This window comes from Azolla caroliniana, unplaced genomic scaffold (assembly GCF_043228905.1).
Source record: "Azolla caroliniana isolate FFs.n. ecotype wild unplaced genomic scaffold, voAzoCaro1.0.p SCAF_9, whole genome shotgun sequence".
Lineage (NCBI taxonomy): Eukaryota > Viridiplantae > Streptophyta > Polypodiopsida > Salviniales > Salviniaceae > Azolla > Azolla caroliniana.
In genome coordinates, this window is record NW_028230444.1 from 932,900 (window position 1) to 1,004,988 (window position 72,089).

General features: G+C 38.0%; 4 protein-coding genes across 6 annotated transcripts in view; 3 read left to right on the forward strand and 1 right to left on the reverse strand.

Annotated features, from left to right (window-relative positions):
* The first annotated feature begins 12,016 nt into the window (after window positions 1-12,016).
* LOC147859726 (vacuolar protein sorting-associated protein, putative (DUF1162)) lies at window positions 12,017-48,296 on the forward strand. 2 transcript variants are annotated; one of them, XM_087324329.1, is made up of 47 exons: window positions 12,017-12,173; window positions 12,409-12,486; window positions 16,499-16,611; window positions 16,679-16,784; window positions 16,960-17,003; window positions 20,801-20,872; window positions 25,132-25,196; window positions 25,297-25,468; window positions 25,544-25,612; window positions 25,699-25,778; window positions 26,119-26,274; window positions 26,366-26,429; window positions 31,734-31,841; window positions 31,929-32,141; window positions 32,365-32,489; window positions 32,589-32,748; window positions 32,845-33,000; window positions 35,792-35,893; window positions 36,493-36,551; window positions 36,650-36,752; window positions 36,835-37,047; window positions 37,128-37,274; window positions 37,416-37,723; window positions 37,936-39,181; window positions 39,280-39,408; window positions 39,487-39,624; window positions 39,736-40,320; window positions 40,425-40,496; window positions 40,607-41,095; window positions 41,191-41,380; window positions 41,480-42,152; window positions 42,245-42,361; window positions 42,472-42,745; window positions 42,994-43,107; window positions 43,191-43,274; window positions 43,381-43,431; window positions 43,512-43,676; window positions 44,584-44,888; window positions 44,963-45,313; window positions 45,421-45,505; window positions 45,595-45,741; window positions 45,851-45,955; window positions 46,112-46,222; window positions 46,309-46,386; window positions 46,464-46,533; window positions 47,271-47,503; window positions 47,861-48,296. In XM_087324329.1, the coding sequence occupies exons 1-47, from the start codon at window positions 12,056-12,058 to the stop codon at window positions 48,209-48,211; spliced, it is 8,994 nt and encodes a 2,997-aa protein (XP_087180455.1). In that variant the 5' UTR covers window positions 12,017-12,055; the 3' UTR covers window positions 48,212-48,296. The 2 variants fall into 2 exon arrangements, with proteins under 2 accessions (XP_087180455.1, XP_087180456.1); XM_087324330.1 differs by lacking the exons at window positions 12,017-12,173; window positions 12,409-12,486; window positions 16,960-17,003 and having other exon boundaries at window positions 16,580-16,611.
* Window positions 48,297-50,812: 2,516 nt separating this feature from the next.
* On the forward strand, window positions 50,813-51,451 carry LOC147859727 (DNAJ heat shock N-terminal domain-containing protein). Its single transcript, XM_087324331.1, has one exon. The coding sequence runs from the start codon at window positions 50,855-50,857 to the stop codon at window positions 51,404-51,406; it is 552 nt and encodes a 183-aa protein (XP_087180457.1). The 5' UTR covers window positions 50,813-50,854; the 3' UTR covers window positions 51,407-51,451.
* A 2,597-nt stretch (window positions 51,452-54,048) lies between these two features.
* Window positions 54,049-58,854, reverse strand: LOC147859728 (uncharacterized). 2 transcript variants are annotated; one of them, XR_015530219.1, is made up of 4 exons: window positions 58,590-58,853; window positions 54,953-55,101; window positions 54,442-54,637; window positions 54,049-54,337 (listed from the first exon to the last, which is right to left on the reverse strand). XR_015530219.1 is itself a non-coding variant. In XM_087324340.1 (3 exons), exons 1-3 carry the CDS (start codon window positions 58,806-58,808, stop codon window positions 54,493-54,495), a joined length of 513 nt encoding a protein of 170 aa, XP_087180466.1. In that variant the 5' UTR covers window positions 58,809-58,854; the 3' UTR covers window positions 54,360-54,492. The 2 variants fall into 2 exon arrangements, 1 of the variants encoding a protein (XP_087180466.1); XM_087324340.1 differs by lacking the exon at window positions 54,049-54,337 and having other exon boundaries at window positions 54,360-54,637; window positions 58,590-58,854.
* An 11,883-nt stretch (window positions 58,855-70,737) lies between these two features.
* The window catches only part of LOC147859729 (ATP-citrate synthase beta chain protein 1), a 5,266-nt gene continuing 3,914 nt past the window's right edge, over window positions 70,738-72,089 (forward strand). The window contains exons 1-4 of the mRNA XM_087324323.1: window positions 70,738-70,891; window positions 71,401-71,503; window positions 71,592-71,657; window positions 71,839-71,962. Coding sequence (XP_087180449.1) covers window positions 70,792-70,891; window positions 71,401-71,503; window positions 71,592-71,657; window positions 71,839-71,962 — 393 coding nt within the window. The 5' untranslated portion in view covers window positions 70,738-70,791. The remainder of the gene's footprint in view (window positions 70,892-71,400; window positions 71,504-71,591; window positions 71,658-71,838; window positions 71,963-72,089) is intronic.

A 72,089-nucleotide genomic window follows, 5' to 3' on the forward strand; every position in this document is an offset into this window, starting at 1 on the left:
ACCATCACCCCCTTCCATCTCTGCCATCACTTGCTTGCTGGGATTATAGCGATCAGAATCACCAAGTTTACTGTCACTCTTCTTATAACCATGATTCTCTCTTCGATTCTTCTTCTGAACCCTCTCGTTGCTCTTGATCTTGTTCTTGCTACAAACTCTAGCTAGATCAAATCCGCTACTAACCATAGCTTCATGGCATTCATTCTGTACACTATTCATTAGCTGTTCCTTCTTCTTCGTCACTAATCTGACGATATTAGATGATGGTGGCGATGGTGTATCAGACGTTCGATCCAGCTCTTGGATCAATTCATTCCCCACAATTACATCAGAATGTTTTACTGTTTCATCCTTCTTTTTCTTCTTCTCGCTCTCGTTCCCCTTCCCCTTCCCCTTCCCCTTACAATGCGAGAAAATGAGCTTAATCCTCTTCTTCATTGTGTGCAGCTTTGTAAGTAGGGCCCTCCCCTCATCATGCGCCTGTCTTTCTGAGGATCCAGCTCCACCACAAGGAAATTTTGAGCCATTATCCTCGGTGCCATTACATTGAGGAATATAATGCTCAGGCCCATGGTCATGATTAATGATCTTATTAGTATCATCATCACCACCACAACCATCATTAGAGTTAATAATGATTAGCGACTTCAATAGCCTCGTGTAGCAACGATAATTACTCTCCATCACAACCATCCATGAGCACGAAGTCGACGCAGTCAGATCTGGAATTGATGACGATGATGATGATGATGATGGTGAAGAAGAAGAAGAAGAGGATTGTGTAACTGATGATAGCCTAATATCACCAATTCCATTACCAGTACTATTTATGTCTGAATGACATTCACAGCGCTTATTCTTATTATCATTATAGCCATGAACAATCCCGTTATGATACAGAGAATGAGATGGCATCCTGATATTGTCAGCACTAGTTTTGCAACTATTAATATCACCGGATATTAATCGACATGTCAAGACCGCAGAACTGAGATGGAGATTGACGGAAACGCAGTCGTCTTTTAAGGTCTTGGACCATTGATCCGCTGCCGCAGTCAGTAAGGGAGAGGATTATTTGAGAATCATGATCACCTGACAGATGACGATGATGATGATAGTTAAGATCAGTACTGATGAAGCTGCTTGTGATGGGTGCGATGATTAGGGTTGTCAATATGATTATAGTAGTTATTCAGATTAATGGGATTGTAGAAGAGATTTGAATGGAAGGAGGTGTGCCTCATAGATGCTAGTAGTAGTAGACTGTAGTAGTAGTATTGATATGTATGTATATATACATAAAGGAAGAGGTCTACCTAGGTACATACATAGACATGTATGTATGTATGTATGTATGTATGTATGTATGTATGTATGTATGTATGTATGTAATGTATGTATGTATGTATGTATGTATGTATGTATGTATGTATGTATGTAATGTATGTATGTATTGTATGTATGTATGTATGTATGTATTGTATGTATGTATGTATGTATGGGAGTTCGAAAACACCCTCGATTGCTCCAACTATGCATGTGTCCTATGTATGTAATGTATGTGTTTGGATGCACACATACATTACATACATAGTACACATGCATAGCTGGAGCCATAGTATGAACCATACGCACCATACTTACATTCGCATTCGAGAACGTTTCAATCATTCGAGTGTGGTAAACACCCTCGAAGTATGGTAAATATGGTACTTTTGTATTCATTATTTATTATAAGGTAATTTCTTTAAGGTAAGAAAGTTAAGGTAAAAAGTGTTTTAATTAAAAGAAGAATGTTTTGATAACATACGCATTCGAATGGGAAAAAAAATGGTTGCCAATGCATTCGAGTATATTACGTACTATAGTTGGACCAACTATCGAGGGCGTTTCTGAACTCCCACGCATCGAACATTTCCCATGGGAAATTGTTTTGGAAATTGGTGGGAATTTGGAGCCATGAGGTTCCAATTATTAGTGTGAATGTGTGTGCGCGATGTATTCCACACCTAAACCATTTCTTCATGTTTTCCTTTCCATTCATGGTAACAAACTCAGAGAGTGACATGGGTATCAGTCCCCTAATTCCCACTCATTCACTTCTACAATGTTTCCCCCACGAAATTCTCTTGTTTGAACTTTGAACTTTGGAATTTGATGATGATGGGACTTGGATTACAAGAAACCAAAACTCTAGTGTCAAATCATTTGATGCATGCATCATGATTCATAGTGTTCATTGTAATTGGCTTGTCCAGCTTATCCCGTTAAGTTCGACCTCTTGGGAAGAGAGAACTATATTTCACAAAAGATTGCCCATATCTCCTTAGGAGGTTGAAAACTCTTCTTCAAGGGAACACGAATAACATGAGCACTAAGGTAGTCTCAACATGTTATGTTGTGTCTTGTAAGATTGTCGAGAACGCTAGGACATGGGGGAGAGGTGATTGTAGTTGGGAGGATAGGCATACCATGTTTTTTGTAATAGTAAGTGTTATAACACTATCCATAGCTGCATTTAAGTTTAAAAATAATTATTTGAGAAAAACTTGAAAATACCCCTATCATGTTTTCTATTTCACAAAACGCCCCTACATTTTCAAGATCAATGCACTTGTTCCACCCCTTTCCAAACAAGTACATGTGTTATTTCCGCCAATACACTCAGTCAACATCTTCTTCAACAAGTACGTGTGTTATCTCCCAAATACATTTAATCAAACCATTCTAGGATGCATTTTGTCAAATGCGTTATAAAACGGGTATCGTCAATAAACACGTGTTCTCTAAGTTTATTGTGTTATTTGAGCAAATTCTATCATCGATTCATGATCTTCCCATTGTTTGGTGAAAAACCTCAAACATATAAGAGTATTTGAGTTAAAAAAGGAAAACCGAGTGATATTTTAAAAAACATCTGATGCGATATATGTAAAAAAACAATATCTCATTGTAAAATGCTAAATAACATAAAAGTCTTCAAGGGCCATCTGACGCAAGTGAAGAAGCGAGAGCTCGTTTATTGTTGAAATGGAGCGGTTTGTCAATGCTACAGATAATGGATGGTAAAGTGAAGTGGAATTATCAACCACCACGGTGGCTGTTCCCTCCAAGTGTACCTAACATCTAGATGGGTGCTGCCATGAGGAGCGAATGGAGGACATCTATGGTGAATTTTGCTGGTATGAGGCTCACTTGGAGAATATGCGTTCGAGTAATGCTATACACATCGAATGATGTGGTGCTTTGGAGTTGTTTTTTTTGTTGTTTCATCTACACATATTGTTTTCCTTTAACATGCAAGATGTCTTATAAGATATGAGTTGTAAATTATCCCTTGTACATTGCTTAACTAATGGAAGTAGTTTTTTTTTTTTGGAAAAAAAAAAAACATAAAAGTTTCTGAAAACAAATTACAATTACCTACCCTAAGTCATTCAAAAGAATAAATGTGAAGGGCAATATAGTTTTCCACGTTGCAATCTCAAACTAAAAATACGAATAGTTCTTTATAATGACTACAACATTGAGCTCATTTTGAATTAAGAGCCCGCAACATCAATTGAAAAACACCAAATTCATTGTTACAACTACATTTGTATATGTCAATTCTATAAACGATAATTCACTCAACATTTTTTATATCATGTATAAAAGCAATGTTTGCACATTTTGCTTTAACATGTTTTGTTTTCTTATTGTTGCTGCATGTGCATATTGTGAAATGCTCTCAAGAATAGCCTCCCTTTCATTATGTCTCAAGTTACACTTTATAGACTCTCTCTTAGCGTGGAGGGTGTTCTCCCGCTCCAATTAGCTCTACTAATTATGGGGCTTGGTGGGGGCCTAGTTTGGGTGTGGTGCATGAGGCTTGGTAGGGGCCTAATTTGGGTGTGGTCTATGTGTGGTGCATGGGGCTTGGTAGGGGCCTAATCTAGGTGTGGTCCATGTGACCACCACAATTCCCCCTTGTAAAAAAAAAGTTATTGTGCAGTCGAAGCGCGACGAGGCGTGGACGACGGTTCCAGATGGGGGGATGACACGGGCGTGGGCGTAGGCATGAGTGTGGGCGGGGGCGGTGGTAGTTGATGGAAGGGCTTCATGCGAGACTGGTGAGCAAAGGTAGAGCGGTTGTTGGAGGCGCGGCGGAGCAGGTATGTAGTGTCGCGTATCTGCTTTTGAACTTCGAAGGGACCGATCCATCGGTGCATGAGCGATTCGCTGAGACCGCGACGACGGATGGGGAAGTAGACGAGGACTTTGTCACCGACGTGGTATTGATGGTCGACACGGCCTATATCGTGTTGTCGTTTTTGGCGTAGTTGTGCCTGGTGCAGGTTGCTCGTGATGGCTTTGCAGAGGAGGGGCTGGAGTTGTTGTAGGTGGGACCACCAAGACACTGCGTCAGCGTGGAGTCGTGTGGTTGGTTGCGGGACTGCCACTTATGGGGGTAAGCGCAGGTCCCTTCCGTAAAGGGCCCGAAATGGGCTAATGCGGGTAGAGGCTTGCACAGTTGTGTTGTAGGCATGCGTAACGAAGGGCAAGATTCGGTCCCAGGTTGAGTGAAGCGGATCGATGTAGGCTGAGATTTGTTGTTTTAAGGTTCGATTGAGGCGCTCCGTCAACCCATTCGTTTGCAGATGGTAGGGTGACGTGAATAACTGTTGGATTCCTAGTTGTGTTGAAACGAGGCGTAGGAGCTCACCGTTGAACTGGGGTCCTTGATCGGACAAGATTTGGAGTGGGCAACCGTGGGGGAAGATGATTTTCTCCAATAGTTTGGAGGCGATGGTCATAGCCTTTGCATCTGGGATAGCGGCCGTCTCAGCCCAACGCGTCAAGTACTCGGTGATGACGAGGATGAATTTGTTCCCTCCTTGTGACTCGGGAAAGGGGCCCATAATGTCCCATCCGACGATTTCAAATGGAGCTTGAACTTGTATCGGATGTAAGAGGCCTTGAGCCACTTGAGGTGATTTGATGGCCTGACATAAGTTGCATGCTTTGATGTAGGAGGCGACCTCGTGGCGTAGCCCAAGCCAATAGAATTTGCGACGAATTTTGTCGAGCACCTTATGAAAACCCAAGTGGCCGGACAACGGGTGATCGTGGAAGAAACGAAGGTAAGACTGGCGTAGTTGCTCAGGCACGTAGACTCGGGGTTCTTTGCCTACTTGACAAAAAAGTAGGACATTATCCTGGATCATGAATTGCTTGGTGAGGGATGATATCGGTTCAGCTCGTAGGCGGTGGCAGATATCTTGGATTTGTTTGTCGTGTTGTTGCATGTTGGCCATTTGGGACGAGGATATGGGGAAATCGATTGTGTTGGAGGTGATCTGGTTCGCCTGAAAGGATATGCGGGATAATCCATCGGCGACGATGTTTTGTGGACCATGGCGATAGCGCAGAGTGAATGTGTAATCTTGTAGCGCCAAAACCCAATGAAGTAAGCGGCCGGGTGGATGAGCCTTCTTTATGAGGGAGAGCAGTGGCTGATGGTCGGTTTCGACTGATGTATTTGATCCGTGAAGGTATGGGTGGAAACGATGGAATGCCCAGACGATGGCGAGGAACTCTTTTTCAGTTGTCGAGTAATTTTGTTCGGCTTTGGTAAGTGACCGACTGATGTAGGCAATCGGGCGGAGTTGGTCGTTGTCGTCGGATTGGAGCAGGACCGCACCAAGGCCGACATTGGAGGCATCCGTCTGCAGATGGAAAGGCTTCGTGAAATCAGGGTGGGCCAGGAGGTCAGAGGCTTGGAGTGTTCTCTTGAGCTGCAGGAAGCTGGATTCGCAGGCTTCGGTCCACAGGAAGGGTGCGTCTTTTTGTAGGAGCGCGCGTAGTGGGGCTGACAGGTCGGCTAGCCGTGGGATGAAACGAAGAGAGAACGTGAGGAGGCCGAGGAAGCGTTGAAGCTGCTTGACTGTGGTGGGGCGTTGGAATTTTTGGACTGCTTCTGTCTTCTCCGGGTCCATTTGTATTCCGTCGGAGGAGATGACGTACCCAAGGAAGCGGAGGCACGTACTACCCCATCGGCACTTCTTCCATTGCAGCTGCAATCGATAGCGTTGAACACAAGTTAGGACCTCCCGAAGGACTTGAAGGTGTTCTGCCCAAGTGCTTGTATATACCAGAATATCGTCTAGATAGACGACGACGACACGACGGGTGATGAGATCATCGAAGATGGCATTAGCCATTCGCTGGAATGTGCTCCCCGCATCAGATAGGCCAAAGGGCATCCGTGTGAACTGAAAAATGCCTTTCCTAGTGCGGAATGCAGTTTTGTGGGCATCGTGAGGATTCATCGGGATCTGCCAATATCCCGAGGCTAGATCGAGGGAGGTGAAGTACTTTGATTTGCCAAGTTGGTCGAGGAGGTCATCGATATGAGGGAGAGGGTATCGGTCATGGGTGGTGACATGGTTCAGTTGTCGGAAGTCGACACAAAAGCGGTAAGAACCATCCCCTTTCTTTACCATGTGTGGCTCCGAGATCCACTCGCTCTTGGAAGGTGTGATAATCCCTTGTTGGAGCATAGTTTTGACGGCGTTGTCGATGCGCTCGTGGTCGAGAGGCGAGCGACGTCGGGGAGCTGCGTTGATGGGGCGGGCGTTGCCTGTAGGAATCGTGTGGTGAATCGGAAAACGGACCGAGGGAGGTTTTACAGGTGGTGTAGACAACGAGGGAAAGGTGGCGAGGAGCCGTCTGATGTTGTTGATGCGCTCCGCCGGTGATATCAGGTACTGTGTGTTGCTGATGTGGGTGGTATCCCGCGGAGTAGTGAAGAGCGCGATCGGAATGTGATTTGGGAGGATGAGCTGTTGTGCGGAGAAATCGAGACATGCTCGACTATGGAGGAACCAATCACATCCCAAGGTGATTGGGAACAACTGGCGCGGGAGGACGTAGAAACGATGGTGGATCTGGGCGGAACTAATGGTGAGCATGCACCTGACTTGCGTATGTGAGTGGTACACCCGTTGTTGGTCGCCGAAGAGGATTTTAATGGGCGGTGCGTGGCTCGTGGGAAGTTGTAATTGGGTGACTAAATCTGTGCTGATGGAAGAGATGCTGCTGCCGGAGTCGAGGAGAACTTCTTGGGTCGTGTGCTGGAGGCGGGCGATTGTGGTACAAACGGGCGAAGTTGATGAAGTGGAGGCGTGGACGTGCGGGGGCGGCTCGATCGTGGGAGAAACAGGAGAAGTTGAGGACGTGGAGACGTGGACGTGCGGGGGCGGCTCTCCCTGCGGCACCCCGCGCATTAGTTTTCCGGGAGCTCAGAGAGGGAGGCATCGTCAGCTAATTGGACGTTCTGCTTTTGTTGGTGATTCTGCCACTTTCGGCAGTGACGCCGAATGTGGCCATAGTTGTTGCAGTAGAAACATTTGGGGCGTCCCTGGCTGTCTCGTTCGGGCAATGCACGCTTGGCACGTAATTGCGCGTTCTGGATGTCGATGTCCATGGGAGTGACGGCTGGTATAGTGTTTGTATGATCATGACTGAGATTACCTGGTGTGTGCATGTCGTGCGCGTCTGCAGCTTCGATGCGTTGGGCAGTGAGGATGGCTTCGTGTAGTGTCATCGGGCCTTGATCGCGTACACGGCGGCGGAGGTCATGTCGTATACGCGGCCAGAAAAACAACAACTTCATGTCCTCCAACATGTTGGCGTCAACCCGGCGTAGGATCTGCACAAAACGAACCGTGAACTGGGTGATGGGTTCGCGTGGTTGTTGGGTAATTGACTCAAGTTGTTGTAGGGCTGTCTGGCGGGAGTCTTGATGAGCAAAATTCCGAATCATGGCTGCCCGTAACAGATCCCAGTCGTTGCGTGTCTCTTCGGGTTGTTGTACAAGCCATGTTGCCGCGATATTCTCGAGGAGTGTCTTCATCTCCATTGCCTTCCGAGGGTGTGGCCACTGGTGGTAACTGGCCACCATTTCGAAATGATCCAGCCAAGAGAGGACGTCTTCCGATGGTAGGCCGGATAACGGTTTTGGGCAAACTCGAGAGTCCGGGAGATTTTGTTGTGGCTCGGATCGTGCTGAAAGAAAGGACAACATGGCTTGGTTAGTATGGTTAACTTGTAAAATGATGTTGGACAGAGCTTGAACCAGTTGGTCGATTGGCGATGTGGGCTGGTGTCCTTGATTGTGTTGTAGGAATTCCGGATTCATCGAGTTTGTGTTGTCGTCGTTGTTGTCGTGTTGCATCGTGGCGGGCTTTGTTGGGGTCGTGAGTTGGGGTGGCTTGCCCGTCTTCTCCACCAAGATGTGGAATGCTCAAGATGTGAAATGCTCTCAAGAATAGCCTCCCTTTCATTATGTCTCAAGTTACACTTTATAGACTCTCTCTTAGCGTGGAGGGTGTTCTCCCGCTCCAATTAGCTCTACTAATTATGGGGCTTGGTGGGGGCCTAGTTTGGGTGTGGTGCATGAGGCTTGGTAGGGGCCTAATTTGGGTGTGGTCTATGTGTGGTGCATGGGGCTTGGTAGGGGCCTAATCTAGGTGTGGTCCATGTGACCACCACAATATAACGTTATGAAATACTCAACTATCTCATTTAGTGGATACCTACATATATTTTGAATCATGTCTCTTGCAACTAATTTATGTAGCACATCATCTTTGATGGGGGAAAAGAATTTGATTCGTTGTAATCTAGGAGTTGGCACCGCTTTGGCTCAAGCATGAACTGAGTTGTTTAACCATCACATGGTTGTTTACATACCCGTATTTAACGTTTAAATACGTATATTATCTCATAATTTGTATAGTACGTATTATACCTCAATGTTGTTCAGTCAAATATCATGTACATTTGAAAAAATAGGTATAATATGTATTTATAAATAAATGTAAGTAAAACCCCAACCAAAAAGGAAAAGGAAAAAAATATTTTAGTGAAAAAGAAGAGATGACGACAACGACAAAGAAGAAGAAGAAGCAGAGAGAAATGAAAACAGAAACCTATCCTGACTCTTACTCTGATAATCACAGAAGAGAAATGAAAACAGAAACCTATCTTGACTCTTACTCTGATAATCACAGAAGAGAGAAATGAAGACAGAAACCTATCCTGACTCTGACTGTGATAATCACAGAAGATAGAAGACGATGATGAAGAAGAGAGAAAGAAGACAAAAACTTATCTCGAGTGTGATAATCATAGACGATTCCTCAATCTATGAAGGCATAATCGTAAATAATTACAATTTGAAATAGAACATCGTGATACACACTTACATTGATTTATAGATAAGTTAATGTCGATATCCATATTATAAGTATTTTAGGATGTGAAATGTTCAAATGTCTTATATGCATTTTAGGTGCAAGGTTCGGGGGTAACCGTTGGCCGCTTGTTGCAATTATGCAAGGTGCAAGGTTCAATCAAGTGGGGAAATATATGTTGGCTATCATGGCAGGCTGCAATTGGCCGATACGAGCATCAGGAGGAGGGGATGACTTTGGTGATAAAAGCACAAGAGGTCCTTTTCTCCTCCAGCGGCAATGTCCACTCTATTCCTCTTAATGACAAATCTCAAGAGGTGTTGGAATTGGTCAACCCAATAACCCTTTGGATTCTATGGAAACAACGATGTAGGCGAGTCTTCTCCAACCAAACCACCCATCCAACAAGGTTACTGCAAGAGATATGGAGTGAAATTGTAGCCACTCTGAAGAGCCAATATGATGGCCTTAAAGGTGGCTCCGAGGGAGTTGAAAGACAACGCATAACCTTCATCCAACAATGGTCGTCCTCTCCCTTGAGTTAATGGGCTTCCACATTAGATGGAACTATCGCGTCCCTTTAGGGATTTGTACATAATCGTCTCATTTGTAAATTTTTATAACTAATGGAAGGAGTGTTTTTTTGGAAAAAAAGAAAAAGAAAAAGAATGCATTTTAGGATGTAAAACTATAATGTACATCACAAAATTGTGTAAACATAGATGCTTTTCACAATATTACAAATATTTTTTAGAAAGGTAAATAATTTTCAAATTCTAGAAATATTTTACGTACTATACGTAAAATATGTATTTTACGTATTTTATAAGTATTTAACATATAAAAATATGTATTTAACATATTTTTAAACTAGGAGGTATTATATGCGTACAAATATGTTATATACGTATGGTATTCACACCGTATCTAACGTACCTAACAACCATGAGTTACCATCGGTAAATGGTTTGTTCAAGCTTGAGGTTTGTTAATCGATTTGAGCTTGGTTTGATTCGGCTTGTTTAGAACTATATATATATATATATATATATATATATATTATCCATGGGAGATGGTGTTATTTTAAGATGGTATGATTGGGTTTCTGGTATTACATTTGCTCGATTCGTTTTGAGGTGAGAGTTATGATCCAATACCAAAGAAAGTTCAACATGATTCTATCAAATACTATGTGAGGTGATAACATACAGTGGCATTTATTGAGCCAATAACATGATTGTATCACCCTATTAAGTCATGGCGTATTTACATTAGATATTAGAGATATGATCTAATGTAAGTGTATGATAAGGAGAAAAGAATGATAGATAGATAGATAGATAGAAAGGAGAGAGAGAAAGAAGGGCGTCGATCCACCCGACCACCCTCGAGCGAAGGGATCGAGATGGACTTGAACCTCGATCGACATCCCATACCACCGTCGTGGCGTTGAGTTGTACCTGGTGCTGGCGCGCTCACTACAAGAGTTGAACCACCATGAAACAATATCTCCACGTAGTCAAAAGATGATGAAATGAGGGTAGTTATGCCTCTTATTTATAGCGATACCCAAGGCCCCCAGGCAAGTTCACACTTGGCCTAATGGGTTGTCTCAATCCTGAGGATTAAAAGTAATCCTCCCCTTCTTTACACTCTCGTTTAATCCTCACACTTATCCATGTATATAGAATACTACGGTAAATTCTCACCACGGGATATTATATGGTCATGCCCGTAACATTAGACATATTGAACTACTTCAAATTATGGTTGTAGATTTTGATGAAATTTATGACAGTACATAGTTAAATGCACAAACAAATTTATGGTGAACACAAGAATACATCAACTTGTGTGCATTATACATCTCAATGGTTATAACTTATGATATGATTAGCCTTTTATATTTGCTTGAAGAGACTTTAAGATGGTCATGCAAACCAAATAAAGAGAATCACTTTTTTGAGAAAGCATATAAATAGCATTGAGAAAGATGAAGCTTAGTTTTTAATATCTATTTCTAAAACCATAATTTCAGCCTATCGAAGCTTTAATTTTCGTATTCTCCTTTTTTTTGCATCTGTATTGTGTCTAGATCATAATATTTCCCTAACTTATATATATATACATTCTATATATTGTGTGTAGACGCTATTTGTCTCATAACATGCGAGGCATATGTATGGAGTGTTAGGGTTGTGCTCATGTGACAGAAGATGCTCTACATGGAAGTGATTAGATTGTTACCTTGTACCAATGCTCATCACGAATTCCATTACATTGTTCACCAATGCAATAAATGCATGCACATATTTGAGTTTGCACCTCATTGTCCATCATGCATGCATGTATGTCAAACCCGTCCTATATGTCTCTCTATTTAGTGATCACCAAAGCTCGCCATAGTTTACGATGTTGCCATTATTAGATCACACTTTCACCAGTTTTGGAGCTTCGTTTGATTTTAATACCCGGTCGAGAATTTCGACGTCTCTCTTGCCCTTATTTGCAGAAGGGTTTTTGACAAAGATGAGGTCCGAGGTTAGTGGGTTCTTGTAAATGCTTAAGTTTTGATCGCGACCAAGCAAGTGGGCTCTACGACACTTGGAAGGCCCAATGGAAGGTCAACAATGTGAACACATCTCAACTTCTTTCCTCTCCATCTAGAGTCTACACACACACACACACACACACATATACGAATATGCAGGCAGATACATATGTATGTATATGTATACAGTATAACATATATATGTACATATATATATGCGGGGTATGGCGAAGCTCCTCCCTTTTGTTTGATTGATGGGGACGCGATGAGACTCCCCATGAGCAGCCTTCTGGAAGGCTTTGTCTCTCAGTTCCTGGCAGACTATCTCAGTAATTACATCAAAGGAATCCAGCCCGAACAGTTCAGACTCGGCCTTTGGAACGGTATGTTCTTCTTCTTCTTCTTTCTCACTCTCTCGTGTACATATACATGTTTGAATAAAAGTAAAAGTAAAAGTAAAAGCAGAAAGCAAGCATTCAGAAGCCGAAACCCAATGAAAAAGAAGAAGAAAAAACAGCCCCTGAAAAAAAGAGAACAATGAAACAAAAATAAAAATTTGGGCTTCATTTTCTATTCAAACCTGTGAATGGTGCTATTTGTATTTTATTCTATGATCAGGTATTGCAGAGTTTGAGAATGTGGAGCTCAGGCTTGAAGCCTTCGACTATTTGCAGCTTCCCATTGCCATTAGAGAAGGTACAGGAAGTTGTCAGTTTTATATGAATATAGGATTCTAGATATGTGTACATATTTACACATGGAATTGCATCTGCCTTCATGTGAGAGAAAACATGTATAAATGTTTGTATCAACAAACATTTATTATGTATTAACGTATATAATGAATACGAGATTTTGTTATATGTGAATTTATACTTGGAATTTTATCTGTTTTGTTTGTGAGAACACATAAATGCATGGAATGAAATATCATCTTTGATATGAGAGAATATTTAGACATGGAAGTTTGCCTTCTTCTATTTAGGAGAAAACATTTGTGCATGGAATATATGATTTTATGTTGGAGGAAACAAGTTTATGTGTTACTATTTAATTTGAGCCGTCTGCTTTAATGTGAGGCACAACATTTTACATGCAACTTTATCTGCTTTCTCGTGGGAGAAATCAAATATAAATGTATTGGATGTATATCAGCTCCATAAGATACCATTTTCTTTGTGAAAAGAAACATGGATTATGGATGTAGGCATCTAAGCATTGGTCAGTTGGATGGTGACTGCTGTTAATATTTGAGCGTGAGGTTTGAAGGTGACTTGAGGAAATCTTGCCTCTTGTGAAGAATTTAGAATTTGGTACATGTTCTTCGTCCTTCCTGAAGTCGGAATCTGCAAATTTTCAAATTCAACGAGGGATTATGAGAAATGTGATTATGATCATTCCAATGCAAGGTATGTTAGAGTCCCTCTTGATTTCTGAAATGTGAGACTAAAGAATGGCCAGTCTGTTGGGAACAAAGGTATATGAATCAGGTGACATCATTTCTAAATACCTAGAGTTGTGGATGCATTGGGCAATGCAAGATATGGTTCTGGAACGAAAGCAATCTTGCAATGTTAGACTGTTATCCAATGGTTCCAATTTCACAATATAATTACGTCTAACAATTCTTCACCAGGTTTACAACCCATATATTAGAAGAACTGTCAATGCTGCATTGCAATCCTCTTTTGAGATTATATTTCCCATGGTATACTTAACTTTTTGAAATTAGGATTTTGACGCAAAATTTCTGATTGTAAAACTTGGTGACCTCAAAGTCTAATATGCGTTGGTGGTTCTACTCATTTATCACATCTGTCCTACTTTATGGTGCATAGATACGGGAACCTAGCTTGATTCACAAAAAAGTGCATCCGAGAGTGATGATTTGGGTTATGCTTAGGAGGATATCTCAACTCATTTTGCCAGAGATGCATAGAATTACAAAGAAAAATATTATAATGGATGGCCGCCATGGGTGCTTTCCAGTTGTGGTGATAACCCACATGATTAGGAATGAACTCTCAACACTACATTCCATTATCTGAGCTGACGTGGAAGCAACACAAATAGTTACAAAGGCTTTGTGCAAAGTTATGCATTTCATTCATAAGATGTGTGATATGCATCAGATAGGTATAATCAAACTTAATTTTGATTCCTCACGATTCCTTGCATTTGAGGGAACGCTAGCATTTTAGTACTTGCAAGTGATATCCTACTGATAAATAGGATTTTAGCCTCTACACTGAGGAGTCAGAAACACATCAATAGTGATGAAAGTTTTCTTTTGCAACGATTTGTTTCATTCCCAGATGTGGGACACACTGCAAGGTTGGTATAGACTTGGCTATGATTCCTCATGACACTGGAAATTGAGGGAAATGTTAGGAGTTTGCTACACGCAGATGATTATTCAGTGTACACGGGTTTGACATAAAAGCATTACCATTGTAGAAGCATGGAAGCTCCCTCTTACTCACTTACCCATCATGAATTGAAAAGAGTAGGTGGGATATCATTAGATTGGATACGCGCAGGACTTGGGAGAAACAATGAATTTTCTGACTCTAGGATCATCTTCCGAACCTCCACTTTACTATATGCTGATGTTGTTGTGTTGATCTTTGACTCTCTGAAGGGCATTGCAAAGACATCTAGATGCTCTAAAATCATTTTTGTGTGGACAAAGATTTATCAGTAAACCTCGATGAAACAAAAGTGATGGTGTTTACCAACACTCAAGCATGATTAGGAGTTCTTCTTGGGAGTGGAAAATGTGGCATATACACAATCCTACACATACTTAGAAGCAGCATTCACAAGGTCTTGGTTCTTCCTATGATGATAGGAGGCTGGTTGTGCTGGACTTTGTTGTGGATATACAGCCCTTGGTGCGCTTGAAAGACAATGTGCACATATACAGTTCCTAGAACGAAGAACTAATTTGTGGTTGTTCGATATGTTTTTAATGCCAATGAGTAGAAACTTGTGACCAAATCTTCATAGAGAATTCAACTGAGCAGATTTAGGGAGACCAGTAATCTCGACGATTGCCCACATGATGAGTGAAGCATCAGTGTGCCATGATATAATTTGGGTAGAGATGGGAGTAGCCCAAAAACTGACCAATGAATTCCAATGAGTGACTGGTCTCCGTCGGATTTGGAGCTCTCAAAACAAAGGGACTCAACACTGGTACCTATGTCATCAAAGTAGATGGCTGAACGTGGAGATAATAATTGTTGGTATACTGAAATGCAAGAATAGTTCTAGTGACATGGCGTGAATATAAATGCAGTACCGATTCCAGTATGAAACGCCTGAACATGACCAAAGTGGAAAAGAGAAGAATGATCCAAACTGATATTATTAAGTTGGATAATGCAGGAACATAGGTCAATGCCACAATGTGTCGGTAGGAAGGTGGCACACTATAAGACGCTCTTTTTATGAACGTCACGAGATGGATATATTATTAGCCATTCTCATATTGATAGACATCTATCTCATGCGCTTAATAACGTGACGGTGTCATGAAGATCTATATAAAATACCAGAAATATACATATAAAATATGATAATCATCATGTCATTACAAAAGGTTGTAGATGGACTTGAACCTTGGCCTCCATGTATATATCAAAGGTTTAACCAGTACGTTATGCTTTCATACACAATATTTATTCTTACTACTCATAACTAATCTATGTTATAGATTTGATATTACAAGATGTTGCCTCCTTGCACAAGCTAATGCGTGATATGCTAACGGCATGCTTGCGTGAATGCCAAGTGGCAATCATGCATAGAGGCGAGGTTCAGTCTCAATCATTGCCTGCATGATAAGGAGCAAATCATCGATGTGCCATGATAAAATTTGGGCACAGATTGAGTAGCCCCAATAATCATTGAGGCATTATTCCGATTAGTGAATGGTATCCAATGGTTGTGGGAGCTTCCTAATTGAAGGTACTCAAAATTGGTATTTATTTCATCAAAACAAATTGCTGAACACAGAGATAATCATTGTTGGTGTGTTGAAAAGCAAGAATGCTTCAAATCATATGGCATAGTTATTTCTGCTTTTTACTCAAAGATCAATATCTTTAGGAAAGCAAATATCAAAAAATATTTGGGATAGATAATAAAACCATTGCCTAATAATCGGATAGTGAATGGCCAGAGTATTTGGGAAAGGTCTGTATGTCAAAATGAAACATCCAGAATTAAAGGACAAGTCGAAGGCACATATATCAAGTTCAAATTGTACTGTCATTTGTGTGTATATGGACTGTACGAAATCATAGTTCTTATTTGTACGATTGGGAAAAGTTTAATTTTGTGCTTCTTTGTCAAAATCCTTAGAAAGTACCTCATTTTACTCAAAAGATCAATATGAAACTTTTCTATAAGAGATGTTGCTATTTCTGCTGCCGTTCTTGTCTGGTAAGGTGTTTTCTTAAGCCAATGAAATATTTTCTGATATCAAGGATGACATTCTAGAATAAGTGTTTCACAATGCTTGATGTGTGCCTGTGACTGTTGATCCAAAGAGTGGTTACTGGATAACAGCAGAATAACTTTTTCATAATTATATCGGATGTGCACTCTGAAAAATATTTCCAAGAAAACTGAAATATGAGTTTGTTGAAGAAGACCTACTTAGAATCAATACTTATTGTTCGTGTCCGAATTTTTTCATTAGGTATTGTTGGCAAGCTAAAAATACAAGTTCCTTGGACGAAGCTTGGCCGGGAGCCAATACTTGTTGTTCTTCAAGATGTATATATATGTGCTTGTCCTCGAGATGAGTTTGAGGTATGGATGATTATAGCTTATCAGTCAATTTGGATATATATTTTTAATTCTCTGCTCTCTTCTTTAGTGGAAAAGTGAAGCCTTAGAAGCTAGGTCCCTAGCGGCAAAGAAAGCAAAACTTGCAGCTGCAGAATTGTCCAAGCTCTCAGCTCGGATATCTAGCCATGTATCAGGTATTTGCATTATTGATTTCATTAAGACATCAAATGTTCCTATATTTTTCATCTGATGAATATTTAGCTACTATACTTTTGTGATGTTCCAAGTAATTTAATTTCTGGATCTGTAGATAGTTTTGATGGTGCTTGGCTGTTTTAAAATTATATAAATATATTTGGTGATTTGTAGGTAATCATTCAAATCAGTCGTTTTTCTCGTATGTTTCCACGAAGGTAAGCTGGATTTCTTCCTTTATGTGTGTATAATTTGTTTTGATAGGGAGCTTTGTACACCATTTGGAAGGTGTGAACCAATGCAATGTTATACTTCACCCTTAGGTCAATATCATTCCTTTGGGCTAACATTTAGTTTTCAATCAAATGACATTGTTAGTGTGGATTCACAACTAAGATATTTACTTAGATAACCTACCTAAGGTTGTCTACATAATAATATAATAATATAATTTGATTATTGTGGAAAATTGATATTTTTCTTTTTTATTATTTCCTGAAAGCATTAATCTATATGCACAAAGGACTATCATGTACATGTTTGTACCATTGAAATGATTTTAGAGACTTAGATGGATAAAATATGGTTCAACCTTACAATTTTGTTGTGCAATTATCCTGCTTTATGTTGTATTCAATGTATCAGGTATTTGCATACCAAATAAAATGGAGAAGGCCATGAGTCTACCATCAAACCTGATATACTTCATTCCACGACCACACTGGACAGCTGTTTATTGTATATGATATCTTCTTGTATGCAAGTGAATGCTGCATGTGGAAGAACATAGGATCAGAAAATATAAATAGTTTATTTTTCCTTAACTTTTGGTGGGATCTTAGAAATATCAAGAATCGATTAGATAGGTATATAGAGTTACAATGACATAGATGAGTAGCTCGCAATGGTAGTCCACCCATGTGCTCACACCTTAGAGCTTAGATGGGATCTGGACCAGACAACTACAAATTAGTGGGGCCATATAATAGTCACAGCCACTATGTAAGAGAGAGAGCGTGGATTATATTCTCTATTTGGTCTTAGTGTCACCTTAAATGTGCAAGTTAGTTGGTAGTAGTGGAGATATTCATTTATATATGACCCAACTCCCTAGATACAAGCGGGCGCTAGATAGTACTATTCTTACAGTCACTGGGACATACTTCGAGACTAAGTACAACATGACTTGCCCACGGAATATTCTTCTAGTCGACTTGACCATTCAATCCTATTACTCTACTTCCCTCCTTCCTAAATGCATTTTGTCCTACTCATCTACGGTTTCCGACATTGACACCTCATCGACCCATATGGTTGGGTTGCACAATAGCTACTCCTCATTTGGGGCGCTATCACAAAATGTGCACTCTAAGAGTACATGCGGGGATAAATTGAGAATTTGGGGTTGATCATTGATTATATCTAATAGAGTGGTCCTCTTTCATATGAAAAAGTGTCCAAAAATAGAAACTACTGGTTGCTTATTTCAACTTCTAAATCTATGCTATCTCTCATTTAATTACTTCTCTCCCTTGATCGGGCAATAGCAATTTGTCGTGCACGTAGGCGCTGCCCCGCCCCCATGGACCACGCCTTCGACGCCCTTGTCATTGACAGATAAAAGCCATTATCTCCCGCCATCGTAGATGCTTCCCTCGCTTCGGAGACATTTCCATTCTGGATCGACCTATGCTAGAGATCTTTCGAAGACAAAAGCTACAATATACCTAACATGAGAATCTCACATGTGCCCAAAACCAGATTCCCTCGTTTCTTCTCTTTTCATCTTATTTACTTTTATTACCTGTGTAGTATTTATTTTATTTTGATTTTTCTCAAAGACGAGACAACACTCAAGATGTAATCTCTTATTTGGTCTTATAGGCCATTTTGGCCTCTTAAAAGACGTTAATATATCTTTCTTTCTTTCTTTCTTTCTCCTTTTCTGTTTAGCAACGTTTTAGTCACTTCAACACTCCCCCTCAAGCTGGTGAATATGTGTTTGCCTTACCAGCTTGGATAGAATTTTTTTGTAATTGTAGATTGTGTAATCCTTAGTGAGAATATCTGCCAGTTGTTATTGTGAGGACACATATGTTGTGCAGATCAGATGACATTCACCTTGTCCTTGATGAAATATCTGGCCACCTCTATGTGTTTTGTTCTGTCATTCTGTACAGGATTGTGTGTTGTTTTGATTGCTAATTTGGTGTCGCAGTAAAGATATACAGTTCCTTCCCATTTTATCTTGAAGTCTTGCGAGATCATTTTTTATCCTCAAAAGATCACATATTTCTAGTGCCATTGCTCAAAATTCAGCCTCAGCTCTTGACCTTGCTACCACATTTTTGTTTTTTCTCTTTGTGTCACTAGTAAGGATTTAAGGACATACTTTTGGAAGAGAAAAACTTGAGTTGTAGCTAGTAATGGCTGTTCTTTCTTTTTGCTATCCCATTTTATTGAGTATTCACACATGATGACAATGACTCAGGAATTACCCCTTCTCTTTGAAAATATTGGCTTTATGTGATTAAAAATAATCTCATATGTTAATCTGATCCGATAACCGATCCAAATATCTTAATTCCAATACCAAGTCATATTGAAGAAATTGGGAACAAGTTGGTTTTTTAGCAAAAAATACCCATGTTACTGTAGTATATAATAATCAATAACTTAAATGAACCGACATGCATCAGAATTATTAGGTATAGTAGATGGACACCATACATCACTATGAACTAAATGAAAGGCAGTTGTGCTCCTACAATTGCTAATAAGAAGATTTATTTCTATGTTTTGCAAATGCACTATTGACATTGAAAATCATCAATACTTACCTAGTAAACAAGGCTGGAAATAAAAACTGTTGTTAAAATGAAATATACCAAGTCTATGATGGTGATAAGAACTTGCTAAGAGGAAGCTGGAAGGGCAATGAAAGCCTCAGATTAAAAAGTAATCAGCAATAAAGGGCTGAATGTTATAGCGTGCTGAAGTCTGAGAGCACTTAGGATGGCAAGTAAAACCCCAGGGTTTGATTATGCAATCTAAACAGTTGTGATGTGACTATGCAATGAAATTTTTTATACCTATGCAGATGGAGAAGGATTCTTTCAGTAATATGAAGCCTGCAGGCTGAGAAGGAAGCTTTCAGTAATGAAGGATGTGTTGCAAGGATGGACTCTCACCATGTGAAAGAACAGATGATCAGAAAATATATCTTCTTCTTATTCCTTAATTTTCTGGGTGGGAATAGTTCATGTTTATACAGGAAAACAGTGTCCAATAATGGAAACTATCAGCTGCTTTTTTCAAAATTTGAATCTGGCATTACCTCTCCTTTAGTTACTTCCTTCATTTTTTGTTTAGGAATGTTTTAGTTACGTCAACACTACAAAGTGGGTTTTCTGTTCTCCAGGAACTTCGATAGTGTTGTTGAACTAGTGAATGGATAAAAATGAAAAAATGAAATAAACAACTGCAGAGTATAATTGCCCAAGAGGTTTTTGCGTAAAGAACAACTAACTCATTATTACAATCCTCTAGATCAATATTGGGCTAGATGGGCTAGATGGTATATAGTCTACTTCTCAGAAATATGCTCAGTTTCCTTGCAAGCTGTAGATTGACTACGTGTAGGCTGCCATTCTGCTGTGCAAACACTATTGTTTCTGGTACTTGAATATGGCTAAATGGACCATGATTGAGATTATACTGGCTATGTTGGAACCTCTCTGAATCATTAAAGTTTATTGAATTATGGGGCTGGTTCTTCTATCCATGTTCTTTTAAGGAGAATTAGCTTCACCCACTTGGTTTTCAAAATGAAATTTAAGTTTTCATATACCTTAGACTTCAGCTTTCTTATGGTACAAGTATATTTCTATATACTTCCATTGTAATTGGATAAACAGTTGATACTATAGGGTGATTATTTATATTACATTTTTCAAACATGTCTACTCATCTGTATGAAATTAACAGAAAACTACATTTTTTGTGGTTTTGGCAGCTCTTAGACAACATGCAAGTAACAGTTGAAAATGTACATTTTCGATATACCGATCAAAAGGCTGATCCAGAGGTATTGAAATGATTACTCAACTCTAGCTGATATGCTTGAATACTACATATTCCTTGAAATAAAATATTATCCTTGCTCATGACCATTACCTATCCCAATGTAGTTTTTTTTAATGATAATTAAACTTAATTTCTCTCTCTCTCTCTCTTGAGGATCTCACATGTGCCAAAAACCAGATTCCCTCATTTCTTTTCTTTTCATGTTATTTACTTTTATATTTATTGTGTAATATTTATTTTATTTTGATTTGTTCTCAAAGACGAGACAACACTTAAGATGTAATCTCTTATTTGGTCTTATAGGCTATTTTGGCCTCTTAAAAGACGTTAATATATCTTTCTTTCTTTCTTTCTTTCTTTCTTTCTCTCTTACATAAGACACACTTCTTACATACATTTGAGGATGGATTCGTTATCATGCCACCTTATATGGACATACATCTATCCTATGCGATGCGTAATGTGATAGGCCAGCTGCAAACTTCATCACATTAGTTACAGATTGAGGTAGGCAGATATACACGACTACCTCTAGAAGAGAGAATTTGCCAATTGTGTCATCAAGGAGTGAAAAGTTGTTGAAGAATACAACCACACAAGCTCATCCACAAAGAACAATCACAACTTTCTTTAGCCCCATCACTCCTACTAATGCTACAAGTCCATCACGGGATACACAAATGGGCCCTAGACCAGGACATAACAAAGGGGTTACAATTGATTGGGCAATAGCAATTTGCCGTGCACGTAAGCCCCAACCCCATGGACCACGACCTCGACACCCTTGTCATCGACAGATAAAAGCCATTATCTCCCGCCATCGTAGGTGCTTCCCTCGCTTCGGAGACATTTCCATTTTGGATCGACCTATGCTATAGATCTTTCGAAGACAAAAGCTACAATATACCTAACTTGAGAATCTCACATGTGCCAAAAACCAGATTCCCTCGTTTCTTCTCCTTTCATCTTATTTACTTTTATATTTACCATGTAATATTGATTTTATTTTGATTTGTTCTCAAAGACGAGACAACACTTCAAATGTAATCTCTTATTTGGTCTTATAGGCCATTTTGGCCTCTTAAAAGACGTTAATATATCTTTCTTTCTTTCTTTCTCTCTCTCTCAAGTTTGCGAGTTTGAGTATCACACTTTGATACAATGCTCTTCCTTTGATCATATTCGACCATGCCTTCTACATCTCTTCGACCGAGCCCAATCCTTGCATGAATTCCTCTCACAACCACAATGTGCACTCTCGATTGCAACATTAATTGGTAAAGTTCTTGAACATCGAGAGTCACTACTCACTTTCACACGTATCACATGAAATGTAATATTTTTGGTCTCATAGGTCATATTTGACCTCAACAGACGATAATATAATCTATCTATCTATCTATCTATCTATATATCATAGTAGTAGGATTATGTTTAATCTTGGTAATTGTTTTATAATTAGTGCCTAATCCCCCCTCCCTCTTTCTCTTTCCCTCTTTCTTATTATGCCTCTCCCACATGAATCAACCTTTTTTACTCCACAAAATGTAAGAAATGCCATTGATCGGCTACAATTCGGGAAGGCCCAAGCTCATGATGGATTGGTGGGTGAGCACTTTATCTATGCCTGTGACAATCTTGCTCCCATTGCTAGCACACATCTTTAATAGAGCCATGTGTGAAGGTTTTATCAGAGGTGGTGGCTAGCACAATCGGAGTGAAGCAAGGATGCCCACTATCACCCACTCTCTTCGGTCTCTATATAGATGAGGTATCACATTAAATAGAGAGATTCAGGGGTTTAGGAGCACACCTAGCAAGTATAGCTATACAGATATTACTATATGCTGATGATATTGTGCTGATTTTTGACTCTCCGGAGGGACTACAATGACATCAAAATGCCTTAAAACTATTTTGTATGGACAAAGGTTTGTCAATCAACATGAATAAAACTAAAGTGATGGTGTTTAACACCACTCAACCATGGGTAACAAGATCAAAACTGGAATTCTTACTGGGAGAGGAAAAGGTGGAATACACACGCTCCTACACATACCTAGGAGTAATATTTATAGGGCCTAGGTTCTCCTTACAGGAGGCTGCTTGTGCCCGACTTTCTCGTGGATATGCAACCCTTGGTGCTCTCGAGAGACAATGTGCACATTTGCAGTTCAAAGAGCCATGAACTAAGCTGTGGTTCTTTGATACACTTATCACACCAACTCTTCTCTATGGAGTAGAAACATGGGGACTGAGTCTTCACAAGGCAAATCATTGGAAAGATTTAGAGAGACCTTTAGTGTCAATTATTGCTCGCATGATAAGGAGCAAAGCATCAGGGTCCCACGACATAATCTGGGTAGAGATAGGAGCAACACCTATAATCACCGAAGCATTTTTCCGATCAGTGACATTTATCTGACGTCTTTGGGAGCTCCCTAAACGAAGGCACCCAAGGTTGGCACTTATGTCATCAAGACAACTGGTTGAAAGTGGAGACATTCATTTTTGGTATGCTGAAATGCAACAATGGTTCAAGTCACATGGCATGAGTATAAATGCACTACCCTGGTTCCAATATAGCTTGGACTGTCTCCATCTAACTAAATATGACCAAAGTGGAAAAGAATAGAGTGATCCGAACTGATATTGTTAACTTGGAAAACAAGATAACATGGATCAGCCCCAAAATACCACTTGGTACAAATATGGCCCACTATAAGACACACTTCTTACACACATCGGAGGATGGATTCATCATCAGGCCACCTTATATGAACATACATCTATCCTATGCGCTGCGTAGTGTGATAGGGCAGCAACGAACTTCATCACATCAGTTACAGATTGAGGTAGGCAGATATACACGACTACCTCTAGAAGAGAGAATTTGCCAATTGTATCATCAAGGAGTGGAATCCGAAGAACACTATGTTTGTCATTGTAGTGTCTTTTATGAAATCAGAGGGAGATACCATTGCCTCTTTAAACAAGGCTTTGGCCCACTACACAAGGTAATGGAATATGAGGACCAATGGTGCCTAGGACTTTTCTTGCTAGAGCTGAAGAGATATCGGGAAAAGTTGTTGAAGAATACAGCGACACAAGCTCATCCACAAAGAACAATCACAACTTTCTTTAGCCCCATCACTCCTACTAATGCTACAAGTCAATTGCGGGATACACAAATGGGCTCCCGACAAGGACATAACAAAGGGGTTACAATTGATCGGGCAATAGCAATTAACCGTGCACGTAGGCTCCGGCCCCATGGGCCACGACCTTGACACCCTTGTCATCGACAAATAAAAGCCATTATCTCCCGCAATCGCAAGTGCTTCCCTTACTTCAGAGACATTTCCATTCTAGATCGACCTATGCTAGAGATCTTTCGAAGACAAAAGCTATAATATATCTAACTCGAGAATCTCACACGTGCCGAAAACCAGATTCCCTCGTCTCTTTTTATCTTATATACTTTTGTATTTACGGAGTATTATTTACTTTTTTTTGTTTTGATTTGTTGTTCTCAAAGACGAGACAACACTTAAGTTGTAATCTCTTGTTTGGTCTTATAGGCCATTTTGGCCTCTTAAAAGACATTAATATATCTTTCTTTCTTTCTTACACTAGGTTCGTAACATAATTTAGGTGTGCTTTCTATCCACTTTAATCCCTCTCTCACTGAACCTCCCCTTGCCACATATCCACCGATGACACACCATTGCACACTCCTTGTCGACGACCTAACGGTCAATAAAACCATTAGAATAATAATGAAATATATAATTAATGTGATATTTAGAATGTTGGGATATCACCAATCATCTGTATTACTAGTAGACTTATTTGGGCAGATCATTAATCCCTTAAACAAGATTAAGATCAAGACCAACTTTTATAAGGTAAATATATGCAGATACCACATTTTTCATCTCAATTGAAAATGCAATGTTTGTATCCAATGCAGTCTGCCCTGATTGGCAACATGGAAACCTTGGAAATTTCCAAGTTTGAAGGAGTTGCTTTTTGTTTGCTGCCCTTCACACCCAAAACATACTTTGTAGTCAATCTTTTTGCACACACTTGTTTTTTTAATGCTGGCGTGATTCTGTCTCCATTGGAGAACAGTAGCCATATTCTTATCTTGAATCTGCATTGATTTTATTTGATGAATGTAATGCCAGATTAGTGAATACATGCACATGTTTTTCATTATGCTAATATATTTAACAATGTTTTGGTGCTATTTTTTAGATGAAATTTTCAGTTGGAATCATGTTCACTCATCTTAATATGAACACTGATCATACACTTTATGGGTATGTTCTTTTGGATAAAACTAATGATAGATTACTCATAGTTCTACATTCAAGTTTGGAGCACCTGTTACTGAGATGGTTGTTTTCTGAATTTCTGCAGTGTTTCCTCTGGTAAGTCAAGGGCAAATTTAGTGAACAAAATTGTGGATTTTAGAGAATTTTCGGTGTATTGGAACTGTAATGAGAATAATAGCGAGGAGTTTAGAAACAATTCGAATCCACAGAAGTTGACCTATCTTATCGATCGTTTTGATGCGACTGCCAGATTAATGGTAATGCTTCAATTAGTGGAAAAAAAAGTATCTCATAGGAAGGTTTAGCAATCCTGGATTGTTCTATTTGTGCAGGTCAATAAAAATGCTTCTCTTGATGGGAACACTCCACAATACGCAATGGATTTGGAAACAAATAATCTGGTTTGGATCTTACCAGAATAATGTAACAAATTTGTTTCTATCTTATTTAAATTTATGTAAATTGTTTAGTTTGTGGTTTTGCTCAGATTTTCACAGTAGAAGATCGGCAGTTGCATGAAATGCTGTTACTTTGGGATGCTCTTTCTATTTGCAAGATGCGTGAAAAGTAAGTGGAATAGAAATCCAATAGCCCTTGACACAAGTTTTGAACTTAATTTGTACTGGATGGATGTAGCACCTATATTATAGCCACTCAGAAAAGTGCTTCAATTCAATTGTCGATTACCTTCCTCTGAAGGCCTTTCAACCTTATTCAGTGTAATACGCAATTACCAAAATATTAGATGCTGAACTGAACAAAATATCTTATAATGATGTGTCAAAATGTTTTTATGAATTTTATGTATTTGCATGTTATTGCTGCTTTGTAAACTTGTAGACTGCTTATGTTTGTATTTGAAAACGAAATTGGTAGATATTCCCTTCAATGCTGGTTATTATTCCAGATATGGACGTCATAGACCTGGAGTTGGTCAACATGGATATAATAGAAAGGAGGATGGGTGGCAAAAGGTCTGGTGGCACTATGTGGTTCAATCAGTATTGGTTGATGTTCGTAGGAATTTACGTCGCAACTCATGGAGCTACCTTGGATGGAGGATGTAAGTTAAGGATATTATTTTTATTTTATCTCATGATTGAACCATTCTTGTTGCACAGACTATTTACAACAATTTTGGATCATTTGAGCAGGGATATGAGAAGGAAATATGTAGTTTTGTACAAAGCGAAACTTGATTCCTTAAGTAAAGGCAAGGTGTGAGTCCTTTTTTTGTGATTCTCATTTTTTTGATGCTATTTTGTGCTCATTGTTTTGTATATATACCCTTAATCTGAATCACAGTATTTTTTACCAAGTAACAAACTTTCGTATTTTATAGTAGTTGCATGGTTTTGTATTTTTATATTACTAAGTAACAATGCTGTTTTCAACTAGTAATCACACTAGGATATTTCACTGGAAGATGGAAAAGGTGGTGCCACTGAAAAGATTGGTGGATTTTAATGGCATGAGATCATGATGGATTGATATGTGAGCCTTTTGTGTATGCCCATGACACCTTAGTTCCACTTCTTGCACACATCTTTAATACAGCTGTGTGAAACATACCATTGTGTTGATCTTCAAGAGTGTAGAGCCCATGATACTTAACAACCAAAGTGGCCTATAAGATCGAGTAAGGGATTACATCTAAAGTGTTTCTCGTTCTTTGAGAACAACAAAACAAATAAATGTTTCTAAGTAAAAAAAAAAGTAAATAAGATAAAAAGTGTCTAAGAATTTGGTTATCTGTACATGTAACATTCTCAAGTCAGATGTATTGTAATTTTTGTCTTCGAAAGTTCTCTAGCATAGGTCAATCCAGAATGGAGAGTTCTCCCAAGCAAGGGAAGCACTTGCGATGGTGGGAGATAATGGCCTATGTGCACAGCAAATTTCTATTGCCCGATCTATTGTAACCCCTTTGTTATGTTCTGGTCAGGAGCTGATTTGTGTAGCCCTCGATTGACTGTAGCATGAGGAGTGATTCGTAAAACTTGTTAGTCAAACAAGATGTTTGCCCCACCCTATAGGTTGGTTCTGAAAAAGCTTTACGCTGAGGCTAAAGAAAGTTGTGATTGTTCTTTGTTGATGAGCTGTGTGTTCTTGTGTCTCTTGAGTTGTAGCAAGGCACAGTTTGTCCTCATATTCCATTACTTTGCATAGTAGGCCAAACCCTTGCTTAAAGAGGCAACCTTATCTCCCGCTTATTTCATAAAAAATACCACAGGGACAAACATAGTTTTCTTTAGATTCCACTCCCTAAGGACACAATTGTTAAATTCTTTCTAGAGGTATTCGTGCAAATCTGCCCTTTCACACTGCACAATGCACAAGATAGATGTGTGCCATATCAAATTCTTTCCAGAGTTCTTTGTGTGTACCTCAATCTCTAACTGATGTGAAGTTCACTGCTGCCCTATATTGCACAATGCATCGGATAGATGTATGTCCATATAAGGTGGCCTGATGATGAATCCATCTCTTTTGTCTGTAAAGTGTTTTATAGTGTGCCATTACATTGATATTTTGGGGTGAATCCATGTTATCTTGTTTTTCGAGTTAATAATATCAGTTCCTGTAAATGTTACTCCTAGGCATGTGTAGGAGCATGTGTATGCCATGTTTTCCTCTCCGAAGAAGAATTCTGGTTCTGATCTTGTTACCCATGCTTGAATGGTGTTAACACTAGATCCGTATAGTTTAGCCAAGTAATGGCCAATCATGATTGTCCTACAGTTGCTTTTGCATCATGGAGTCTCCACACTTGAGTATTGGCACAATGGTATGTTCTGCCATCTAGTAGGGAAACCTTCAGACATAGCTCTATTAAAGATGTGTAGCAACGGTATCAAGATGTCATGGGCATAAATAAAGTGGTCACCTATCAATCCATCATGATCCTGGCCCTTCCCAAATTGTAACCAATCAATGGCATTTCTTATATTTTGCGGAGTAAAAAAAAGTGGATTCATGTGGGCGGAGGAGTGGGGATATCATATAGTACTGAGGTGAGGCCAATTGTGTGGCAGGTTATCTCTCATTAAACATTTTCTATGCTCTTTTACGTTCTTTTCCTATGAACAAGTGATACACATGCCCTTAAAATTGAGCTAAATACAGTCTCTTTTTCTTCCTCACTAGGCGTTGGAAGGTTGATCTTGCTTGTTTGTGTGTATAAATACCCTAAGTTACTCTGTGCTGCAAGAATCTTCTTGTATCACGGAAGTCATCATCATGGCAACAATCTCTTTTTCTTCCTCACTAGGCGTTGGAAGGTTGATCTTGCTTGTTTGTGTGTATAAATACCCTAAGTTACTCTGTGCTGCAAGAATCTTCTTGTATCACGGAAGTCATCATCATGGCAACAATCTCTTTTTCTTCCTCACTAGGCGTTGGAAGGTTGATCTTGCTTGTTTGTGTGTATAAATACCCTAAGTTACTCTGTGCTGCAAGAATCTTCTTGTATCACGGAAGTCATCATCATGGCAACAATCTCTTTTTCTTCCTCACTAGGCGTTGGAAGGTTGATCTTGCTTGTTTGTGTGTATAAATATCCTAAGTTACTCTGTGCTACAAGAATCTTCTTGTATCACGGAAGTCATCATCATGGCAACAATCTCTTTTTCTTCCTCACTAGGCGTTGGAAGGTTGATCTTGCTTGTTTGTGTGTATAAATACCCTAAGTTACTCTGTGCTGCAAGAATCTTCTTGTATCACGGAAGTCATCATGGCAACAATCTCTTTTTCTTCCTCACTAGGCGTTGGAAGGTTGATCTTGCTTGTTTGTGTGTATAAATACCCTAAGTTACTCTGTGCTGCAAGAATCTTCTTGTATCACGGAAGTCATCATCATGGCAACAATTTTGTACGACTCTACCAAGTTTGGGTGCATTGCCCATTATATTGGGAAGGGCATTTGTGGCTGCTTTATGCAATGACTTTGACAATCCTTGTGTAACTTCATCTAGGGGTGCGAAAGGATCTGAATCTAGCATGGCATTATATACTCCACAACTATGCACATCAAGAGTCGCCCAAGGAAATTGGTATTTAACCAGCCCACTCTCCTTCTTGGCATATACATCCCTTGTGCGTTCATCCTTCACTTCAAAGTGTAGATATGCATGATCTGCTGCCAAGTCAATAGCTCTACCATATATAGTGAACTTTGTTATTTCAGATATAAGAGATGGAGATCTTATCAGGTAATAGACTGTTGTTGCACCTTCTTTTCGATTCCAACATGTCAAAGCATCTGATCTGGCCCATTTTGACAATCCATTATGTATCACAAATCCATGCACAAAGCCTTGCTCTCGAGAGAGAATGTGCACATTTGCAGTTCCAAGAGCCACGAACTAAGCTGTGGTTCTTTGATACACTTATCACACCAACTCTTCTCTATGGAGTAGAAACATGGGGACTGAGTCTTCACAAGGCAAATCATTGGAAAGATTTAGAGAGACCTTTAGTGCCAATGATTGCTCGCATGATAAGGAGCAAAGCATCAGTGCCCTACGATATAATCCAGGCAGAGATGGGAGCAACGCCTATAATCACCGAAGCATTTTTCCGATTAGTGACATTTATTTGACGTCTTTGGGAGCTCCCTAAACGAAGGTACCCAAGGTTGGCACTTATGTCATCAAGACAACTGGTTGAAAATGGAGACATTCATTTTTGGTATGCTGAAATGCAACAATGGTTCAAGTCACATGGCATGAGTATAAATGCACTACCCCGGTTCCAATATAGCTTGGACTGTCTCCATCTAAATATGACCAAAGTGGAAAAGAATAGAGTGATCCGAACTGATATTGTTAACTTGGAAAACAAGATAACATGGATCAGCCCCAAAATACCACTTGGTACAAGGATGGCCCACTATAAGACACACTTCTTATGCACATCGGAGGATGGATTCATCATCAGAGCAGCGAACTTCATCACATCAGTTACAGATTGAGGTAGGCAGATATACACGACTACCTCTAGAAGAGAGAATTTGCCAATTGTGGTCCAGAGAGGAGACATGTAGATATGCCCACAAAGACATATTAAGTGACAAGTCAGTTGACAAAAAAAAGGAATATCCCTATTACAACTGACTTTCACATATAATGTTACAATAAGATCAATCACAGAATAAAAATATCCGCTCTCTATATCTTACACAGCTGCTGTGTGACTATTTTCTGTGTCAACTAACTCTGTAGTCGAGTTGTCCAGATCCCGTATAAGCTGTAATGTACGAGTGCATGGGAGAACTACCATTTTGAGCTACCCTTATATGTAATGGAAAGTTTGTATTGACACATACATCGCTGTGAGTGTAACTCTGTATACCTATCTAGTTTAATCTCAATATTTTGAACAGCCCTTAGTCGACTGATGTGAAGAAGTTCTGAGCTGCCCTATCACGTTGTTGTGCTCAAAAGATAGATGTTTCTCATGTGAGAATGCTTTTCTAGCAATATCCATAGCCAAGCGTCTTCCAGTGTTGAATTTGTTAATGATGTTGGGTTGAATGCTTTTCATAGCACACATCAATCCATGGGCACCCAAAAACGTTTACATGATAGTGGCAAGGCTGAAAACCACTTGATAGAAGGGAAAGACATCAGTGTTTACATATTCATGGAATATATAAGCATGAAATTAAGAAACACTGATATGAACTACATATATTATAATCGTTGTTATATAAATAAATAAATAAAGATTAATCTTTACATACATCATTGTGAGTCTTAGTATGTATCGTTGTCGTCCATATCAGTTTCTTGACTCTGATTCAGTTTTTTTAGGTACGCTAAGGTACGGGTACCATACACATTTCATGTATTACTACAAGCTAAGCTTGGGTACTTTATGCCATTTTCTACAATAGAGTTACAGTCTGAAATAGATCATATTGAACAGATATAATTAAAGTTTTACAAATTTAAACAATAGATCATATTCTAAAAACTTTAACCAAGAATGTAGTTTAAGTTTAAACTTCACATAACAAAACTTAAGGTTTAACTGCTAAAAAAAGTATACCTAAAATAATAGAAAAAGAAAATCGTTGCTCATCCCTTCCTCTTTGCCATAATCATCCTCAGATTCCATGCCAGTTGAGGAGTACTAATGTACATACTTTTTGTGCTAGTACTTTAAATATAGTATTAAAAAAAAACTTACCAATTTGGTAGAGTCACTATAAATATGTATACACAATACCAATAATGAGGAATTATATGTGCCTAGACAACACTACAGCCATGTCCCTGTTAAGTTTTTCATTTGACTTGGATCTCTATCAGTGAATTTTGTAATCTTCAATCTACATGCAGTAGGGTTTTTGTGGCATCCTTCACTGCAATGCAGCCCAATAAGAAATGTGCTAATTTTTACACTATCAGGTTCTGTTTTGTGGGGTTTGATCATTGAAATAATTGAAATTCTTAAATTTGGTGTTGGTGTTTGCCACTTCATCAATCATTGAATATGTTGAATCAATTGGTTGTGAAGCCAGCTGCTGCTGAAACTCTTTTGAAACTAGAAGAACTGGAAAAAGAGCTTGATGTTGATGAGATTTTATGTTTTAGATCCATGGCAGAATGTAATTTGAAGGGTCAGGTAAGTTCATGTTAGACCAATTGATGATTTTCTGGCTGGACAAGTGCATCAAAATTCTGTTGATGCTTATCTATATACTATTTGTAGGATTTAGAAAGTAAACTTCAAGAGGGAAGTTCTGGCGGACAGGATGATACGAAACCCAAAGACGCTACTGTGTCTGAAGTGAAATTTGATGATCAGTCGTCTACTAAACAACGGAGCTGGTTAAATCTTCTGTCCATGGGGATGCTTGGTGCAGCAGGAAGTGTTACTGCAAGTGAACAGTTTGCTGGGGTTGTGCCAGATGAAATAATAGAGGTATCTATTTGTTGCCTTTTTGTGGCATTGGATTTTTAATCTTTGGCTTCTAGAATAATTACTGGGATACTGTTTCATCTGATCTTGTAAATTTTAAAGGCTTCTTTGTTTTCGTTTGTGTGGAGAAAGTACTTCATAGTAGTTTACATAAGTCTGGGATGATGTTCATATTCTTTATGGTATTCGTAATATAAATCACTTGTCTTCTTTACTGATGAACTAGGGTATCTATGAGGCTACCAAATATTTTCCTTCAGGCATGAAGGGCCAAGGAGACTTCCCTAAAGGTTTATATCGTGTTCGTATAACTTGCCATATTAGTGGTGCATTGGTTACTCTAAGATACCTGTAAGTTATTACAAGTATCATTTACTTTCTCTTTTTGTTAAACAACTCAAAGAAATACAAGTTTTATGTTATAAATGTAAACATATACTCATCTTCTAGGCACCTCAAGGAAGATATTGCATCCTTGGATTTAAAAGTGATTGAGATGATAGCAAAGATGTGGCAGCACTCGTCGAACTATTTAGTTACTGTTAAAGAACTGGAAATTACTGATCTTTCTGAGAAAGAATCTGCGTATCCGATCGTAATGGGAAATGAGGTATGTTAATATGAATTTATTTCGTTTCAGAAAAGTACTGGACTTATGTTGGGTCCTGGAATAGAAGCTTGGCACTTATGGAGTGAAAATCTGCAGGGGATGATTTTACCCTATTCCTTGGTGGGGCAATATCCACGAACTTATGCAGAGGCTGTTTCTGGATCACAGTCAAAGCCTAGCTCTGCAGAGTGTCTAATATTTGTTGAGGCTAATGTGCTTTCGGCTGATGAAGACTCTGACGTTGCAGTTAAGGTAAAAGCACATGTTCTTTATATCCAGGTTTTGGTCAGCACATTCTGAATAGGTTCAAGTGTGGCATGCTTGCGTAAGGAAGGAAGAAAGATATATTGATATCTTTTAAGAGACCAAAGTGACCTATAAGACCAAACAAGAGATGGAATCTTAAGTGTTATCTTGTCTATGAGAACACGAAACCAAAATAAACGTTACCAAGTAAAAAATAAGGTAAAAAGTGACAAAAAAATCTTGTTGTTGTTACATGTAAGATTTTCAAGTCAGATAGATTGTAATTTTTGTCTTCACAAATATCTCTAGAATAGGTCAATCTAGAATGAAGAGGTGTCTAAAGAAGAAAGAAAGAAAGGAAGATATATTAACATCTTTTAAGAGGCCAAAATGGCTTATAAGACCAAATAAGAGATTACATCTTAAGTGTTGTCTTGTCTTTGAGAACAAATCAAAATAAAATAAATATTACACAGTAAATATAAAAGTAAATAACATGAAAAGAAAAGAAATGAGGGAATCTGGTTTTTGGTACATGTGAGATCCTCAAGTTAGGTATATTGTAGCTTTTGTCTCCGAAAGATCTCTATCATAGGTCGAGTTCCACTTGGGATAGAAGAAGAAAGATATATTAACATCTTTTAAGAGGCTAAAATGTCTTATAAAACAAATCAAGAGATCACATCTTAAAACGTAGTTTCATCTTTGCAATCAGCTTTTGTCTTTGAAAGATCTCTAGCATAGGGTGTGCAGTGATAGATGTATGTCCATATAAGGTGGCCAGATGATGAATCCATCCTCCGATGTGTGTAAAAAGTGTCTTGTAATTGGGCCATGTTCGTACCAAGTGATATTTTGGGGTTGATCCATGTTATCTTTTTTTCCAAGTTAATTATATTAGTTTGGATCACTCTATTCTTTTTAACTTTGGTCATGTTTAGATGGGGACAATCCAAGCTATATTGGAATAGGGTTGTTGCATTTATTCTTTTGCCAATGGACGCAGACCATTGCTTCATTTCTCCATTTTCTATATGTGTGCCAACCTTGGGTACCTTTGTTTAGGAAGCTACCAAAGACGTTCGGTACAGGTCACTAATTGGAACAATGCCTCGGTGATTATAGGGGCTGCTCCGATCTCTACCTATATTATATCATGGGGTTCCGTGCTTTGCTCCTTATCATGTGGGCAATCATTGACACTAAAGGTCTCTCTAAATCTTTCCAATGATTTGCCTTGTTAAGACTCGGTCCCCATGTTTCTACTCCATAGAGAAGAGTTGGTGCACATTGAAGGTTATAAATCTTTCAACAGTAAAGGTATATTTTGATTTTAACTCAATATGACTTGTAAGATGGATAACTTTCTAATATTGGTTTTCCAAAATGTATCACATAATGCTTTTTGAGCCCTCCAATATACTGGGAACACCATTACACAAGTTTAAAGTGTGCATTCACTACCAATATCTCAATGATACTCAATTTTCCATGTTGACCTCTTGAAGAAGCTTGGTCAACTATTCTTGGCATCCTGTAAGTAGTGTTGTCAGTAAACTCTGTAAAGGTTGCATCATAAAAGGCAATGACACTGTTACAGGCATGAACATATAATATCTTGTGGTGAGAATTTACCGTAGTATTCTATACACATGGATAAGTGTGAGGGTTAAACGAGAGTGTAAAGAAGGGGAGGATTACTTTTAATCCTCGGGATTGAGACAACCCATTAGGCCAAGTGTGAACTTGCTTGGGGGCCTTGGGTATCGCTATAAATAAGAGGCCTAGCTACCCTCATTTCATCATCTTTTGACTACGTCGAGACTCTGTTCTTGTGGTGGGTCAACTCTTGTAGCGAGTGCGCCATCACCAGGTACGACTCAACGCCACGGCGGTGGTATGGGACGCCGATCGAGGCTCGAGTCCGTCTCGATCCCTTCGCTCGGGGGTGGTCGGGTGGATCGGCACCCTTCTTTCTCTCTCTCCTCTCTATCTAGATCTATCGTTTATCCTTATCCTTTGCTTACATTAGTACATATCTCTAATAGGCACTGTGATTTCAATGCATGAATAATTGTATCAAGTTTATGAGTTGGATTTATTCAAAGCTCTTTTCTAAGTTCGACATTTCGATTAGGTGGAAAATACATAGGCTATTTAGTTTCAAACATATAATTGTAGTTTTGTCTAAATTTAAGCCTTAATCCTTGTTTGTTGGAGTCACCAGTGGTAGGTAAGTTTCCCTGCTTTAGGAACCTAACTACAATCCAACATAAATACATACGTTTATATTCTATCTCCATGAGTGGAGCAACAGTTAGCTATACCTTACAGCAGAATTCCCATCCCATCATGATCAAATTGATACAAATGAGTATATTTTTTTGAGAGTATGCTTTTAGTCATCGATTGCCTAGAATGCCAAAGTTCAATTTTTAATGGTACTTTTGGATGATCATTATGAGACCCACTATTTTATGATCCTCTCTGGACATACATTTGTCGTCCAGCAATACTACAGTCTAGACACAAGTTGACAAGGAGAAAGCCGATTTGGAGCTTAATCATTTTTACCATGTGAAGATCCCATACAACTAAATAGTATCCCAAGTCAGTCTTTGGATGTTAGTGTATGATATCACCGGTGTATGACTCAAATTCCATGTAAAGTCAACAATTGCTAAGTTATGATTCATAATCTCGAATTTGTATCTATATCTTTTGTAATAATCTGTATATAACATGTCACATGGTACAGCAAATTTTATCTTCTCAATATTCTTTCTGGCCATATCAGATTGCAATGCAGCCGATCGAGTTTGTCTACAGTCCAACACTTATGAAACAAATGAGCAACTTCTTTGATCGTCCAAGTTCTCTTCAGACTTTGAAAGATCTGGTATGATTCATTTGCTTTGAAGCTCTTGTTAATAATTCCTTTCTGGATGGTTGAGATTCTGGAATCCAGGGTTGAATCTACAAAAGACCAAAATGCCTATATGAACTAAAATTTTCAAATTTATTTATTTCATCATAAATATAGTGCAGAGTCTAACAAAATTAAAAACTAAATCAAGGTATGTTCTTAACAAAATAACAAAAATCTCAGTAACATATTCAGAGCTTGATATACTATTAATGTAAACGCTCATCTGAAGAATGCATCAAAGAGCATTATTCAAGGTTTATATTCAGCTATTATTTGTCCGATTGTACAGACTCCATTTTATACACAGGTGGCTCATGGTTTATCTGAGTCTTCCGTTTATATTTGGAATCTTTCTTTGGCTATTCAGTTTTCTGCATATAGGGAATGAAACCCCTTTTCTTTGATGATGGAATTTCTGTAGAAAGCTTAGAATCAGCTTATTTTCATTGGTGATTTGTTATCAGTTACTTTATTTCCTGTTTCTGGAAATGCTGGATGCAGAAAAGTTAAAATAGTTTTTAATGTTTCTATCCTTTCAAGACATCTCTTTAACCTGAAGTAGTGTGCAGATTTCTTCATCGTTGGACCGACTGCAGAGTCCTCAGATAAGGTTACAAAGTAAAGCAGAGTATGTACTGATCAATATCAGGAAATGATTGAAAAACCTGTTATTTTTATGATTGCAGTATCCAAAATACTCAGCCATACACTTGGTGCACTTGATAGGTTGGCTTTAGCTATGGGAAAACGAGTGAGCTTGAAAGTTGAAGTGCAGCGGCCAGTTATAATCTATCCCGAAAGCATACGATCTCTGGATTGTCCTTACCTGGTAAGAGTTTATAATTACATGAATGAGGTATCCATAGAACAGAATATGTGAGTGCGTCAGTTTTACAACATTAATTTGGCAGATAATTGTAATGGATTCGATGCAAATAAGGTCTAAAGACCAAGGCAGTGGACCTATTCTAAATGAGGCAAGTGGCGGAACTATTCAAGGACCAAATGGATTTGAACAGCTGTGTATTTTTCGACAGCAATCTGATGCTGCCAGTGAATGGTTTAATGAGACTATATATCCTGCAGTTTATAATCAGTTCGAATTTCAGCTGCAACATATTGAGGTGAGTCTGGATGCCAACTGCTCATAATGCTTATGATTTTTTATGCTAACAAAAGCATCTTACCGAAATACTTTGAATAGGTGATTTTATCTTCCCATTCCAATTGGATAGATGGTTGGAGAGGCCTAAATGACAAGGATAGGTATTATCTTGCAAAACCTTTTGATGGTAGTGGCATACTGGAGATTTGTTCTTTGCCTGATGAACCTACACTAACACGCTTCAAGGTAGACGTACTATAAATTGCGTAATTGAATAATGAAATGATTTTGATATGATAATTTTGATAGATGTAATCTCTTGTTTTGCCTGATAGGCCAATTTGGCCCCTTAAAAGACGTTAATGTATCTTTCTTTCTTCTTCACAGATATGGGGTTTTATGCCTACTCTTGACATTACCTTGTCAGCAAAGAAATGGACATTGTTAAAATCATTGTTCCTCAGTGATACAAATGGTGAAGCCTCAGAGTTTAAACCGCTTAATGCATCAATGGTCAGTGAGGTTGTTGGAGATGAGAATAACCATCACACAAATTTATCATCTCAGGATAGTTCAGAGGCTGTTAAATTTCAAGTTGTTCTGCTTCCAAAGAGGCTCTCTTTCAGTCTGGTCACAAATTCAGAGATGGATGATTCCAGCACTTTACATGCGACTGGGGATAATGCATCTCTACTGTGAGTAGAGATGTTGTGTGCATAATTTGAGTGTTTTACATTGTTTCCTCTTTTTGGGCTGTACATTTATGTGTGTTCATTTTCCTTTTAGTAAAATATTGAATATTGGTTTTTTTTCACATATGGATTCTAGAAATGAGTTGGTATTTGTGCATTTTTTGTATGTATTGATGTCTGTTATGATGCATTGATATTTTTGTGTTTGACTTCAGGTTTACACATTCGGAAAATCAACAAAAGCTGCGGTTTATAGTAGATTCTATAAATATGAAGGAAGTATGGCATGATCAGGATGCTATATTTTCTTTGCATTCTCTGGGCCATTTGATTGTTTCTGCATCATTTGAGCCCACAACAGTCTGGGGATGGGATTGGGTGACTTCAAATGTTAGCACTGCATTCTGCATACGTGATGAACATTCCAATGCAGATATCGCTTTGGTGGATTTCAAGGATGCAAAGTTGTTTGGTTCATGGAGGGATGGATCTTTGGATTCATTGAAATTTAAAGCTTCACTGGTTAGGATCAAATGTGCTACATGCCAGTTGGATGGTAACAATTTTAGAAGCTTTTCTTTATGCAAAGAGAACAATTCATGGTTCAGCTATCCTGTTGAAATGCAAGATTGTGATGACTTATTCGTATGTGAGCCATTAGATGACATCTTGGGATTGGATATTGATTTCTTCAAAGGAAGGGAATGCAAACAAATAACTATGTCAATGCCATTTTCCAAGGTGAATCTTCACTTCAGTAGCTGGGGAAGATATATCCAAGTAATGTCAATATTCATACCCCAGTCTAGACATGATGCTCAAGAGAATGTGCAAGAAAGTTCAACCAATATTATGGAACCTGCAGTGGTTCCTGCACAGTCACAAGATAGCATTGAATCACTGGCAAATAATTCTGGCCTAAATGACAATTCTATAGTGTTTAAGTCATCCTTAATTTGTCTACTTGTCTGTATCCCTGATTATGGGCAGGCCACTTCAACGAAGATCAAGAAGTCATGTTTAAATGGCGTTCACCATGAGCCAAATCTTCATTCAATGTGTAGTTTGACCGCAAGGCACATTTCTTTTAAGACAGTATTCCAGGTTGAAAAACTTTGTTACAAAGGTTCATTGTCTGATGTCAATGCATCAGTACATAAATGTGAAATAAACTTAATAGAGAATATAGATGAGACCTTCCAGTGCATTCCCCTATTACGTATTGCAGATATGCAATTGTCTTCAAACACAGGTCTCAAATCAACTGTAAAACATGTTCTCAATGTGTGGGTTAATTTCTTGGTTAAAAGGCTAGATGTATGGTGTTCACATTCTGTCATACAGTTTCTGAAGGCCTTCAGATTTGAAGATATTAAGTCAACTGATTCCACCCTTGAGTTTGATTCAATTATTGTGATGGGTTCACTTCAACGAAGCTCAATTTTGCTTTCTGATGGAAGGGTAGGTAAATATATAATCTTATTTGGCCATAATGCTTGTCCAGTTTATCAAAGTATATTAGTGACATGAAAGGATACTATGACATTACTATTTTGCAGTGGAATTGCAATGCACCAATTTTTGAGGTTCGAATGAAGACACTCAACTGTCAAATTAATTGGTGTCCCGATAAGTCCGAGTCCTCTACTTCAATGCAAATGGAAGTGGATTATCATGATATGGAAAAGGTTTGTCATGCAATTGGAGCAAAATTATTGTTACCATTCCGTATTTGAACTGAATTGATGCTAGTTTCAAATATGCAGGTAGCATGGGAACCGTTTCTGGAGCCTTGGGACTTGTCTTTGAATATGATGTCAAACTTAAAAAATAATCAAGTTCATGAACTGAATTTCTCATCATCCAGCCAGTTGAACATTAATTTAACTAAACATCTATTACAGGTACTTGGCACTGCAATGTCTTTGGGTAAAAAGCAATTCTTTGGGTAACCAAACACCTATTATGTGCAAACGATGCTTTCTATGTTAAAATTTATTCCTTAAAACGTGCAGGCCAGTTTTCGTGCAATGGACTTGTTCTCCCATTCTTCACAAAATCTTGGATTCAACCAGACTCCCTTAAGCTATGCTGGATATGCCCCATACTGGCTACAAAATGATACTGGTGTCTGCATCAACTACTGGTTGGGTGGTGCTGTAAAGGCTGAAGATCATGATGGAGGAATTGATGGATATGGATTGTGCAATGTTGTACAGCCAGGAAGTTCAGTCCCAATATACATTGTAGAGACAATGGAGCAGGTATTTCTCAAAGGAAGAGGCAGTACTTCTTCAGATAGGCTTGCTGACAAGAAGGCACCTGGTGGCCAGCACAGGCTGATTCACATCCAGATTGAAGGAACTTCTAATGTGTCTTCTGCAATGTCGATGGATTTGGTGGGTGCACATATATTTTATGTCACGTTTTCTCACTCCTCAAGGGGCTCTTTTGAAAATGCTATGAGAAAAGGAAATTCTGTAGAAGGAAAGTTGAGTGAGAAAGGAGATTTGGATGTCAGAGAATCTGCATTTTGTACGCCAGTTGTTTTTGAGGTTTCTTGTCATCATTACAGCAAGATTATAAGAATATTCTCAACTGTAAGTTCATTTATTCTTGTAATACATTTCTGTTGTATTTTCCCCTTCATTTCATTTAGTCTTTCTTGACCTTTATATGATTGAATTGTGCTATTGTCAAACAGGTCAGTCTAGTGAATGCAACATCTGTACCCATGGAGGTTAGATTTGATATTCCATTTGGTGTTCTCCCCAAGGTAAGAGCTTCTATTTGCATTACCTAATTGTATATTTAGTTAAAAGCTTTAAGACGGGGCCTCAGTCAAATTTGCTCCAGCACCATTTGATGAGGGTTATTTTCTTGAAGGTAATGGAACCAATACTTCCAGGCAATGTTGTGCCATTGCCTGTTCATTTGGCAGAGACTGGACAAATGAGATGGCGTCCAATGGGAAATAGTCATGTTTGGAGTGAAGCACAGTCTCTGTCACACATTTTGACATTGCCAAACCAGGCTTCAGTTAGATCCTTTGTCAGCTATCCTGTAAATCCAAATAATGCAATATTCCGATGCTGTATAATGGCACAAGAGAACGTTGTCACTTCAGTTTCCCGAACAACTATTGCAGACCACCCACATAATTTGCCGACATACTCAATTGATGTAAATAACCTTGATGCCCAAAATTTGATTAAGAGCAAAATTACAAACTCACTCTATATACATTCATCTACTTGTATTCTCCGGGATTTGGTTTTCCAAGCACCCTTGCTGTTCAAAAATTGTCTTCCATTGCCTTTAACCCTCACTTTGGAAAGTAGTGCAGGACTTCATCTTGATATCAGTATTTTACAGGTACTTCTATTTCTAGATAGGTACAAGTTGTTCTGAAGCTTTTGTCAGTGAAGATTGATTTGTTTTGAAGTGTGCTAATATGCATTGTTGTGAAGGGTGATTCAAATTTTGTCCTTGAGGTGAATCCTGGACAAGACCTAGCGTTGACACTCAATGTGCCAGGTTTCTTGCCTACAAAATGGCCTGTCCAAACAGCTTATGTCTCACTAGAAGATGAGAGGCCTACTAACCAAAATATTTTACTCTTTGTTGAAACACTAGAACTCCTTCCAAATTCTGATTCGGGTAACTGATCTGTTTATTTATCTTTCATCAATTTAATGAATTGCAGATATCTCTAAAGTTTTCGTTGGTCAGATATTTATTGGTAACATATGTTTTCAGGCTATACTGTGTATGTCAAAGCTGAAAGTCTTTTCAACGTGCTTTCTGGTGCAAGAGAATTGACTATTTCTGTACCATTCTGGTTTTTTAATTGCACTGGTGTAAATTTAGGTATCATTGATGAAGATTTTGATTTATTGACAACGAGCAATAGAGATTCGAAGGAGCACTTTGTTGCTTTCCTTTCAAAACCCGGAACTGCAGATCAAACTCCTGTTGAAGACTGTTATGGACTGCAAACAGTCCTACAAGTGCCTTCGCCTTCAACAAGACTCTATATGCATGGCCAGTTCTGTGGAATCAGTGCCACAAATTCTTTCGGTGGGGTTAAAAATATCATCTCTTGTGAATCAGAGAGCGAACTATATGGAAGAATTAGTCCGGAGACCCAGAACCTAAAACCTCACATGTATTCACCATTGAAAAGTGCTCATCTGGGAGACAAACGGCTGAAAGCGAGAGTTGCAGTCTCTTGCGCACGGAAGAGTTTACTGCCAGATGTATCTTGTGAAACAAGCTGGTCACGTCCATTTTCTCTAAACCCACCTGGAGGAGTCACAACCATTGTAATTCCGTCATCAGAGCCAGAAGGAGGTTTGATTCTATCAATTGTATCTGCTAACACAATGGGGGCTTCTGCTGGCAAGACAAGAACTGTTACTTTCCAACCAAGGTATGTTATGCTAAACAAATACTGACGGTATGTTCTGCTTTTTGAATTTGCTCTTTTGCATCTACTAATTAATTATGCTGCCTCATTGGTAGGTTTATCTTGGCAAACATATGCAACCATGATCTTTGTTACCGTCAGCAAGGATCTGATGCATCTTATCACCTCCTTATAGGGAATCAAGCACATCTCCTCTGGTCTGATATGAACAGGTTTCAACTTAATCAATGCTAAATTTTCACAAAACCTTAGCATTAGACTACTACGGCAATAAAATATTGTCTGTTACCTATAAATTAAAGATAGTTTTTTGTTGTGGCAGGCCGTTGCTAGTTCATGTTCGATTTGTTGAATATGGTTGGGATTGGTCGGGAGCTTTTGCTCCGGACCTACTTGGTGATACTCAACTGAAAGTGCGGAACTTGGTTACTGGTGCAACCCAAGTACTCCGTGTTGAGGTTCAAAATGCTGCGTTCTTACATGCTGAATTTAATGGTATATCTGCGACAGATAACAGCTTAGGAACCTACATGATTGTTCTATCTGAAGATGAGGGTGGATTCATGCCTTACCGTATCGACAATTTTTCTGTTGAGGTAAGATGTTTGAAATTTATGTTGATGCTAGATCAAGATCAGATGAATAGGCCTACTGATCTATTGCTCTATTTGGTTGACACATTTTTAGCTCCTTTTTTGGAATCTTCGGTGTAAAGTTTTTGGATATGAATAGCTCACAATGTATTCTTATAGTGTAAACTGTTCTATGGATTCACTTATTGTTATTTTCAACTCCATCTTATTATATTGTAAAACTCCTTGATTAATATATTCAAGTTTTCCAGCGATTAAGGTTTTATCAGATCAAATGTCCAGACTTTGAGAGTGTACTGTTGCCGTACTCTTCGTGCCCCTATACATGGGATGAACCATGGCGTCCCCATCACCTTGTTCTGGAGGTGAGAAAAAGAGTTGTTGGTTCAAGGTTGCCATACACCGTAAGTACAGATGCTATACTAGAACTTCTGCATGTTGATCGTAGATTCCTGGTGAAGGTTGTATTGGGACTTTTGATCTAGATGAGATAAAGGTGCATCCTCGTATTCGTCTTCCTCTTACACATCAGGTTTACTCATACTACTCCAATAGTTTCAAAAGTTGTACACATTCATGTGTTACTGATGAAATATTTTGATTCATCCTTAGTCCATGTATTTTATTTTGTTCTGCAGAAGCCAGAAAGGGAGTTTCTAGTTTCCATCCATGCTGAAGGAGCTATCAGGGTTAGTACTAACAGTATATAGACATCCAAATTCTTCTAAAGGTTATTTTACTTTTCCATGTCCATTGTGGATTCTTTCAGGTTTTGACTTTTCAAGATATGAATTTGCATCCCCTGAAGAATAGAGTAATCAAAGAAGGACCCCCAAACCAGGGGTTACCATATGATTCGGATATTGTCTATACATTCAATCTTAATTTCAACTTTGAATCTGTTGGATTATCCATCATTGACCTTTCACCACAGGTATGGGTTATCGGCATTGACCATAAATACACATTGAACTATGGGTGATTTTCTGGAAAGGATTGTGCATGATGAAAGTTTGTTGTCAATGCCAAATGAACTCCTTAAATGGATTACCGATATTTGAAGTCTCAAGTATATGCTGAAGGGCCTACCACTATAATTTGATTGGTTTTATCATTTCGTTTCATGATTAGTCCTATAATTTGTATTGTAGATGCTTTCTTTCTACTGCCTTTTTGTATTTAATAATCCAGTGATTGATATTTTAAGAGGGCAGCAATTTCAGTTCCTATGATCAGGCACCAAACCTAATTGCTAGTTATTCAAACCACTTAGTTTTACGAAGATAAAGTAGAAAGACATTTTGTTATTCACATTGCAGGTTAACACAGACTGTTGTAATCTTTATCAGATCTATAAACCATATAGTCATTTACAGACATTTACATATCGTTATTTCTTTCTTCTACTATTGCTTTCTTGTCTCTGTCTAATCTTTTGTCGTTCTGTTCAACTTGAGTTGTGGATAGTGTAATTTCACATATATTTGAAGTGTAAAGCGGGTATACTGTGGTCTGAAAGGATGCATATTATCAGGATGAAATTTTCTGGTTTTTTATATGAAAACAAACTCTTTAAGTTATGGATCAGAATCAGGCCGTGTGGTGATTCTGGGTGCTGGTTTTTCCGTACAGTTAATGTAAAACATAAAAAAGACACTTAGTGACAGAAACTAACATCTCTGATATGAGTCTAAGAGGACCGTTGTTTGAAGCTCCCAGGTTTCTGCCAGCTTTTTGTACTTCACTTCAGTTTGTGACTAATCTGGATAATTTAATGCTGTTCAATTTGAAAATAAATTTACTGAGACATTCATTTGATCATATATCGTTTCTTTATTTAGGAAATACTATTTGCATCTGCAAAAGGAGTAACTGTGCAGCTCCTACAGGGTTCCTGTGAAGAAAAGCTGAATATAAATGTCTCATACATTCAAATTGATAACCAACTTCCGCTATCTCAATACCCTGTTATGCTCATGGCTGGTAGTTATTTTCCAAATGAACGTGCATCTGGGGATAGGCCAGGAAACATTCTTCCTGGTGATAACACCGGAGTTCAGTTTCAATCCTCAGCTTTCACATTGGCTGTTAGTAAATGGAGAAATCTTGCAAGCTCTGTAGATTGTTTTCAGAAAATAGATGTCAGGTAGTTATTCAGATATAAATATATTAGCTTTTGTAGCCATCAACCTAGATTAATGCTTTATTTTAACATTCCAGCTTAGCTCCTGCTCAAGTTCAACTTGATGAACACATAGTAAGCTGCATGGTTGATTTTGCCGAAGTATTAAGTGGATCTGCAAAGCAAATAGTCCATTTAGATGGCAATTTATGCCCCAGTGATATGGGTTCACAAACATCCTTGAATGCGCAGAACTATGAATTGTTGGTCGATCCCAACTCTAGTGAACTTCATCTGATCAAAACATTGAAATGGAAAGAAATATACAATTCCTGGCCTGCACCACAAGCTGTCAAATGTGTGCAGACTCAGAATCCAAAGCATTTTCAGGGTGGAAGAAAAGTGTATATCGAGAATCTCTATATTGCACCTATTGACATTGTTATAAGGTTTGTATATCTTGCATATCAATGTAGAGTTACTAATTCTATTGATTGTTCTTGAATATTCGTCCACTAGATTCTGTGTAAATTTTAACACAGGTTGCTTAATCCAGCTTTTCTAGCATTTCCTGGTCGCATGAACGTAGAGGCAACATGCAGTCAGCATCGTTGCTATGGAGAAATGGAGGCCCAGTACAGGTATGGAACAATATTGTTATATACTGTGTTAGAGAAGCTTTCAGTGCATTGAACATATCCTTTTGCTAATTAATGCTGTCTGTGGGCAGCGAGGTTTGATGGCATTAATTGATATTGAAGCAGCTCCTATCCAAATGAAGCAACTTTCTCTTGCTCACCCATTAGCTCGGTGGGATGCAATCAGGGGCATTATAATCAAGCATTATACTAGACAATTACTACATGAAATTTATAAGGTCAGTGCTGCCTGATTATTCTTTTTCTTCCTAAGTTGCCTGAAATTTATAAGGTCGGTTAAAGATTAGATTTAAAATATTTTACCCTTCATATTCTCGATGTTCTCAGGTACTTGGATCAGCAGGATTTCTCGGCAACCCTATGGGTTTCATAAGAAGTTTGGGATCGGGTGTCAGGGATTTCGTATCAGTGCCAGCACAAATCTTTGTGAAGGTGAGGCTCATTTATGAGGGTTAGCATCAGGTTCATAACTAGCTCTGAAGAGTTAACACAAGCAATTGTAAACTTTGTTCCGTCTAATTGTTGGTATGGTTATAGATTTGCTTATGTTGTGTATTTTTAACCATGTATGACCTGCCATGTGATCAGAGCCCAACACAGCTTATGGGAGGATTTGCTTTGGGAACGCAAAGTCTTGTTAGTAATACTGTATTTGCTGTGACCAATGCTGCCACTCTGATGAGCAGGGCTGCAAGAAAGGTTTGTCTGGAATGTCCTATATAAATTGAATGATAGCTACCTAAATATTTTGATATTTGTTTGTGAAATATTGTGATGTATTGCAGGGTGTGACAGCTTTTGCTATGGGGCACCAGCAAGAGCAGGATTTTCAGGACTATGGTGTGATTAGTGAATTGCTAGAGGTAATGATTTTATTTTAATAAAATAAATATATCCATAATATATACTTATGAGTAAGCCACACTTTTTTTGTTACCAGGGGCTTACAGGTCTGCTTCAGTCGCCAGTAACAGGAGCTCAACAACATGGTATTCCTGGGATTTTATCTGGTAACTGTTATAGCTCTTAAACCCATGTAATAAATATTACAAAAAGTCCTAAGCCTAAACCATTCAACCCATTTAAGCCATTTATATCATTTAAAACTGGTTAAACCATAAAACTGTTAAAGTTGATAAAGACTCAAACCAAATCTTACACCCCAAAGACAAATTGAACCCAAACTGAACGAATTGCAAGATTTTGAACCTAAGCGGTTTGGTTTAGCTCAAACTGAACCGTTGGTGATTGCCATTAGTAACCTTAAAAGAATAGCAGTTTCTATGTTTTCCACAGCCAGCTTTGTGACAAAAGCCACCCACGTAAGTATAGCCAACCACTCTTTGTTATCTTGGAATAATAGAAATAAGAAAGTTGACATTCAGGTAAAACCACAGTATCAATAGCTGAGGATATGATATTCTTCCCTCTGTGCACAAACGTATTTTACTCAAACCAACAATTTCAAATTTTTTAGTTTGGGAAAAAGATGGCTATTTGTAGAAAGAAAGATATATTAACGTCTTTTAAGAGGCCAAAATAAGAGAAATATGCTCCAATTTCTTTTTCTTTAATTGTTTTGGTTGTCATCTCGAAACTCTGATGAAAATGAAAGTACGAAATATAGATGTAACCAACCATCACCATGTACGAACGAAGGTTGAAATTCAAATGCCAATATGTATATATATATTTCCCAGATAAAGGAAAATAAGTCTGGTTACATTTCGCGTATTCTCTATGGCAGGTATTGCTCTGGGGGCAGTGGGTTTGGTTGCAAGACCTGTGGCAAGTATTTTGGAGTTAGCTGGGAGAACAGCACAAAGCATCCGAAGCTGGAGCCATCCAATCCAACAAGCAAAGCGGATACGCCCTCCAAGATATATTAGCACTGATGGCCCATTACTACCTTATTCATGGGAAGAAGCCATAGGCCATGCAGTGCTAAGAGAAGCAGTGGCATCTCGTCTTCAAAATGAGGTTTGCGCGGCATCCATTATAACTAATATACATGTTTCAAAACAGCTAATATATATAAGTTTCCAAAACAACCAGAATCGCCTCTGTAGTGCAAGATTTACTAGTTAATATCAAAACAGTTTTAGGGCATTTTATTGTTTTTCCCTGTACATTGCAACACTGCTGTTCTTGTTGCTTGCTTTGTTATATCCATATAGATAGGAAGAAATTGGCCTATTCATAGTTTCTCATGTCACTTGTGTTTTTCCTTTTAATTGCTTTGGTGTATGAGGGTGTGAGAAGGCATTAGCATACTAATAATTCTTTGAGCTCACATGTTTATCTTATCACTTGCTTTCCCTTTTGGGGAAACAACAGGTTTACCGTACATGTAGGCCTTTATCTGAGCCTGGAAGATACATATTGCTGACAGAGAAGCTTCTTTTGGTAGTGAGGAGCACTGGTCAGAGTGTTAGCATAGGACCTGAATGGATTATAGACGCAGAGATAAGCATTCGGGATATTTTATATATTGAGAGAGTTGAGCAGTGTCTAAACATATTGAGGGGATCACCGGTATACCTCCCGAGGCAAAAGAAATTGAAGAAAAAACTGTTATCAACATCTGGCCCTTTACTCCACGAGTCTATTGAGCTTAGCAGAAGTCATGATGCAGAGGAAATTGCTGATTGTATAAATTACTTGACAGATAAGCATCTGAAATTTTAAATTCATCTCTATCCCTTTCATTCTTTTTATTTCCTTGGCTTCTTTGTATTATAACTTGCTATCAAGAAAATCTCTTTTTTTCTTATTCGGATGGATATATGGGAGTTGTGTACTACCACAAAACACATACAAACTAGAACTACTTGAGTGCAAGAAATTTCCTTTGTTGAAAGAGTGTAAGAAGAGGGGCCTACTTAAGAAAACTACAAAGCATCATCGTATGCAGAGCATCCACTAGAAAACAGATTTAAAGTTTAGTGTTTAATGTGATAGGGGCACTAGACTCTTACAATGGTAATTCGAAAGGGAATTAGTCCCTTTCATGCCTTTCTTCTAGCACGTAAGATTATGTCATTGTACAAAGGATCCATATTTGCCAACAATAAATAGCCCTCATAAGGCTCTTAATATAAACGCTTCTCATCTTGAAGATACCAAATCAATTCCTTGAAATGGGGGCTAGTTTGGTAAAGTGCCATGTTAAGTTGGTGTATACTCTAAAGTACACCTTGCAATTTTAGATATGTATCCAGATATGGACCTTGAAGTAATAAAATAGTATTGTTTTCATCTTTTAAAACCTACTAGTGAACTAATAAAGCAATTCCATAATTTTCCATCAATGAAAATGTCCTAGAGGTTTCATGAAATTCTAAAAATACTTATTGTTGTTTTAAAATTCCCAAAACCTTACTTGGTAACTAAGCATGATACTTGTATCCATCAGTGAGTTTGGGCTCTTGTCCATTCCAAGAGCTCACTTGTCCATGCACAATATTATAGGCATTTTCTTGTTGTGCATATAAAGCTTTTTTACATGTCCTCCTATCTCTATATCAGTGAATTCGCCAACTAAAACTATATCTTTTTGGCTTTGATGTGTCTCTAGGGTAACTTTGGGCATTTTAGTATTTTGGGTTAGTGCTAGTTTCTTTATAGCACGTAATTCCTCTTTCGAGTATTTAATCCACTCAATATTGAAGCATCATCTCCTTGTCAATAGAACAATGTGAGCTCTCAATTGTACTATTCCTTTGTAAAATTCTTGAAGAGATCACACATAGTACATGGTGGTATCCAATCGAATAAAGAGAGGCATGTAGACTTGATAACTCCTTCTCAAGTATTTAATCTTCATTGTGTGCAAAACCAATCCATGTTGAAGCATCCTTCCCCTCTCAACAAAAGAATGTGAGCTCTCAATTGTACCGTTCATTCATAAAATTCTTGAACATTGAGAGTCAATACTCAATTCCACACATCGTGCTGAGAAGGTTAAATGGTGGTATCCAGTTGAATAAAGAGAGGCATGTTGGCTTGATACGATCAAGTATTGAGCACATGAACATTGAAAAATTGTATTATTGAGTAGTTGTCACCACAACATCGTAATTGTAGTCCTCCCACGTGTTAAACCCTCCATCTCAATGAAATACTTCAAAATGCAAACCTAGAATTGTAATTGCAAACACATGGATTGCAATAATAAAAATGGACAGGCCATCAAATGTATATCTAAATCCGATAGTGTCACACCTCGCAACCTTCGTCCACAAAATTAAAATGCTATAAAGTTGAATGCCAAGAACCTTAGGTCATGGAATTATTGGTGAAAATTATAAAATTGTGAGTTTCATAATAAATTTTGTAACTTTAAGCCATACATCAATGGACAAGATTGGAACTTGCAACATTTTAAGTTATAACTCAATTTACTTATAATCCACTAATCAATTGAGCATTAGAAAGATTGACTCCTAATGGACACACCAAATATCTAAAAATAAAGCCTTTTCCAACTACCAACCCATTTCCCTCCCTTCTGAATCTCTGCTAGAACAAGAGATGGGTTGAGACTTCTACCGATTAATATGCAATCATGAAGCCAAGGCAAACCAATCCCAAACATGCACACCCTTCTTAAGATTTGATTATGGATCTATAAAAAACATGAAGGAGTCAGTTGCCAAAGCTTATACCACAAGCTGCCATTCAGATAGTAGTAATCTCCAATATTTTTAAGTGTCTGATAACATCACCAAAACAAGATGGTATGACATCAACAAACAACAATGGACAACATGGGCAACTTTCACGAATTGATCTTGTGAGGATTGTTTCTAAGGTGATTCTGTCATTAATCATCACTTAGGAGAAGACTTATTGTGCTATTAAGAAAAAGATAAGGTGAGACATGTGTGCTTCAAGACCACCACCACCTCCCCCCAATACAAAGTGACCAACGAACATGATCGTAAGGCGTCCTCGAGTCAAACCACGCAGCAATGAAATGATTGAAGTGTAGGTCGAACAAAATCCACAGTTAATTGAAAATTGGGCACATTACAGGAATACATTCATGCTTGCAACACAATAAGGAAATGGGGGGGGTGGCGGCCTCGTTTCTATTCAACCTCAAGTTCATAAATGTGAAGAACGAGTGAACCTAGGGCTTGGACGGCCAACTCGTTTCGGGAATCTAGGACGATCAGGAGGGTACATTGAGAATTCTAAACCCTTGGCCTAGGCAGGAGGGTATATTGAGAATTATATGAAACCAGGAGGGGAGGGTACATTGAGAATTCTATACATCCCCTGTTCTTCTTCTTCTTCATCTTCTTCTTCTTCATCTTCCTTGTAGCGATGGGAGCCGAGGAGAGAACGCACTACCAGTCTTTGGGCGTTGCAGAGGACGCAACATACGCTCAGATCAGAGCCTCTTACCTCTCCTCCCTCTTGTGGCTCCACCCCGACAAGCAGCAGCCCTCGACTGGTCCACCTGACCATGGAGACAATTACTCTGTTCCTGCATCTTCTTCCCATGCTTTCTTGAGGATTCAGGAGGCTTGGAATGTACTCAAAGACCCCACTAAACGTGCGTCTTACGATCTTCATCTCGTGTCAAAGTCATGTTCTCGCATTCATGATGGAAACAATGTCATAGAACATGTTTCTCTCAGAGACATGAACATGGAAACATGCCCCTCCAATGATGACGATGATGATGATGATGGATTAGATGATATTTTCTATGAATATCCGTGTAGATGTGGTGATGTCTTCAGCATTTCTCAGAAAGAACTTAATGAATTAGGGTTTGAAGGAACTTATCGGCATGATCATCAGCCTGGCAGGTCTTTAATCTTGCCTTGCTCTTCATGCTCTCTTCGGATTGAACTTACATTACCAATGTAAAGAGGAGAAATGTGGCAAGGTTAAATGTTTGGTTCTTTCCTTTTATACTTTCTGGCTCATACATGTTTTTTAACCAGTTAGCAAATTTTGAGAGAAACGATTGCATTTGTGCATGGAAATGCAATAAAAATGGGGTGGTGATCTTCTCGTAATGGGCTATTATTTCTTACATGGGAAAGAAACTTGTATATATATTTCGGTTTGTATTCGGATACAAGTAAATTAACTAAGACAAATAAAACTAATAAGATACTGCAAATTGGAATCATGTCTTCGTTTGTTCATGACACTGTTAAAATATGAAAAGTTTTCATACAGATTGACATGAAGCCATCTCATTTTGAACCCATTTTCTTGAGCTCAGCGGCCATCCATAAACTTCTGTGTTTGATCAAAACACGTGACATGACATGCCTTCTTGAGAATACCGAGATACATTCTGAAAAGAAAGGTATGGGTCTTTTCTGAAAAGATTGGTATGTATATCGAACGACATGTTTCATTATTAAACTACATATGCTCTTCATCTTCAGAATTGACTGATATGGTGGGGAAAGCCAACTAAGAAATGTCCCGAGTTTCTATGGCAATGTAATCATTCGCGTTAACTCCGCATTCCTCAAATGCTTGGATAAGTGAACACGTTTCTCCATAGCTGTAGTTTTTGAATGATGTTTTGCAGTTACGAAATCAGCTGCAAAACATCATTCAGAAAAGCTAATGACTATCTCAGCAGATGGATTGATTTCAAATCAGAGAGAATCTAACAAGGTGACATTGGTGTTTATTGGTATAAGACTTTTGTTAACACTAAAATTGAGGTGATCTCAAATAAAACTGTAAATCGTCATCCATATTCATCTGGCTTCATTGCACCATATGTAAACTTTGTCAATGTTTTGGATGAAGATCTTCCTAATTGGACATAATATTGAGCTATGTAAATTTTGTAATGTAGCTACCATGCTGTAAGTTGTTGATGGGTTCGTCAGATTTTACAAATTTCTGTGTTGTCATGACAGTGCACACAATTGATGTGCAAATAAGTGAAAACATTTTCTTTATAGCACTATCTGAATTATAATGTCTCACACCTGGTGGCCAGCATTGCCATGGCAGTGCAGACAATTGATGTGCAAATAAGTGAAAACATTTTCTTTATAGCTCTATCTGAATTATAATGTCTCATACTGTATGAGCTATGTATTGAAGCATATAATGTTGCACACCTTGTGGCCAACGTGTAATAACTATATGATCTGCATATATAAGTACAAGTGATGAAGCAAATTGGAATGTGTGTTTTTGCTCTATTTAGCATTGCCAATATAGGATATATCATTCCAATATATATTTTATCTTGTGCATCTATGCTAAATCCTCATTCTAGTGGATACACCCTCTTGAGTGTTTTAAGTGCATTGGTCTTCCAGGTACAGTAAATCCTCTGGTGTGACTTCTATTTCAAGACTCTAAGTGTGCTGTTTTCAAAGTCTAGTACATCCTCTGTTCTTTAGTAATTTGCTATCCAAGCTATAATCTTTGTTAATCATCTCCTACAAGAATCTATACCACATGGCTTGCATTTTACAATGCAAATACCTGAAAATCACAATTAAAAGACATGTCGTTAAAAATGAGCTATGTTCAATTCATGTTATAGTTTTGCATTGTTCATTTGCCTTTGGGACAAGGTGCAGCAATTATCAATCCACTAGAAATTCTTCATTCATGGTAAAAGCATTGCCCACTGCTTTAGACCGCTATAATATGAAAATTTTGTTTGGCAGCTAAGAATCAATACTTAACTAACATTGGTGCTCCCAATGATTTCGAATGAAAATATTAAATGCAATCTTCATGAAGCTTAGCCCGTGGAGATAATTCAAGTGCATCTCATATGGCATATTCCTATAATCACTGTGATAATGTACAGAATAAATTTAAATTATGCATTAATTCTACTGAATCCTCCTTGCTGCCAGCTACATTATTTAAGTGACAAATAATTTTAAGGATCATTTTTCTTTGGGTAGTCACAACAAATTTCACTCTGAAAAAATAATGTCTCTGGAATTTGAGCTCCCTGCGAATATATGAGCTCAATGAAGTCAATTAAGATAACCTCTCTGAAATTAAAGCTCCTCGAGAATATATGAGCTTTGTGAAGATAATGTCTTTTGGAATTTGAGCTCCATAAGAATATATGAGCTTGATGAATATAAGTCTTCACATCGAATAATCACTTTCAGCCACCCAGTTGCACACAACACCATGTACAACCATGTGAACATATAGAGAAAACCATCAAACAACATATTCCTAGTACAATAAGTAAACAACCACAATACACATAATAATGATATCTAATCGTTGAGCATAAACATTAAGAATCCTGCATAAGCTTACAATCTTAAGAATTCTGCATAGTTCATACGTAAAAGAATATGGCTGAACAAGTTTTACACATAATAAGAATCCTGCATAATTCACACGTAAAAGAATATGGCTGAACAGTTTTACACTAGCATTTCATCTTGCATATACATTGCATCTCTCCGTTAAACTACAATTTCCATTAACATTCCAGGTATCTTTACTGCAGTAACACGATAATCAGTCAAATTTGAGGCAACAAATTGAAAAAAGCGGCAGCACAAAAAAATTCATGACATAAGAAATATACAATGAAATATCTCACTTACTTCCTACACCAAAGATATGGCCAGAACAAATAAAATGTCATTTAGTTCGATAATCTTTGGTAGGAAGAATAAAAAGGTGATTTTAGTTCAATATACATTACACTTGCATGCTCTCTTGACTTTTTTTAAGAGATATTAGGCGATCGCCATAAGTGTATTGGAAGATGCATCTGTAGTTCTAATAGAAAAGCTGGACATCATGATGCTCAGCAAATTTGCAGTGATTCTACATTGGGACAAAGTTCGCATTTTAATAGAATGAATAACAATTTTATATTATTAAGAGCTGAAGGATATACAAGAATCAATTCACTATAAGAAGCAATGTACCTCTTCAGAGGAGTAAAGCTCCCCAAGCATTGTTCTTCCTCTACAAAGACCTTAAGTTGGATAGTCAGAATTGATCCCAAAAATTCTTACTCTATGCATGTTTGGAAACTTAGCGATCACAAGGATGAACACAGGTATTGTGTTCAGAAGAAGCCAGGGACTTCCATAATTTGTTGTGTGGCAAGCAATCAGATATCTGTCACACATTTTCCAAAACAATTCAGTGAAACTCCATCAAGCATTCAGTTAGTTCAATAAATGCCACGTCCAAATCAGAGAAGCTTTTTGCAAATACTTTACATTCTTCTTATTTTTAAGCATGACATACTCATTTTGTTGCACATGACATACTTTTCTATTTTGCTGTACATTACATGTTTTGTTTTTGCTGTACATCATACATATTACATATTTTTGTTATACATATAATCCCTTTTGTTATTCAGTTGCATCACTTATTGTAATTGTTTTGTTATACACAATATATTGCTTTGTTCTTCTACATACTTACAAGACCACCGGAAGAACAGTCAGAAACTTCCTGTTGCGGGTTAACTGCCGCCCATTGTCCATTTGTTCCCACCATGTCAACATGTTGTACATCCCTTGGTCTTCAGCAAATGGAGTGCCCTTTTTCCAGTGAAATGCCCAATATGTTATCTGTAAATTAAATTTGAATTCAAAATCAAGTTCTTTCTATCCAGTATATACCTAGAACTAACAATTCATATTCTCAAAAAGGGCTTTAGTGCTTCTATAATATGTCAGATGCAAGGAAAAAGTGTATATCCTGACACAGACATGAATGGGTCATATTTAAAAAAGGGTTTCATTTATCTTTATTTTTTCTTGCTCTGTGAAGGAACAATGTTATCATGCTGTCACAGTGAAAATATAATTTCAGCTTGATCTCAATGAGAATAGGCTATGCACGATGACCCAAAGTTACATGAATTATTTCTCTTTATTTTGTTTAAAAGGGACTTGACATCTTATTTTTCGCATTTCATGGCAGAAGAAATAACCAACTAGCACTTCCCAAGATCTTGATGGGAAGTGATCCAATCTCAAGAAGTAGGAGTATGTATCGGAGTTGAAAAACATTCATAACAAAACATTTTGGATATTTTTAAACTCTTTCCCAATGAACTTAGAGAAAGAAAGTTGAAAAACATTTTGGATATTTTTAAACTCTTTCCCAATGAACTTAGAGAAAGAAAGCTATAATTAACATCTTTTAAGAGACTAAAATGTTCTATAAAAAACCAAACAGAAAATTACATATTACAATGTTTTCTCCCATTTGACAACAAAATAAAATAAATATACCTTAAACATAGGATACTACAGAATCTACATAGCTAAGAACTTAACAATTATAAAATTAAATGGAAAAACTTGTCTTCACAAAATCTATGATATGTATCACTCAAAGACAGAATAAAATAGAATAGAATTGATGTTTTATCGTCCATGAGGAGGCCAACTTAGACCTATAGGACCAAATCAACACACCATCTTGTATGTGACTCCTTCCTAAGAAGCAAAATGTTACTACTGTGCAATAAAATCTATCTATGAGCATTATCTGCAATAGAATCTCTCTATGTGAAATAAGGCACGAACATATGTGCTCAACCTTCTTGGTGGACATTTGAGTATCACTTAAAATTATCATACCCATCTAACAAGTCATCATATTTCTTGCAATTTACTATATATCCTGACATTGCAAGAATTAAGAAATATTTGGGTGATGATGCCATGATGCTACCTGAACACCTAACTGGTGTGAGCAAGTTCGAGAAGTGTTGAGGATCTTTGAGAGCCAAGGTTCATGTGGGTAGTGAGATATGACTTCATACATTCTAATACTTTACCTTATATTGGGGCTGATATGCGCAACGTAATATTCCAATTTTGACATTTTAGCATCTTGCCACTTCATCCTTAGTGCCTCTAGTAATCTATGGTAATGTTCAAATACTTCATAGCATCACTTGAAAGCTCGAAAATATATTTTTCTCTCCATCTCTTAAAACCATTACATAATGTCAAGCACCCAGTCAGATGAGACAATCTCATGGGTTAGATACACACTTTTTCACATCAGATGGGTAGGTATAGATAGATATACTATCAATGTTCATGGGAGACAGATTAAAAACTATGAGATGGAGCTGAGCATGTACATGATGAGGATTGAACTTGGTTTTACAATGGAACATGTCAGATTCATAAGAGAGAGCCTGACACAACCGAGCATTACATTGCAAATGCTTAGACTACCATGATGTTTGAGGAAAGTTTGACTGTCTTGTCTTTTCGAAAAATAGTTGGGACGTTCAGATTGTATCATGGATTAGTAAGCTATGAGATGTTTGGGAATCTCTCTATGAGAGATGAACCCATGTGAGACTCTCCCTATGAAAGGTGGACCGACCCATGAGAGATTTTCTAAGAGAGATGGACCCACCCATGTAGGCATAGCATTAAGTTCTTTAAAAGAGCTAGCAAATGCAATTGAACTTGTGTATAACAATAATGTCAGGACAAGATAGAATCATGGAAGAGGCTGAGAAAAGAAGAGGGAAATAAGAAGAGAATGTAATGATATTAGCAAGAAAAAGATTACAAGGACACGTGCAAGACTGCTGTTGAACCAGAATGTTCATCAATGAAAGCACCTATTTATATACCACGGTTGGACCATGATTACAAGGACACGTGCAAGACTGCTGTTGAACCAGAATGTTCATCAATGAAAGCACCTATTTATATACCACGGTTGGACCATGATTACAAGGACACGTGCAAGACTGCTGTTGAACCAGAATGTTCATCAATGAAAGCACCTATTTATATACCACGGTTGGACCATGATTACAAGGACACGTGCAAGACTGCTGTTGAACCAGAATGTTCATCAATGAAAGCACCTATTTATATACCACGGTTGGACCATGATTACAAGGACACGTGCAAGACTGCTGTTGAACCAGAATGTTCATCAATGAAAGCACCTATTTATATACCACGGTTGGACCATGATTACAAGGACACGTGCAAGACTGCTGTTGAACCAGAATGTTCATCAATGAAAGCACCTATTTATATACCACGGTTGGACCATGATTACAAGGACACGTGCAAGACTGCTGTTGAACCAGAATGTTTATCAATGAAAGCACCTATTTATATACCACGGTTGGACCATGATTACAAGGACACGTGCAAGACTGCTGTTGAACCAGAATGTTCATCAATGAAAGCACCTATTTATATACCATGGTTGGACCATGCTCGCAAACCTTGCATCTATGCATGGTCACCACTTGGCAATCAGACAAGCATGCCATTGGTTAACAAGTAATATGTATAAAGCAATAACCTATTGGTTAAAGTTTGATATATACTATAAAGGACTTGGGTTGAAGTCTTTTATGACCTCGTGATCGTTATGGTATTATACATGCGAGCTATTTTGTAAGCGAAGTGAGATGGATGTTATTCAGTGTTATGGTGTGGTCCAATTGTTGCGTTATTGAGTGGAGTTGTGGGGTGGCACAATTTCATTTTAGTGCATGGAATAAAATGAGAAAATCCAAAAATTGTTCATATGTTGATAATTGGGGTGAAATCCTCAACATCCTATCTTGTCATGCTTTTAGAAACAGGTGCTCGGCCCATAGAGGTATTAGCCATGCAAAGGAAATACAAATATATAACAAAAGTCAAGAATATGTTCGATCATGGATTGCCAAAACAAGCTTGGACCATAGGATGCAATGTACAAAAAATAAATACGAGCAAACTTCATTAGATGGATATAAGCAACCACATAAATTAGCGGTAACCCGTCTTCATGGTGGTGCATAAAAGATACTATTAAAAAATCATTTTTTTATTCCTAGTCTCTGAGAAGGATCTACACAAAGTTCTCATGATATTTAGCATAGAAGTGCAATGGATCGCAGAAATCTCGGAGAAAGGCAACAAAACGCCAAGAAACGTAATTGATACTCAGGGAACCGCATCTAAATGAATCATATCCGCATTAAGAGAGAAGATGGGAGGAGACTTTGATAAACATATTGAAATGCACGGAGAGAGAGAGAGAGCGAGAGAGAGAGAGATCGGTTCCTTACCGCGAAGTGAATGAGATGAACGATCGACCAGGCAGAGCCAGGACTGCATCCAAAGAGGGAGAGGACGACAAGCCAGCCAAAGAATATGATAGAGATGTAGGTCGTCCACACGCCGGGGTACTGGAACCACGATGTGTTCTTGTTCAGATCCGGTGGTGGGTCGGCCTTGACATATTGCAGGCTCCTCAGCGTAGCAGGGGAGACGGGCGGATCTGCCATGTCTGACAGGATCGAATGAGGTGGGCGGTGGGGAGGGAGCAGAGTATGGTGGTGGTGGTGGTGGTGGTGATGATGATGATGATGATGATGAGCTCTCTCTCTCTATCTATCTATCTATCTATCTATATCTCTCTCTGACGTTTTCTAGGGTTTAGCAGGGAGAACCACAGAGAGAGAGAGAGAGAGAGAGAGAGAGAGAGAGAAGGAGAAAGGAGGAGGAACAGAGATAAACAGACAGGCGAAGGGAATGAATGATATATCATATGATGATGAATCGATGATTTCGCCCACAAGGAAAAGGAAAAGGAGGAGGAGGAAGAAAGTGAAGTAAGTTTGCAAGAGGAGATTAGGTATGGGTCTGTGTCCTTGTCCGATGCCAACGCTAGTGATCTGTGTCTGTCTGAGCCTGTATCCAATGCGCCATGCCGATGCTAGTGCAAATTTGCGAGAGGAGTTTGGGCCAATGTCGGTATCCGATGCCGACGCTAGTGCTCTCTGCCTGGCCGATGCCGATGCTAGGGCTAGCGCTCAATGTCCGAGCCTGTTGTCCGATCTTGAGGCCATTGCTCAGTGTCTGAGTCTGTGTATTTGATGTTGATGCCAATGCCAATGCTCGATGTTTGAGTCGGTGTGTTCGATGCAATGCCAGTGCTCGGTGTTTGAGTTTGCATTTGACGTCGAGGCCAATGCTCGATGTATGAGTCTATGTATGTGTCCAACATCGATACTAGTGCTCATTCAGTACTATGCTTGAATCTTGACAACCCCCCCCCCCCCTTCATCCCATATCTCCCCCACCACACATCGCAATGAAGGTGTTTGTTTCCCACTATTTGCATTGCTAGCATTGTAACGTTGTATCAGTCTCTGAAATTTGTGAAGGGCTTCTTATATCAAGCTCGGTGTCATGGAATCCATTGCTAGAGTCTTCAACCCCGTGACCTCATGTGCAAAGCACAAGCATTTTACCCACTACGCATTTAGTGAATTGTGGATGTGAATTTTCTAACAATTTAATCCCGTAAATAAGCGATGTATTTATATGAGGTGATAAAATTGTTCATTGTGCGTTAGCATCTAATTTTTCTTATTATCTGGTTTTGCTAATCCATTGGTTTGTGGGTTTGGTGTTGACTCTTGATGGGATTGTTTTGTAGTGGTTTAATTTGAATGAATTCATCACTTGCAATGTGGGTTTAAATCTTATTTGAGGAATCATTTGTGAATAATTTGTCCTTCATCGTCCATCTAGCATTATTAATTACTTCGAGAGTTCATTGGTTTGGGAGTATGGTGCATGAGAGATCATGGGATCCATGGTGGAGCAATTAGCTGATAGGCTTTTCACAAATCCAATGAATGTTTCTATCTACATTAAAGTATTCATTTATAAACCCTAGCTTATCACAACCAAAACATGGCATATAGACATCAATAAAGCTACAAAGGATAATTGAAATGAAGAGGGGTAAATATTAGAGTTTGCGCTCAAATGATATGATATAGAAGAGGAGACTCTTCTAAAATGTTTATGGGTCTAATAGGCAATGTCCATAGCCTCTCGGGACAATAATGCATCATCTCTTTCTCTTTCTTGTGTTTTTTTCTTGCATATAAGTAATTATGTCAATAAATAGATAGATAGACATATAGATAGATGGGTGGGTGGATGGGTGGATAAACATGTAGATAGATAGAACAACATAAAAATGTAAATAACCTTATTGTCCTTAGTATCCTTACTATACTAACAAGGATCTTATGGCAAAGTAAACCTTGTAAAGAGATGCAAGAACATCTCAAAAAGGTAATGTACATACAATCAACATATTTAACACTAGTTAGGATCTTCTTGAGAGTAAAATAATGTAAGGACCTTGGTTCAAGGTGAATGAGCACTTAACCAAGATTGAGCATCACTTTGCATTGAAAGATGAGAATGTGGATATCCTAAGGTGTGATGTAAGTGAGATTAACTACGTATGCGTGATAAAATTGAGGTTCAATGTATTTAATATTGGTAATGACACAACCAAATAGTTGTTAAGTACCCACCATACATTTGACTTGCCATGCATTTATGATGATGTTGACATTAACATTTATATCAAATAGATAAATCTAGATGGCAAATAACTTGTGGCTACTATTGTGTGAAAGGCTTGAAGGCCAAAAGAACGCAAAAGCCTATTAAAAGGTCATTCTTGGTGCTCCTTTAACCTTAATCTTCATATTCTCACCTGAGCTACACGGTCGACCTTCTTAACCAATTCATGCAAGCACTGTGCAATTTGGACTTGGGCCACACTTAGTCAATGATGCAATGTGTGAGAGACATTATGGACTAAATCTCGTCTATGAAATAAGATTTCCAATTTAGATTGGAGGCTACAAGGATGTTGATTGGCTATGTAATTTAACGAATCAATGGTTGACACGAGGCCTCACCTTCTCATCGGGAAGAGTTCCCCCTTACTTGAGATGAGATTAGAAAAAGAGCATGGCAAGTCAAGTAGTTGATTCTATTGACACACTTGAGGCCTCTCTTACCTGTCTTGTTAGTAATAAGGTGTTTTCCCACCTAGATTTTGTATAAACAAACTAATGAGGTATTTGGTCATTGTATGTAAAGTATGTAGAACCAAAACCTTTAAATACACAAAATTTGAAGGACCGAGCCCTTTCTCATTGTTAGTTGGGGATATTAAGGAAAAATACCTACATTTCTTGAATATGTTTTAGAGGAATTGTTTAATACGCACCATGACATGTTTGAGGTCAATGTTTATGGGGGACATAGAGTTAGAAAATAAGGTGCCTCTCATTTGGGTGAAAATACCAATTGCATGTACAATGGTCGGTAAAATAAAGACAGTTGTTATCTTTACAAATTTGGATCTACCTGAAAGTTACACACGACTTTGTGTGTAAATATCATATCCCTACACTACACAACACAACACTCGTTGCAAAACATATGAGGAGAGAAAAAGATAAATCTTAAGATCTATTAGAAGACGAAAAGGTAGTAGAGGAGGGACAATACTCGAGCAAACGGGCATTCGTGACATGTGGGACTAATTATGTAATGATATATTATGGTTATGCATTTGGAATTGCAATTGATAAACATAGAATGGGGCCATTGGTATCAATTAGCCGACTAATTAATCAAATCTTATATTTAAGAACATGATACTCGAAGGCTTCAAGCTTTTGATGATGACTGTTTATGTATTACGATGATAATGTTAAGCATTTTAATTATGGTCAACTTAACAATATGGCACCGAGTAATAGAAATGATGGTGTATGTTGTGTGATGATGGCCCCATTGAGGAGGGTGATAATGGTGTTTATGGTGGAGTTGCAAAAAACTACGATAATGAGAGGATATTGGGATAATGGTGATAGAATGAATTGATGTGAAATGTTGGAGGAAAATGAGGGTTATGAGATGGGGATGACGAGATTGAGAGAATAAGAAGGCATGATTGGATTAAGGAGGTTGGGGATATAGAGAAATATGGGTCATAAAAGAAGGGGTGTATAGAAAATGGCTAAATGTTTGAATTAAAGGGATTATAGAGTGGTGAGGGTGAAGGGTATAGAAAAAATAATCGGAAATGAAATTGCATTAAAAAAGGGAAAAAGTAAAAAGTAAAAAGTAGACAACATAAATAAATAAAAGTGAAAAAAGTAATAATTAATAAGTAAAACAAAGAACAAAAAAAGAAGAAGTAAAAGGTAGGACTACCGGATTGAATTCAAGTTCGAATCCACAATCTCCCTTGATGTTCTAATAAGGAATGTAGCTAGATCTCCCTTGCCTCCCCACTATCTAGTAAGGAGTTTAATTATGCCTTGTGTGAGGAGGGGCAAGATTGCAACTTGGACCTTAGTGGTAGTGGTCGATGTTTTGGGCATGAATGCAATTTAGGATCCCACTCATGGTGTACTAGTGGGCTCGATTGTAATGGACATATGCATGTTTTCAAAATCCACCATTGATAAATTTCTTAATTGGGTGGCCCTTTACGATAATATATGTTTTGGAGTGGTGTCAAAGTGCTTTGATACACCACCTTTTTACGTAATGAGGGTATATGATCTCTCTGATTTCATTTTTCTAGCACTTCTAGGGAGCTAGAACTACCTATGACCCGCAAACCATCCTTGACTTTTTGTGATGATATTTGGAACTTACACATAGAATGCAATTTAGGATCCCACTCATGGTATACTAGTGGGCTCGATTGTAATGGACATATGCATGTTTTCAAAATCCACCATTGATAAATTTCTTAATTGGGTGGCCCTTTACGATAATATATGTTTCAGAGTGGTGTCAAAGTGCTTTGATACACCACCTTTTTACGTAATGAGGGTATATGATCTCTCTGATTTCATTTTTCTAGCACTTTTAGGGAGCTAGAACTACCTATGACCCGCAAACCATCCTTGACTTTTTGTGATGATATTTGGAACTTACACATAGTATGTCTCACATGTCCATAGTCATTTATTGTTCTCTTTTATGAGTGCTTTCTCTTTTGTTTTCGGAGAGGAATGGCATCTTGCTTGGATGATCTTGGTTTTAACCCTTATCTTAAGGGTATGGCAAATTCGACTATGGATTAGTAGCCAAATTTGGTGATCTCCCTTGTACAAGATTTTTAGTAGAAGTAGGATAAGAGATATAGTGGAGAGGTAGACCAACTATAAAACTTTTACAAGAGTTATTCCTCATTATAACTCCTAGCAATGGGCACGGTTTCAATTCAAACTGAACCGAATCATTAAGCCATGGTTTAACGGTTTATTGGTTTCAAAAAAATTTAGTGGTTTGGTTTGGTTTGGATTTTTAATAAACAATTCAGTTTCGGTTTGGTTTGGTTCTAAAACTCGGGTTTGTCGGTTTATAGGTTTTTGGTTAACTTTTCTAGTTAATGGTTTTTTATTGATTTAATTCATTTAACGTAAATGTTTATTTAATTTAATGGTTTAATTAAAGTTTAGTTTATAGATTTAATCAATTTAACTTAAATGCTTATTTAATTTAATGTATTTTTATTTATTTAGATTTTTAATAATTTGACTTAAATGGGTAGGCTTAAATTTGTATTAAATGGTTCATTTTGGTTTCAACTTTTCCCTAAACGATTTGAGTTTAAATGGTTTGGTTTACCTTTTCTTAAATAGCTTGAGAGTTCATATATGGTTTGGTTTGGTTTTTGTTTTATATAAATGGTTAAATTTAGCTCGGGTCGGTTTCAAGGCAAAGAAACCGAACCATGCCCATTGCTAATAACTCCCTAGAGCTAAAGATAAAACCTCTCTCTCTCTCTCACTCTCTCTCAATCACATTACCTAGGATTGAAGTTGCACTATGGCATCAAAATCAACCAAAATATAAAGACATATAAGGTATGCAAGGAAGGGCTAGTAGAGGATGAATATCACTTGCTTTTTATATGCTCTACATATAGTGCAGTTCGTGAAAGTTAGATATGCCTTGGGTGTCACACTGAAGAAAACTTCTAGAAGGTTGAGCTCATACGTGTACGCCTAATTCACAGATCAAGACTTGGTGCTTCAAAGTATTATAGACATTCAATTAATTGCGCACTTTGATGTTGGGGGGAAAAGCACGCACTTAACTGAGTTGCGCATTTAGGGCTTTTGTGTGATTTTTTCCCTTTTGCAAAATGATTGTCTTTGTAAGCTGAAGAAAGTGCACCCCCCACAACCACTCTAGCAATCACTCCATACCCTTGTAGCCACTCTAATCACTGCTAGATTATATGAGAAGGTTTTTACATATTATAGAGCATGTTTTCTCAAACACATAATTGTAACAAGAGTTTCCAAACTTCTCAATTATAAATTGAACAAACTTATGTTTCATTTCAAACAATAGTCAATTGACCATACATGGTTTTGGTATAAAATAGAGAAAGTCGTAGAAATCTGATTTTTATTGATGATATCAATGTTTTTGAATGTTTAGAACATAGTTTCAATTTGGTTTGATGTAATTTTGTCATGAAACAATGTCATTTTTTTATATGGATTTCGGCCTTAACAAAAAGTGAATCGACTATTGCCATGTTGTAGGTTGATGGCCATTGGACACCCTCATTTTCTTTGGTTCCTCGCTCTTCTCATTCTCCTTCTCGACTACTCCTAAATGAGTAGCTGAGAAACACTCGTTTCTTCTTCTTCGCATAGAGATTTCCATGAAGAGTTTCCTTTCCAGACTCTTTTGCTGCAAGAGGGTTTATCCAAAGGCTTTTGTCGTTATGGCAAAAGGGTTTGACCTTCGAGCTGTGGAATTACCCAAAGTCTATTCATATCCCTCCACAATGTTTTTTGCTTGGCTACAACGACGAGCTTAGCTTCGCCTACTAGTAGGACTCTAAGTTCTCAAAATCCAGATGTGAAACTTCTAGTCCCATCACTCAAGAATATTCCTTTTTACTTTAAATTTCACTCTAGTATTTGGAATTTCAAGCTGAAATTTTTTGCCATATTCCTTACAGAATTGGCTCAAGTATGGACTACTAATCAGTAGAGGTGTGAGCTTGAATTTTGCCTCTTGCAAGTTAGGGACAATTTTATGTGTAGTTTTTTCCCAATGTTTGTATTTATGAGCTAAAAAATTTGTAATAACCCTTGTTGAATCTTGAATCTCAAGGGTGTAATTTATGATGCTTTCACAAAATATGTTAGAATTCTCATGCATGAGAGTGAAAATATTTCATGTAATTTATAATGAATTAAAATGGGATTGAAATCAATATATGATTAGGGTTTTTACAATAATCAACCCCATTACAAAGGGTGGGAAGGATAAAGATATGGAAAGAAAATTATGGAATAAAATATTTGAGCCTAGTGAGACAAGTCTTCAATCAACAACATGCCACTTGGATCATTGTAGGCCTATCATGCACATGATTCAATAACCCATCAAACATCGAAGCTTGGGTATCCAATTTCGCAAAATGACCTTCCTAGGTAATGAACTCTCTTCCTCCTATAACTTCCAAGAGCTCTCTGGAAAAGAAAATGGACATTTCCCTTCCTACCATGCATGCCACTTGTCCTTGGATGATATATGACTTTGACTCTGGTAAGACAAGTCGTCAATCGACAACATGCCACCTTGGTCATTGTAGGCCTCTCATGCACATGATTTGATAATCCATCAAATGTTGAAGCTTGGGCGTCCAATTTCATAGAATGACATTCCCAAACCAAGAACTCTCTTCCTCCTATAACTTTCAAAAGCTCTCTCTAAGATAAAATGGACATTTCCATTTCCAAGGTGCATGCCACTTGTCCTTCAATGGTACATGACTTCCAATTTTACTACATGTTTCATTTTTGTCTTTGACATATCATAAAGCACCTTCCTTCATATGATCCTTTAATGGGCATTGTTGAACCCTTGACCCGATCATTCTAATGCTCAATTCTTAACTTCAAACTATGTTCTAATTGTTCTGCCCATTTTTCTCTCAAAGTTTCACATCATATGAATTTCGACCTCATGTGAAACTTGACATATCAACGTTACCCTTTTTTGTGCTAACCACATCAAACATCACTTTACAAATATGCTTAGAATGGCATCACATTCAAAAAGTTTTAATTATCAGCTTATAAAAAACTAATTGCATGAATATTTGGTGGTTAGACTTGTGTAGCTAATAGAATAATTTTATCAAAAACTCCCTTGAGTTAGAAAATAGAGCTTCTTATTATTGCCTTCCATTTAAATATCTTCCCATCTTTATGTCTATTAGACTTAGTCATTTCACATGAATGATGTACAATTTAATGTGCATTAAAATATTGACTAGCTTAACACCTTGAAAACATGAAGGCAAGAGACTCAAAGAATATGAGAAGCATAAATATATTAGAATGATCAAAGTTGAACTGTCATATTCTCGAATATAAATTATGAATAAACTAAAAGAGGATGATGCGCTGGACTTGTAATCGTTAAGAAATAAGTTAGAGCAATGCTCGAAAATATTGTGGATTAAGCACATGATATAGAACCATGCCCCAAACATTGATTTCAAGTCTTTACTACTACATGGTTTCAAGGGTCTTTATTTGTTAAACATTGTGCTCCAAATATCGTAAACTAGCTATGATTGACCAAAATTTAAGTAGGCTCATAACTTGTATCTTCTTCTATTGTCTGTGTCCATGGGGATCCTTTGAAAATGAAGGGAATTGCTCAATATCTAGACTCCTACCAATGTTTATGTTTATATATTACCGATTAGTGTCTTGGCATGTACATTTTGTTATGTGTGTTGGAGAAGGTGATTTCTTCATGGTTAAAGCATGGATGCGTGTCTCCATTTCAACTCACCAATTCTTGTGTGACTCATTTCACTTCAATAATCAAATATTGAGATCAACAACATGGAAGAAGACTAAATATATTAAACACAAATGATTATTATTTCAATTCAAACAAAATTGACTCAAGAATTTCACATGGGCACCCCCTAATTATACAATATAAAAATGTGCATTTGATAGTAGAGCGACGTCCACCGCAATACCATGCAACCAACTATTCCTCAAAAAGAGGTATTATTTCAAACTTTCTAGAATTTTGTTTGGCAATTGAAGTATTAGAGGCTTTGTAAGAAATGCTTGAATTTGGTCATTATTTAAGAGCTCATGTGAACACACAATCAACATCATTGAGACAATTCGAGTTACACTCATGCAACTTGAACTTGAACAAGGACCTTTTCCACATGGGTACCATGAGACCAAATGTGAACATTTGTATGAGCATCCATCATTTTGAAGCGTCACATTTATACCATTGGTTCATAAATTGCGACTGATAAGCTCAAAAAAATGTATTGGACACCTAATATTACAACCCTCTTTGTTTTGCAAATGGAAATGGAAGGTTTCTTGTTTACTAATATTATTTAAATTTTGGTCTTAGTCAAATCGTTTACGTTGAATGGAAGCCATCGATTCAAAGTTGGAGGAATAAGATTGGGATGGATTCAATAAGCTTGCCGACAATTATCAATAGAATTGGCAACATTACTTGAATTATAATGGGAAAATATACAAGGGATAAATTTGTCTTTCCTAATTTATTAGCATTAAAGCACATTGTTCACGCATTGCCTTTATGGATTCTCACAAGAGTCTTTAGATGTGTGATAAATTAATGCTTTATGGTTCTTATTATAATGAAATTTCATTTCAATATTAAAAGATATACACGTGGTGGTGTACCTTAGTTACTATCGTGGGGGTTCGACTTATAGGTTCGATGCCACCAAAAACATCAAAAGTTTTTTGATAATGTTTTGTTCCCACATGATTACAAAAATGGAAGTAAAAGCGAACCAAAACAACATTCATAGTCCTCTGCCATAAGCTCAATTTGTTCTACATCCAAAATTCAAGTTTAGGTAGCGGGGACTGACATCAATGGATGCATGTACTGCAACCTATAATGGTTGTACATACTTGATCCCATCCTTGCTTTCCTAATAAAACTACAAAGTAGTTGCGTCTTCAAAGTGGAAAGATCACATCAATCTTTACAAATGTTTGTATCGATACTTGCATGGGATTGTCTTTTACCATGAGTTGGCTGGTTGCAACCTTAAATTGATTGAAACTCAAGATTTCTACCTATAATTCTATGTGTTGGCAAGTTGACGAGTCACGACTAGCACGTGGGGAGAAACAATGATGAATTTAAGGTAGCATGCTAATTGCATTGCTCGTATATTATGATATTTACTAAGAACTCCAAATAACGCAATGACACTTACCACATCGGGTGGGGGAAACTAGATTGCGATTGGCATAGCACAACAATTTGGCAGGGATGCCACATGCTCGAATTCTCTAGAGGCTTATAAGTTTGGTAAGAGAGAGGGCACGATAATGGCCAGGACATATGTGTAAATACCAAACAAGTGCAACGAGAACACCAATTCATGTGCTAATAATAACAGGGAGACAAATGCAATGGGCAGGCAAGCAAAGTGAAACGGGATTCCTGAACAATGCAACAACAACAACAACAACCAACCAACCAACCAACCAACTAATTCCTATGTTAATAATATCAGGGAGGCAAATGCATGGGCAGGCAAGGCGGGCGAAATGGGATTCAAACCTGTGACACATAAGATATATATATAACAAATTGGATCAGGGCAACAATAGAGACCTGTAGCACGTGGACATGAGCGGATGGCACTCTCGATGGTGGTTCTACTGTTGTGGTGGCCTCCTCCGTACGAGGCCACTACAATGAAAGAGACAAGAGTATAGAGGCGGAGCGTGGTGGACCGGAGGAGGAGGAGGAGGAGGAGGAGGAGGGGCAAGAGGAGTCAAATTCAAAGCATTTTGGACTAGTCTTTCTTTTCTTCTTTCTTTCTTTCTTTCTTTCTTTCTTTCTTTTGGGAAGGGAGACTTGGTCTCTCACTCACTCACTCTCACTCTCACTCTCTCTCTCCTCTCTCTCTCTCTCTCTCTCCACACACACACAATGCAGGAAGTGCCCACAAGAGGGGGGTCACACACACCCACAAGAGAGAGAGAGATAGAGATAGAGAGAGAGAGAGGAGAGTAGAATAGAACAGAACAGAACAGAACAGAACAGAACAGAACAGAGGAAGGGCAGGGGCAGAACAGAGGAGGCAGAATAGAGAGATGTGTGAGAGAGAGAGATGTGAGAGAGAGAGTAAGGAGCGTGGAGGCCGTGTCTGTGTTTGTTTTCTGTTCTCGTGTTGGCTCTTCTTTTGGCCGCCCACGAGACTTTTGCACGATTTCTTTCTTTACTCCTCTCTCTCTCTCTCTCTCTCTCTCTTTCTCTTTCTCTCTTTGATCTCCGCTATTTCTTTTTTTCTTTACTCATTTACTCTTTTCACTCCCTCCTTCTCTCTCTCTCTCTCTCTCTCTCTCTGTGCGACCGTTCTTCGCTTCTTGGAGGGGGAGGGGTTTTTATCAGGTTCATCTCTTCTTATTCTCTCTCTGTCTCTGCATTCTCTCTGCTTTCACTCATCTTCCCCTGCATCTTCAACAGTAATCGCCCACATCCCTCATTCAATCAACCCCATCTGGTACTGCTCTGCCTCTGTCATCTGTTTGTTACATGATAATAACTCTCTGCTTGGTTTTTAGATCACGATGTGGCCTATGCTTTTTTTTAGATGATAGCTCTGTTTTTATTTTATTTTTAAAGATCATAATGAGCCTATGCTATTTTATTTAGGTCATGGCTTTTGTGGTTCGTTTTAGATCACAGGTTTACGAGCTGTTTTAGATCATAGGTTTTTCAATTGGTTTAGATCATGCGTTTATGATTTGTTTTAGATTCAGATGTTCTTTCTTATATAGCTCCTCTTTTTTTTTCGATCCAAATGTAAATCTGGTTTTGTTGCTAAATTTTGATCCACTGGGTAGTTTTGCTTGTTTCTTAGCTCAAAATCTCTTCTTTGTATGTTATATTCAGTAGCAAATTTTTATTTTAGTTCCTAGCTCAACTCTCTTTTTTTCATCTAAGACAAGCTCTTGATCTTCCCTTTGGCTCTCTATTCAGTAGTTAAATTGGAGTGATTCCAAGCTTTTGAATCTCTACATTGTTGAAAATTCAGCACCAAGTTCAATTGTAATGAGCACAATTGGAATGTTGTGATCATCCTCACTTTCTGACCTTTCGTTTTCTGTTAGATCTCTAGTGAACAATCCAGCATTGGATTGAATCTAACACAAGGTACACACTCCAGTGTTAGATCTCTAAATTATAAAGATTTCAGTATCAAAATTGAATTTAACGTAGGCGCTCTTACACTCAAGTGTTTGTTTTCTTTTTCTGTTTGATGGGTTGGAGATGGATCTTCACTCACACTCAGATCTCAAAGCTTATCTTTGTTTTTTGTAGTCAGTTGAGAGTATATACACAATGGCGTCTGGACAATTGTTTTCGCGGAAAACACAGGCGTTATTCTACAATTACAAGCAGCTCCCCATTCAGCGGATGCTTGATTTTGATTTCCTCTGTGGTAAGTTACACACATGCATACACACATATCTGTATATCACCAAGTGTTGCTGTATTCTCTCTTGATATGGAAGCTACTTCTATGAGTAATCGTAGTAAATCAGATGTGTATGATATCACTCAAAGTGTAGACAGTTCTACATGCTCATATGTGTGTATCAATGATCATGCTTATAGTCGCTTCTTTGATGAATCATGTTAAGAGCTATATATCACTGAGTGTGGTTGTGTGTATGTATGTTCATGTTGAGATTTCTTCTTTGACTATCACAAAGTTGATGCAGACAATAATCATTCTCTCTTTATATGTGTATTCGTATTATAATTATTTGTTAGATGAATTTCTTATGCAAATCTTCTGCTGATTGATATTTTGAACCCATTTTTTACTATAATCATGAGTAGATGATGTATTGGTAGAATGCAATAGCATACCAAATACCTATATTTTCTGGGATCTCAAGAAAACAGCTAATTTGGTATTGTTAATTCGTGGTTGGTTACTCTTAGGAAGAGAAACTCCATCAGTGGCTGGAATCATCAACCCTGGTTCTGAAGGTTTTCAAAAGCTATTTTTCGGACAGGAGGAGATTGCTATTCCCGTGCATTCAAGGTCTTCATGCCATTTCATTCCTGATCAAAGATGGCAAATTTTCTCTCTATGCCCCCAATTTTCTCACCAATAAGTTATATTTTTGCAGTATCAAAGATGCATGCAAGGCTCACTCAACAGCTGATGTGTTCATCAATTTTGCTTCTTTTAGGAGGTTTGTGCGAGTTCTTTTTTTTAAACCATACTTCCTCTATACTTATTGATGTGATGTTACAAATGTTTTAGACTATTAAAATACTAAATTTAAATGTGACAGTTCTTTAGCTGCCTCTACAGTTATATTGAAATATGGGAGTCCTTTAATTGCCTCTAATGCTACTGCTGAAATTTGCCAGTGCTTTTGCCTCTTCAATGGAAGCCCTCAAGCAGCCAACTATCAGAGTTATAGCGATTATCGCTGAAGGAGTACCAGAAGGGGACACAAAGAAGCTCATCGCATATGCCAAAGCAAATAACAAAGTAAGCTAATCTACCTTTTTAAGAACTCAAATGCAATTATTAGAATGACGCATGCATTGAGAGATTAAATTCAGGGAAGAAAGAGGGTTTATTTATCACCAAGAAATCACAATATGTCAAGGTTTTT

What these genes read in the sequence shown, in the direction of transcription:
- LOC147859726 (XM_087324329.1), top strand. Translation starts at nt 12,056, where the DNA reads ATGAGACTCCCCATGAGCAGCCTTCTGGAAGGCTTTGTCTCTCAGTTC. An exon ending in CAGACTCGGCCTTTGGAACG is followed by an intron (nt 12,174 to 12,408) that starts GTATGTTCTTCT and finishes TTCTATGATCAG; the next exon opens with GTATTGCAGAGTTTGAGAAT. An exon ending in TAACTAAACATCTATTACAG is followed by an intron (nt 39,625 to 39,735) that starts GTACTTGGCACT and finishes TAAAACGTGCAG; the next exon opens with GCCAGTTTTCGTGCAATGGA.
- LOC147859727 (XM_087324331.1), top strand. Translation starts at nt 50,855, where the DNA reads ATGGGAGCCGAGGAGAGAACGCACTACCAGTCTTTGGGCGTTGCAGAG.
- LOC147859728 (XM_087324340.1), bottom strand. Translation starts at nt 58,808, where the DNA reads ATGGCAGATCCGCCCGTCTCCCCTGCTACGCTGAGGAGCCTGCAATAT. An exon ending in TTCATCTCATTCACTTCGCG is followed by an intron (nt 55,102 to 58,589) that starts GTAAGGAACCGA and finishes TTTAATTTACAG; the next exon opens with ATAACATATTGGGCATTTCA. An exon ending in ACTGTTCTTCCGGTGGTCTT is followed by an intron (nt 54,638 to 54,952) that starts GTAAGTATGTAG and finishes AATGTGTGACAG; the next exon opens with ATATCTGATTGCTTGCCACA.